General features: G+C 40.4%; 1 long non-coding RNA gene and 2 other non-coding genes across 3 annotated transcripts; 1 reads left to right on the top strand and 2 right to left on the bottom strand.

Moving 5' to 3' along the window:
* Nucleotides 1-19,769: 19,769 nt before the first annotated feature.
* LOC131256278 (uncharacterized) lies at nucleotides 19,770-22,190 on the bottom strand. Its single transcript, XR_009176717.1, has 3 exons — nucleotides 21,603-22,190; nucleotides 21,326-21,391; nucleotides 19,770-19,988 (listed from the first exon to the last, which is right to left on the bottom strand). It is a non-coding gene; the product is annotated as an uncharacterized LOC131256278 (long non-coding RNA).
* A 15,985-nt stretch (nucleotides 22,191-38,175) lies between these two features.
* LOC131257124 (small nucleolar RNA R71) lies at nucleotides 38,176-38,282 on the top strand. Its single transcript, XR_009177142.1, has one exon. It is a non-coding gene; the product is annotated as a small nucleolar RNA R71 (small nucleolar RNA).
* A 6,836-nt stretch (nucleotides 38,283-45,118) lies between these two features.
* On the bottom strand, nucleotides 45,119-45,223 carry LOC131257241 (small nucleolar RNA R71). Its single transcript, XR_009177253.1, has one exon. It is a non-coding gene; the product is annotated as a small nucleolar RNA R71 (small nucleolar RNA).
* Between the last annotated feature and the right edge of the window lie 26,866 nt (nucleotides 45,224-72,089).

Below are 72,089 nucleotides of genomic sequence, written 5' to 3'. Positions count from 1 at the left end.
ATTCGTATATAGTGCACACCCACCTGATCGGAACCTCAAGACGTCGAAACCTATTTCATATTGACCGTTCCATCGCCGTGATCCCGTAGGTACCACCCGTGCATCTGTATGAAGCTCCGTTAGTGAGATATGTCGCGAAGAATCATTAGTGTATCATGTTCGCATGGCATCATATACTCCATTCCACACATGTGCACAACACATGCCATGCACGCATGCACATGCGACACATGGGTGAGAGAATCTCTACCCATGTGTGTGATGTCATCCTCCCATGCCATCCCTCTCCCATGTGCTCCCAAAGTCAACTTCTCTTCATACCATACCCTATACATGACATCATCACACCATACCATCCCATGCCCCTTTAATCCACCATTAATTACTAATCATGAATTAATTGTCATAATCCTAGCCTAAGCTAACATTAATCACATTAGCCTAACCTAACCAAATTTTTATCTATTTCTCTACAGATACCCCTCCATCCCTTAAAATTTCACCATTTTTCTACATAAGAGAGAGAGAGAGGAGTGATCTTGGTGGGCCATCAACTCCATCAATCCCATCCATCTAATCCATCAAGGTGAGTACACCCCCTCCACTCTTATGGTTTATTTTCTTTTTGATTATTTAGATGATTAATAGTGGTGATGATTTGATGATAATGACATGATCAATGTGTGGATGCATAGGAGAATACATATAAAATGATGATTAATAGTGGTGATGATATGATGATAATGATGTGATTAAATGGTGTGGATTCATGGGAGAATACATTAAAAAGAATAATAATAAAAATAATTTATTATAGACTTTATGTGGGACCCATTGATAGTGGGCCCCACCAGAATTTTGTAGGCCATCCAAACCATTCAAAGTGTGGCCCATTGGGCTAGCCACACACTCACACATACACATACGTGCACACACACCATATTTAAATAAATAAATAAAAGAGAGTGGACGCTGATTGCTGTCACTGTCCGGCTGTTTTCAATAAAAAGGGGTTAGGACTGTGGGTCCACAATGGGCCCCACCCATAATATATGTATTTAATCCACGCCGTCCATTCAATTTCCCAGCTCATTTTAGGTGTTTAGTCGAAAAATGAAACCAATCTAAATCTTTGGTAGGCCACACCACCAAAAATACTATTTTAATAGTGATAAACTATTAGGGCCCACTGTGATGTTTCTGTACATCAAAAAATGCTAAATCTTGGGCTCGTTAGATCCGTCCCGGGCCATACAATCCAACAGATGGAGTAGATCATCATGATGTGGGACCCACCTATGAAATACCATAAGAAAATAAAGAAAACTAAAATAATAATATTAATAATAAGAAGGGGAGTGACGTTGTTGCTGCCTACATCTCTAGATGCTGCAGCAAGCAACGTCCCAGTGCCCCAACAGGAAGGATGGTGGACCCCACTATAGGTCCCACCGTGATGTATTTCGAACATCTACACCGTGCATTTGATGGGTCTCCTTTAAAAATGGGTCATCCCCAAAAATCAGCCGTACACGGAACTCAGGTGGCCCACACCATCAAAAAAATAATAATAACGTTTACAGCTGGATAAATCAAGATTTGTGGGTTTAATCATGAGGTATGTGTTATATCCAAACCGTCCATCCATTTGGCAAGCTTGTCTCAAGGCTTTAGAAAAATAAAATAAAATAAAATAAATAATATTCAATAAAAAATCTTCCTTGTGGTGCGCCGAACTCGGGACTTGGTGTATGGAAGTCGAGTGCCGGATTCAGGGCATCACAGAAGTTGTCCATCCTGGGATTTAGGGCGTGACAGAAGATGGTATCAGAGCATAAGATTTGGAATCACTTACGAGCAATGTTAGTAACTAGAAAACGTAGAAGAACTTAAACTAGGTCTCCTACAGCGATTGATTGAAAACCTAGATGCTATTAGTACCTATAACGCCCTGAAATTCGGGGGTCAAGCATAACTCAGCTCCTGAGTTTTAAAACATCACTTATGCAACATGTTTGATGATGGTGTATGTTGTCTGTAAGAGTACATAAAACATGGAATAGATTAAGCCAAACTGCAAACATAATTCAGGGATAAGTGAAAGACGCAAGCGGAAGACTTAAAGAAACATAAGTGTACATATGCAAGTCCCTGAAATACGTATACATGCCAGGTCATACTTACAAGTGTTGCTATTAAAAATACAAGCATCAAATGACATTATCTAATCCAAAAGAAAACCCAGAATTCCCGCACATCAGGACATGGTTCACAAGAACACGCCTGAGAACTGCATAAAAGAAAATGCTGCCTCATCATCCGCGAACTCCTGCTCTGCCTCAGGGGTCGTGTCAAGATCTACATTTAAGACAGAGTCTGGTTGGTGTTTAAACACCACCCGAGAACGTGAGAGTGAGTGATCAACTCAGTGGAACAATAAAGCAAAGGTTAACATGTTATCAATTCAATCAAGCAGTAATGATAAAGCAGAACAATCAAACATGTCTTAATTACTCTTGTTAGTGTAAGGATGTATGCATACATGATGCATGCCCTCACCTTACTCCCTTAGCGTCTTCATCTTACGTTACGCATGACATCCTCCCGCAGTGCCAACGACTTCCATGCACATGCAAATGCGGTGCATGAACATGATTACCAAGTTATTATTAGTCCTATTCATACAGCAGGATTGCGAAGCTAAGGTACTTTCCTCATATCAATTTCCATACATTGATCCATTCTAGGGTCGTCAGTCCTAGGCCATCTCATAAGATCATATGATTTTAGGTCGCTGCAAAGGGTTCGTCACCAATCAATGCACGCCTATCATACCTTTGTTACTACCCTAAGGCTCGTCGCCCTAATGTAGTATCCAGGTATGCTCGAGGTCACTACAAAGGGCTCATCACTAATCAATGTAGGCCGACAACACAAATATAGTGTCTCATACCACCATAATCGGCTCACGAGTCTGGTGTGCTCACTGGTCACTACGGGGAGGCTCGTCACCCCAGCGTAGGCCAACAGCTCAACCACGGTGTCCCATACTACCATGTCCAGCTCATGAGTCTTAGCGGATCAAGGTACAATGGTTAACAGGATTTCATCGGTAAGTTTAGTACCCTAGATTCAAATAATAGCGTCCATACATGGTGAACATACATCGGACAATCGGGTTACTTGACGAACTCAACTAGCATGAGCGCACGTTGGGTTGAACGACATAGAGTGCGCAAACACTCCGTGTGGCCAAACCACTGCCGACAACTCTAATACGACTCGGGTTTGTCAAATCACGTCCTTCGTGGCGAAAGCAACCTCAGCCACGAACTCAAGGCCGATTACCGATTTCCTGGACTATTTCATAGTCCCAAACACATTTCATTATAACAAATATGCATATACAATAATTTAGAACAGTAATGGAACAACAATTCAAATCATGTAGTATGTGAGCATTTGAAGAATATTAACTTAACATGGATTTACACATAAGTAATACTTGAAGTTAAACAACAAAGAATGTGACTTGCATGTAGGAAATCATACACACCAATAGGAGATTTGAGAATCGCTTCTCAACGCCTGCAAATAGGATAATATATTGCACTTTAAACCATTCAGACATTTCTACAAACACTTAGACTACATAGTTCAACATACATGACGTATGTTGGAATACACGCATTTGGACAATTCCTTTTGCCAAGGAGTTGACACACATACAATTAGCACAAGTACATGACAAATAATCATGGCAAACATATGTTCATATTTTATATGTATACGATACTTCGTACATATACATAGAATACACAAATCTCAATAAAACACATACATATCAGGAATGCAAAATAAATATAGCATTTGGCATGTGAAATTGCACCCACAATAAGAATAAACCATTAACTGACATTGAAAGCCTTGAAAACCATAACCTATACGAATATAATCCGCACCTTAAACCAGAAAAAATGCACCGAACTGATTTAGACGATATGTCTTCCTCAACGGCGACTAGATAACCTAAGGCAAGAATAAAAATGAGCTACATCAACACATAGACTATTCTAAGCTCTAAAAAGATTAGGGTTAGATTAACTTACCCAAGAAGGAACTTAGAATCGCCGGAATAACGATTCAAAAGTGATGGTTTAAGGATGTAGAGTAACAGGAAAGAATCTTAAGATGATTCACCAACTTTGTAAGACCCGTATCCTGTTCCGTCGAATCCCGCGATCCTTCCTGTCGAATTTCGGCAACCTGTGACGTATAATCGACGTTGCGATCGACCCTAAGCCTTATGCTGTGCATTTGAGTCGGCTTAAATCAAGACTTGTACCATTGCGACTGCACCGTCGTCGCGGTTCCGACGCCGCGTCTCTCGCACCGATCCGATACCCTGGCAGGAAGGTATGAGCCGGTGTTTATTTCGAAGAAAATGCCGCGCGTTTGCAATCCCAAGAGAATCTCTACAATATGTCAAATCAATCCCATCAATCAATCCCATCCATCACCTCATGTCAAGTACAAGCAACCCATGCTTTCTCTCTCCAAAGTCAACCCTTTCTCACCCTCTCTCTTACACACCCATGCTAGTCAAGTACACATCACCTCACCCATCACTCACATCCATCACTCTCTCTCTTTACATCCCATCTCTCCCTCTCTCTCTCTCTCATTTCTCAACTCTATCCCAAGCAACAAGTGAGCTCACGTCCAAGCTTCTCCATGTGAGAGAAATGTGATTTTGGTGGCCCACTTTCTCATCCCAAATCCTCCATCCTAGCCTTTCACTTCTCATCTTCCACCATCAAAGTGAAGCTTAAGGAGACCGGCATTTCAACGGACTGAGAAGATCGACCGGTGGGTGCTTCTATAGGCTAGATTTTCATGTTCTTATGATGGGCCAAGTGAGGCCTACCGATCAATGGTGTGGATCTCACTTTGGACCCTTGATGTGGCTAATGGCCTACCTTGATGCTTAAGATCATTCTATGATGGGGCCATTCTCCATGGACCCCATCATGGTGTTTATTTTCATGCATGAATATGGTCATCTAGACCTTCTAGTTTGGTGGAGAAAGGATCTCCACCGTTGATTTTCAATTTGGTGGGCCCATATGCAATGGGACCCACTTGATGTATGATTGGATGCTTGAAACGGAGGGCCCATAGTGCCGGGGTCCCTCCATCACACGTGTATATCTCTCTCTCTCTCTCTCCCTCCCTTTCTTTTATTCTTCTTTTCTTGTGATGTTGGTGTGATTGTGTGGCCCGCTTGAATAGACCCCACCATAAGGCTTGTATTTTATCCTAAACCATCTATGGGTGGGACCCACCTTATTTGTATTATATCCACAACACTCATCATTTGGTGGCCTACCTAAACAGGGCCCACATTATGCGTGTGAAAGGCCCGGACCGTCCAGCGTCCAGGGACGCTGGACGTCCATGTGAAAACACAAATATAAGCTTGGTTCACAAGCTTCTTGGTGGCCCACTTGTTTAGGCCCCACCTTGATGAATGGATTCAATCCACGCCGTCCATCCTATTAACCATCTCGTTTTAGGCGTTGAGCCGAAAAATGAGGTCAATCTGAGATTCTGGCGGGCCATTGCTTAGCAAACAGTGATCACCACCGTTTAAAGTTCACTGAATTTTTCTACACACTGAAACAGGCCCAATATTGGGCTTGATAGACTTGTTATGAACTATGAAATCTAATGGTTAGAGTGGAATATCTTGAAGCGGGCCCCATACGTGAAAAACCACAAAAATACAGGTTTTTCCAAAAAATAAAAATAAAAAAAATATAAGGGGCAGCGTCTGCTGCCACTGACACAGCAGCAGCACGCTGCTGCGTTGACGGTCGGCCAGCAGGGTCCCACGGCTCCAGCCGTGGGCCCCACCTTGATGTTTATATGTCATCTAAGCCGTTCATATGGTGGGCCATTAGGGTAGAGAGCTGTCCTCCAAATTTCAGCCTCACCCAAAGCTCAGGTGGCCCACATCGTATGAAACAATGGGACTGAACGTCTGCCTTTGAAAACTTCTTCTGGGCCACAAAAGTTTTGGATCAATCTGAAATTTGTTCTTACCCTTCATCTAGATCCATGCCACCTTATCAACCGTTTGGATGGAAAGCAAATGTTATGGTGGGCCCCACGTGGGACCCACAGTGATGTATGTACTTCATTCACACCGTGCTGACAGTGGAACCCACCCTATGTATGAGTTATCTCCACGCCATCCACGGCAGGACGGTGGACTCCACCATGATTCATGTATTTATCCACACTGTCCACTGTCTGGACAGTGGACCCCACCATGATGCTTGTGTTGCATCCCCAACCGTCAATCCATTTTGCAAGCTCATTTTAAGGCATGAGCTAGAGAATGAGTCAGATATGTGGTTCAAGTGGGTCCTACCACTATCATTTGAAGTGAGGATCAGTTGATCCTTTGGCGGCATGATTTATATATATATATATGTATGTATTTGTGGCCATTTTTAAGGCCCACCTTGGCATTTATAAGGCCCGTGTTATGAGGCCCATTTGATCTACATATGGGGCCCAATTGGTGTGGTCCATTTGAGATACATAAAGCCCATGTAATTAGGCCCATTCTGATATATTCTAAGGCACATGGGTTATAGCCCATTGCAATGTACATAAGGCCCGTTGGTAAGGCCCATTAATGTGGCTCATTTGATGAATGTAAGGCCCATGTGATACGGCCCATTTGATGTACCTAAGGCCCATGGATCGAGGCCCAACGGGTTGTCCTTAGGGTCCATTGTAATGCGTGATTTCTCCATGGTTTGTGGCAAGCTATGCCTTGGGAGCAATGTTGGTTTGACGTCCACATTGCAAGTATAATGTTGGTTAAATGTCCGCATTACGACTCTCCCTAGGGCCCATTGATAGGCCGTACTTGTGGTGTGTAGGCCTTCTAGGCCCATCTGCATTGTAGGGATAATTCATCACTTTATAACATGCTTAGTATAGCTCCATGATACATGCCCATATGCATCATATGTATGCTTGGTATGAGGAATGTTTGATCATAGCATAAGCCGTTGGGCTGTGACATTTACGGGACTCCTTATGAGACAGAGTGCCACCACATGAGTGCGTGGTACGCACAGGATTACTGCATGATTTGACGATGTGACTCATGCATTCTGCATATGTGTGACTTGATCACTACATGCCCTAGCGACATCAGGGTCGTGGCCTCCACAGGCACATCGTGGATGGTCGTATCGGATACCGGAAATATTGGCTCTAGCATTGTGGGCACTTAGGATGTCCTTGGGTGAAAGTCCCAAAACCTTTTTGGTACCAGGAGATGCTCCAACGTCTAGACCGAGTGGATACACGAGCGCCCGAGTGCCGAATACCAGTAGGCCGCGTCTCCCACTGTTTCGTGGTCGGTTGGAAGGGGGTGTGGCCTTATCCGCCCGAGTGAGGGGGCTATAAGCTAGGCTGAGTTTGACTAGCTCGCAAATGAGTCCGCTATCTACGAGCCGAGTAGATATTGGCAGACTACTGGTCAGGCGGATAGTGTGGTCTCTTCCACTTGCCTGACTGTGCAGCTAGGGAGGAGGCAGTCAGTGTGAGGTGTATTAGACCCCGGTGATATCCAGAGAGGAACTGTACTGATATGTGTACTTGATGAGGACTGACATGTTTGCTTCGCATCTTGCATATGACATTGGGCTACATAGGCCTCGCATCGCATGGCCTTGGTATGGTCGATAGCATTCATGTCTTGCATCATATAGCTTTGGTAGAGCTGATAGCATTCATGGACTTATCGTATATTTCCGCATTACTCTGATACTGTACACTTGGCGCTGGCCTTGCACACACACTTACACCATCCTCCAAGCTTTTGTAAGCTTATGCACAACCGTTGCGTGCAGGTAGTGTTGGACAGCAGCAGCGCTGAGGCAGGAGTGCACATCAGTTTATTTTGAAGCTTTTGATCACCCTGTATTTCCCTTTCCGCATTGTACTTAAGTTTTTGATTTAATGGATATGTGGTGATGTTGTTTTGTGACTTGGTTATGCTTATAGTTATGCTCCATTACAAAAAAAAATAAAAATTCATACTGAAAATCCTCCTTGTAGGATCCCAGGATCGGAATCTGGTATGTGAGTGCCGGAATCCGAGGATGGGGCACTACGGAGGCTGTCGGTACTGGATTCGGCAATCGGAAATTTTGTGAGCCCGTTTTCCGAGTTTGGGGCGTGACAAACTTCTCTCTCACTTTCTCTCTCTTTTCCTCTCTCTCTCTCTTAGCTAGGGTTTAGGAAATTCGTATGGCATAGAGAGTGAGGGTTTTAAGGTCTTTATATAGGCCTAACATTGATAAAAATAGCCCCAGGGCCAAGGTATACTTAGGTTATAACCAAATCAGGCCTCTCTCGATCCAACGGAGCACTTCCGGTGGTCCTTTCTCCACGTGCGGTCGGACTTAAGCTCACTGACCATGGATCTAGGTCAGGCTGAGTTTTCGTACCGATCAGATTTATAAATCAGCCGTGGCAGACCACACTCAATTCAACGGTCACCAAAACTCGATCAGGTACACAAGCATTATGACATGCCTGGGCCATCTTCCCTGATCCGAGGGTGAAATTGGGTCAGAATCCAACGGTCAGATTGCTAAAAAAAAGTCGCGTAAGCGACATGACTCAGATTTCAAAAATCATATTTAATTTCTCACCGTTCTCACACTCTTTACTCCGGACTCAATCAAATCAACCCAGGACATCATCTGGACTTGATTTTTGAGGGGATGGTCAAGTCCAACATGTTGACCATAATTGTCTAAGATCATTGCTATCGGACTTTCGACGCGCGGTCCAGGTCTGATCCAAAGCTTCTAAAAATTCCCAAGAGCAACTGGATTTAGAGTTGAATCCCAAATTTCAGAGTAACATAGAGCTAACGATACTGCAGGTTTTGAGTCCTGCAGATCAAATTTAAAGTGATTGATGCTAATTTCACAAGCAATGGAGTTTAGCACTAAAAAACACACAAATAACTTCTAAGGAAAATAGAGGTAGTACTCAGGTCTTAGCACGAAAATTTTCGGGTCAGAATCCAACAGTCAGATTGCTAAAAATCGTCGCGCAAGCGACACGACTCAGATTTCAAAAATCATATTTAATTTCTCACCGTTCTCACACTCTTTACTCCGAACTGAATCAAATCGACCCAGGACATCATCTGGACTTAATTTTTGAGGTGATGGTCAAGTCCAACATGGTGACCATAATTGTCTAAGATCATCGCTATCGGACTTTCGACGTGCGGTCCAGGTCCGATCCAAAGCTTCTAAAAATTTTCAAGAGCAACTAGATTTAGTGTTGAATCCCAGATTTCAGAGTAACATAGCGCTAACGATACTACAAGTTTTGAGTCCTGCAGATCAAATTTAAAGTGATTGATGCTAATTTCACAAGCAATGGAGTTTAGCGCTAAAAAACCCACAAATAACTTCTAAGGAAAATAGAGGGATGACCTTGCTACGCAATACCTTCTCCTTCCTGTCTAGGATACGCGTCGGTCGCAGTATATATGTGGCATCCTCGCTCAACTACACCTGCTCCCAACTGATAACATGCGAAGGATCAGGAACGTACTTCTTCAGCATAGAAACATGAAATACGTTATGCATGCCCGCAACTGGTGTGGGCAAAGCAGGGTGGTATGCTACCGCTCCCACTCGATCTAGAATTTGAAATGGACCAATAAATCTCGGCGTGAGCATCCCTTCTTACCGAACCGCAGAACTCCCTTCATAGGGGAAACCTTAAGAAATACATGGTCTCCAACCTTAAACTCAAACGGTCGCCGCCTCGTATCAGCGTAACTCTTCTGCCTGCTCTGGGCTGTCAGAAGTCGACGTCGAATAATGTCAAATTTCTCTGAAGTCGCCTGCACCAACTCCGGACCAATCAAACTATGCTCGCCAACTTCTGCCCAGCAATGCGGTGCTCTACACGGGCGACCATACAATGCCTCGTAGGGAGCCATGCCGATACTCGCCTGGAAGCTATTATTATACGCGAACTCTGCATAAGGGAGACAATCATCCCAACTGTCCTTGAAATCCAAAGCACAAGCTCGCAACATGTCTTCCAGAATCTGATTCACACGTTCCGTCTGCCCGTCTGTCTGCGGATGAAATGCGGTGCTAAATTTCAATTTCACACCCATCGCTTCCTGGATACGAGTCCAGAAGATAGATGTGAAACACGTGTCTCTGTCAGACACAATCTCCAAGGGAACTCCATGCAGACGTACAATCTCCTTGATGTACAATCTAGCCAACTCGTCTGCAGAGTTTGTGACTCTAATCGGTAAGAAATGAGCCGACTTCGTCAATCGGTCGACGATCACCCAAATAGAGTTATGTCCCTTCCTCGTTCTCGGTAACCCTGAAATAAAATCCATAGAGATGAAGTCCCACTTCCATTCTGCTATGGGCATGGGCTGAAGCAGCCCAGGAGGTCGGTCATGCTCTGCCTTGACCTACTGGCATATGAGACAACGAGATACAAACTCAGCAATGTGAACCTTCATGTTGTCCCACCAATAAGATCTTCTCATATCCTGATACATCTTCGTTCTACCAGGATGCATCGTAAGCTTAGAATTATAGGCTGACTCGAGAACCTCCCGTCTCAAGTCAGGAATGTCTGGGACATAACCAGCCATGAAATCGTAGGCCCCCATCTGAACTAACACTCCACTCGGAGTCCTCATCTGTACCAACCCGCTCTCTCATGTTCACCAAAAGCTCATCATTTGCCTGAGCTGCAACGATCCTCTCATCAATGAGGGGCTGTACACGAATGTGTGCGATAACCTCATACGGCTCTTCCACCATAAGTTTCTGCTCAAAGTCTCGCACAAACTCCAACATGTCCCATTCTGCTATCATTAGCAGAGCCGCAAACTCTATAGTCTTCTTGTGACTCAACGCGTCTGCCATAAGGTTCGCCTTGCCCGGATGGTAAGAAACATCAAACTTAAAGTCTTTCAATGTTTCCATCCATCGGTGTTGCCTCATATTCAAGTCACGCTGCGTGAAAATATACTTAAGGCTCTTGTAGTCGCAAAAGAGCTCGAACTCCTCTCCGTAGAGGTAATGTCTCCAGAGCTTTAATGCAAAAATGACAGCTGTCAACTCCAGGTCGTGTGTAGGGTAATTTTCTTCGTGTTTCCTCAACTGTCTCGAAGTATATGCAATTACCCTGTCCTTCTGCATAAGGACACAACCCAGACCAACGCGAGAGGCGTCAGTATATATCATATACTTAACCCCTTACTCTGGCAATACTAGCACAGGGGCGGACGTCAACTTGTCCTTCAACTCTTGAAAAGCTATCTCCGCCCTCTCATTTCAAGCAAACTTCAAATCTTTCCATGTCAACTGAGAGAACAGTCTGGCTATCTTCGAGAAGTCTCGTATGAAGCGTCGATAATAGCCTGTTAGACCCAGAAAGCTTCTCACCTCAGTAACTGAACCAGGGGTGCTTCCAGTCCTAAACTGCAGCTACCTTAGCAAGATCGACAGCTATCCCTTCCTTGGACACCACATGTCCTAGGAACTTGACTTCCTTTTTCTAGAAATCATATTTCTTAAACTGCGCAAAAAGCTGATTCTTCCTGACAGTATCCAAGACCGCTCTTAAGTGCTCCTCGTGCTCTTCCCGACTCACAGAATATATCAAAATGTCATGGATAAAGACAATGACGAATCGGAACAAGAATGACCGAAATACCCTGTTCATCAGATCCATGAACACGGCTGGTGCGTTCGTAAGACCGAACGACATCACAAGGAACTCATAATGGCCAAAACTAGTCCTGAAGGCGGTCTTCTGCACGTCCTCATTCTTGACGCGCAACTGATGTTACCCTGACTGCAGATCAACCTTCAAAAAGTACCGTGCCCCCTTCAACTGATCAAATAAATCATCGATCTTAGGCAAAGGATACTTGTTCTTCATAGTCACCTGATTCAACCTGCGATAATCAATACATAGTTGTAAGGAACGATCCTTCTTCTTAACAAACAGGACAGGTGCTCCCCAAGGAGACACACTAGGCCGAATAAAACCCAAATTCAACAAGCCATCTATCTGCTTCCTCAATTCCTCCATTTCACTCGGAGGCATACGATAGGTGGGCAAAGAAATGGGCGCCGCACCAGGCATGAGATCGATAATAAAATCAATCTCGCGCTGAGGGGGTAATCCAGGAATCAACTCGAACACATCTTCAAACTCCCGAACTACAGGCGTGCTTTTAAACGCCGATCCAGCCATACTCTCCAACAGAGAAGTATAATAACCCAGATGAAAATGGTAACTGACCTGAACTGGGAAAGTGACTGTCTTGCCCTTAGGTACATGGATTGTCACCGACCGAGGTTCACAATCAATCTCCGCCCGCATCCTCGTGAGCCAATCCATACCCATAATAACATCGTAATGGTAAAGAGGTGCAACAAAAAGGTCAACAAGAATCGATCCACTCCCTAGATCAATCAAACAATCCATACAATGCTTGTTCATAGCAGAGGAGATCCCTGTAGCGGTAGTGAGCGTCACTCCCTTCATAATAACAGTGCCCAAACTCAGGCGCCTAACTGCCGCATATGATATAAGAGAGGTAGTGGACCCTATATCCACCAACATAGAAACGGGAATACCTTGGATGTGAGCAGTAACCTCAAAGGATCTCGGCACCAAGTCAGCCACAGGCGCTTCGGCTGAGAGCGCGTGAACTCGAGCCTGCTACTGGCGATTCGGCGGAGGAACCATGGGCCGCTGAGGTGGCCTGAAGCTAGGTATAGAAGGTCCGAAGGATGGATGAACTGGCGCTGAACGAAGAGATGGAGGTGATATAACCTGAGGCATCGGACGACTGATCCTCTGCGGTGGAGTAAATCCACTATCCCGCATACGTGAAAAGCAAGTACGATCCGAATGCCCCATTTTCCCACAGTACGAACTGCGAAAATCAGCTCGCACCTGCTGAGTGGGAGGCGCTGAACGCCTCGGAGGAGAATCTGCCCATGGCCTCTTGCCGAGAAATGGTGCACTCTGAAAGTCAGGTCGTGGTCTGGGAACCATAGGTGCTCGCATACGGGATGACCTGTCCCCGTCCTGCTCAGCTCGTAGAGACATGCTCACCAACTCCGCATAGGAAGATATGCTAGCACATCACATTTTCGATCGGATCTCAGGCCTCAACCCCTCAGAAAAACGCCGCAACCGCATCGGCTGATCACTTAGAATCAAAGGAGCATAGCAACCCAGCTCAGTAAACCGGTTCTCATACTCCGTCACCTACATCCCTCCCTGACGGAGGCGAAGGAACTCACTCTCCTTCTCGTGTCGGTACGTAATCGAAAAATACTTCTCATGGAAGCGTGCCTCAAACGCCAGCCGCAACCACTCATACCCTTCCGTAATAGTGCGAAGAACACTGTCCCACCATAAACTGGCCTCCTTCTCAAACATGAAGGAGGTAAGCTCGACCTGCTCAACCTCAGAACAGTGTAGCGGTCTCAGTATCTTAGAGATGCGATCAATCCAGCACTCGGCCTCCTCGGGTCTATGAGAACCCGCAAATGTGGGAGGTCATAAGCGTTGGAATCGCTCAAATGTGCCGCTCGCACTAGCGCTCCCAGATGGGTGCATAGGTGAAGTAGGTGGAGTCGCCCCCATCGACTGAGCAAAGATGCCAGCCATGGAAGACAGAAACTGCTGCTGCTGGTATCTGCTGCTACTGCATCAACAGCATCATCTGCTCAAACCTATCAGGAGGTGGAGCAGACGAAGATGCATACGGCATCGACGCAGATGCACGGTTTGGCTCAGGAACCGAAGGCATGACTGGAGGAGCCATAGGTGGAATCACAGGTGTCGGCCCAGCACCAGTATGAGACGGGCCCGACTGTGGATCCGTCTGGCTATCGCTTAGGGAAGAAACCCCAACAAGTGACTCGACCAAAGATAGACGAGCCGAAGTCTTCGAACCCTTAGGAGGCATACCCTACATTCAACAGAGGATACAACCTATAAGATTCAACATCCACATAATCCACCCACACAGCATTCACAGCACAACTTCAACGATAAACAACATGCATTTCATTTAACAAAATTGTCACAATACAAGAAGTGCAGCATTACATGAATCGCGACAGAGAAAGCATGTAAGCTAAAACATCTAAAGCTGCAAACAACAAACAACTTCCAACTACTATGCCAACAACGGCAAACAACAAAATAAAGCAAAGGACAACAATAACTACAACTACTCATCAGAATTAGGAGATGGAAGCGGGGCAGCCTTATCCTGTAAACAACACAGGATAGACTTCAGAGTTCGAGTCACCTTCTTAAACTTATGCTTCACAAGCCTCGAAGATCCAAGATATCTTGGCGTAGAATAGCCTGACCCTCCTCAAGCCGAGCGATACGGGCATCCCTGGCAGCCTGATCTGCGCTCTGCTTTGGTGTCATAAGAGGAGAACTCTCACTCGTATCCTGGGCCTCTACCTCTTCCTCGTCCTTTTCTTCTTCAATCTCAGCTCCACCCTCGCCATAACTCTCTTCCTCATCGCTCTCTGTCTCATCCTCACTTTCTGAGGCTTGTCGCCAACGAGGCCCAATATCCATCTGATTTAGGGTCGTCTCATTAATGTAGCGAACAGGTACCGACTTTTCTGCCCTAAGCTTGAAGCCAAACTCATGTGCGAGCTTACAAATGAGTCGGCTAAATGGGAGTGATTCGGTCCTCCCATTCAAACGAGCGATAAGGATAATCTGACGCAAGATATACGTTGGCACACATAACTTCTCTCCTTGCCCCACCTGATATAGAAAATCTACCATCAGGCGCGTACACTCGTTGCGGTTCTCCACCTTAGATATAATTGAATGTGCACATGTGGTGAAGCAAGCGAAAGTCGTCCGTCATGTTGGTAGCTAGAAGACTTCGATTAAGCTGCCATTCGACCAGACGACCACACAGGAGCCGCGTGCGGCGATCCCTCTCGCGTGCACTGCTCAAATTCTTCTCACTGGCATGCACCTCACCAAGCGATACATTCAGGAGTGGAGATATCAAAGCGACATTGACCGTGGCCTCCCGACCGCTTCCATAAGGGATCTTGAACTGCAGAGGCTCCAACGAAGGATCACGAATGATGGCATAAAAAGCTCGAACAGTACTCGCATTGGCGCGATATTCTCCCTCAAACAAGGGACACCAACCAGCCCTTCCAAGCACTCCAACAAGAGAAACTCGCCAAATAACCGTGGATTTACATGAGCCTTAAAAAGGACCCTACAGCCTTCATAGACTCCATGAGATAGCTTCACCAACAAGGTTCTTCCAATGGGAGCTTGAGGATCAAGGTCCCGCTTGGTCTGAAACTCACGGGTGGCGGTCTTGCTCGCGCGGTACCTCTTGGCCTCCATGCACGGGTTGGGCGACTAGGCCCGGCTTCATCCACGGGTGCTCTCTTCTTTCCCATCAAAGAGAGAAAGGTGGAGATGAAAAATATGGCCGTGACAAACTCAAATAAGGCCATGAAAAATGAGAGAAAAGGGAGAAATGGAAAAAATGGTGAAGCTTCCACACACTTGAGATCCCAAAGAAGGATTTGAGAGCTCAAATGAGAAGAAAAGGGAGTGAAAATAGCAATGGGGATGGATTTTTGAGATGGGTTGGATGGGTGTGCACGAAAATGGAAGAAGAAGGAAATTGGGGAGGGATTTTGGTCGAGTTTTGAGAGAGACTTGAAGAAAAGGAAAGCTTGGGAGGGTATTTTATGAAGGAGAGAGGGTTTGGGAGGTGCTTTAATCAACCAACCATGGAGGAATGGGCCACACTAGGCCCCAACGGCGTCAGCCCGAGCCGGCCCGTTGGGAGGCGAGGGCTCACCGAACCGACGAGGTCATCGCCGGTCTCTGGACAGTCCGGCGATGACTCGCCGTTTGGGCGAGGTCCTCCTGGCCCCTTAGCTCCAAAATGATGTGGGTCCCCCTCTGGGTCCCCGTGGAATTGCCCCAATCGGGCCCTCAGTCCGATTCGACGCATATCGGGCCACTCGGGTTAAAATCTGATACAAACATAGGTTTACAGACATTTTAAGGGCTGAGATGGGAAGATAAATCATCTAAACTCGTCAATGGACGGTCTAGAAGAGATTTTGGATTGCTGTGTGTGATCGGGAGTGCGCACAGACTCGATCTCGGTGATCGTTTTCAGTAAACTTTCGCCGATAGAAGCAACGGAAACACATACACATATTCTACAATAAACTCGCACCCTCCTACACTAAGGTGGCGACAGCCTGTGGTGTGTGACCATAACCCAGGTCCGGTTTAATCCATTTCATGCTCTGATACCAACTTGTAACGCCCTGAAATTCGGGGGTCGAGCATAACTCAGCTCCCGAGTTTCAAAACATCACTTATGCAACATATTTAATTATGGATGTATGTTGTTTGTAAGAGTACATAAAACATGGAATAGATTAAGCCAAACTGTAAACATAATCCAGGGATAAGTGAAAGACGCAAGCGGAAGACTTAAAGAAACATATGTGTACATGTGCAAGTCCCTGAAATATGTATACATGCCAGGTCATACTTACAAGTGTTGCTATCAAAAATATAAGCATCAAATGACATTATCTAATCCAACAGAAAAACGAAAATTCCATCACATCAGGACATGGCTCACAAGAACCCGCCTGAGAACTGCATAAAAGAAAATGCGGCCTCATCATCCTCGAACTTCTGCTCTGCCTCAGGGGTCGCGTCAAGATCTGCATGTAAGATAGAGTCTAGTTAGTATTTAAACACCGCCCCAAAACGTGGGAGTGAGTGATCAACTCAGTGGAACAATAAAGCAAAGGTTAACATGTTATCAATTCAATCAAGCAGTAATGATAAAGCAGAACAATCAAACATGTCCTAATTACTCTTGTTAGTGCAAGGATGTATGTATACATGATGCATGCCCTCGCCTTACTCCCTCAGCGTCTTCATCTTACGTTACGCATGACATCCTCCCACAGTGCCAACGACTTCCATGCACATGCAAATGTGGTGCATGAACATGATTACCAAGTTATTATTAGTCCTTTTCATACAGCAGGATTGGGAAGCTAAGGTACCTTCCTCATATGAATTTCCACACAGTGATCCATTCTAGGGTCGTCAGTCCTAGGCCATCTCATACGATCATATGGTTTTAGGTCGCTGTAAAGGGTTCATCACCAATCAGTGCACGCCTATCATACCTTCGTTACTACTCTAAGGCTCGTCGCCCTAAAACAGTATCCAGGTATGCTCAAGGTCACTATAAAGGGCTCTTCACCAATCAATGTAGGCCGACAGCACAAATATAGTGTCCCATACCACCATGATCGGCTCACGAGTCTGGTGTGCTCACTGGTCACTACGGGGAGGCTCGTCACCCCAGCGTAGGCCGACAGCTCGACCACGGTGTCCCATACCACCATGTCTGGCTCATGAGTCTTAGCGGATCAAGGTGCAACGGTTAACAGGATTTCATTGGTAAGTTTGGTACCCTAGATTCAAACAATAGCGTCCATACATGGTGAACATACATCGAACAATCGGGTTACTTGACGAACTCGATTAGCACGTTGGGTTGAATGGCATAGAGTGTGCAAACACTCCGTGTGGCCAAACCACTGCCGACAACTCTAATATGACTCGGGTTTGTCAAATCACGTCCTTCGTGGCGAAAGCAACCTCAGCCACGAACTCAAGGCCGATTACCAATTTCCTGGACTATTTCATAGTCCCAAACACATTTCATTATAACAAATACACATATACAATTTAGAACAGTAATGGAACAACAATTCAAATCATGTAGTATGTGAGCATTTGAAGAATATTAACTTAACATGGATTTACACATAAGTAATACTTGAAGTTAAACAACAAAGAATGTGACTTGCATGTAGGAAATCATACACACCAATAGGAGAGTTGAGAATCGCTTCTCAACGCCCGCAAATAGGATAATATATTGCACTTTAAACCATTCAGACATTTCTACAAACACTTAGACTACATAGTTCAACATACATGACGTATGTTAGAATACAAGCATTTGGACAATTCCTTTTGCCAAGGAGTTGACACACATACAATTAGCACAACTACACGACAAATAATCATGGCAAACACATGTTCATATTTTATACGTATACGATACTTCCTACATATACATAGAATACACAAATCTCAATAAAACACATACATATCAGGAATGCAAAATAAACATAGCATTTGGCATGTGAAATTGCACCGACAACAAGAATAAACCATTAACTGACATTGAAAGCCTTGAAAATCATAACCTATACGAATATAGTCCGCACCTTAAACCAGAAAAAATCCACCGAACTGATTCAGACGATATGTCTTCGTCAACGGCGACTAAATAACCTAAGGCAAGAATAGAAATGAGCTACATCAACACATAGACTATTCTAAGCTCTAAAAAGATTAGGATTAGATTAACTTACCCAAGAAGGAACTTAGAATCGCCGGAATAACGATTCAAAAGTGATGGTTTAAGGATGTAGAGTAACAGGAAATAATCTTAAGATGATTCACCAACTTCTCTCTCACTTTCTCTCTCTTTTCCTCTCTCTCTCTCTCTTAGCTAGGGTTTAGGAAATTCGTATGGCATAGAGAGTGAGGGTTTTAAGGTCTTTATATAGGCCTAACATTGATGAAAATAGCCCCAGGGCCAAGGTATACTTAGGTTATAACCAAATCAGGCCTCTCTCGATCCAACGAAGCACTTTCGGTGGTCCTTTCTCCACGTATGGTCAGACTTAAGCTCACTGACCATGGATCTAGGTCAGGCTGAGTTTTCGTACCGATCGGATTTACAGATCTGCCGTGGCGGACCACACTCAATTCAATGGTCACCGAAACTCGATTAGGTCCACAAGCATTATGACATGCCTGGGCCATCTTCCCTGATCCGAGGGTGAAATTGGGTCAGAATCCAACAGTCAGATTGCTAAAAATCGTCACGCAAGCGACACGACTCAGATTTCAAAAATCATATTTAATTTCTCACCGTTCTCACACTCTTTACTCTGGACTCAATCAAATCGACCTAGGACATCATCTGGACTTAATTTTTGAGGTGATGGTCAAGTCCAACATGATGACCATAATTGTCTAAGATCATCGCTAGCGGACTTTCGACGCGCGGTCCAGGTCCGATCCAAAGCTTCTAAAAATTCCTAAGAGCAACTGGATTTAGCGTTGAATCCCAGATTTCAGAGTAACATAGCGCTAACGATACTACAAGTTTTGAGTCTTGCAGATCAAATTTAAAGTGATTGATGCTAATTTCACAAGGAATGGAGTTTAGCGCTAAAAAACCCACAAATAACTTCTAAGGAAAATAGAGGTAGTACTCGGGTCTTAGCACGAAATTTTCCGGGTCATTACAGTATCCCTGATTTGTATGAATCTAGAGACATGAATCTAGGATTCCTGGTTTGAGAACTTAATTAAAGCAAGATTCCCTAGTTGAGAACGTAGAGACTATACTTATGTAACACCTCGTGTTTTCAGGACCCGAGTGTTAACCTTAAAAGGTGGTCAAATTCGAGTACACATTTTTTTAATTCATTCAGAGTACGCAGATGAGCGTAGAGTGGACAAATCAGTATAAAGGAAAATTTCATTTACATTTGGAATATACAAGAAGCTGCTCATAATGACTTATACAAACCAATGCCCTCATTCTTACAATTACAAAATTAAATAATATTACATGTGAAATAAAATAAATTACAACAATCTTGGGATGTGAAATCCTATAACAATCTTATGAACTGCATTGGCTTTCTCTACACCTGCATCAACTGTTACGGTTTGATAGCGTCAATGGTTAATGCAGTGAGGAACACCCTCTAAGATTGCACACTCATCATTCATAATCCAATACAGCTCGCAAGTCATGAAAATGGATATCTTAAACAGGACATTTCATAATCATGATCATACACTCAAAAATCAAGCCAGTCAACAGAATCTCATCATAAGTAAACATAATAGCAATCGCAATATAGGGATATATGTTCAGGTACTCAAATAATCAACCATACGACTTTTTATTATACCCGAAAATCACATTGTACGTGAACACCGTAAGATGGCTAGGAAATTGCTAAGCGAACACCCGCTCCACCTGAAAATCATGGTACAAGTGAAATCCACAAGATGAATAGAAAATCAACCTTTAAACCTCTACTTCACTTGGGAATCATATCGTATGTGAACTCTGCAAGATGGTTAGAAAATCGTTAAGCGAACACACGCTCCACCCGGAAATCATGGTATGACTGAACTCCATAAATGAAGAGAGAACAACGTACAACGTCTACTTCACCTTGAAATCATATTGTACGTGAACACTGTAAGATGGCTAGGAAATCACTAAGCGAACACCTGCTCCACCCGAAAATCATGGTACGACTAAACACCGTAAGATAAAGAGACAAGTAACATACAAACTCTAGATCACCCAGAAATCATATCGTACGTGAACACCTTCAGATGGCTAGGAAATCGCTAAGCGAACACCTGCTCCACCCGAAAATCATGGTACGATTGAACACAGCAAGATGGCTAGAAAAACCAACATATAAACTCTAGACCACCCGAAAATCGTATCGTATGTGAACTCCGCAACATGGCTAGGAAATTGCCAAGCGAATGCCCGCTCCACCCGAAAATCACAATACGACCAAACACCGTAAGATGGCTAGGAAACAATAAGATATGTGAATATAACAATCAAGCCACAAACAGACACCAACAACCCATCAAAGCCATGAAGGACAAATAAATGATCCAAGCCACGTAGGGTAAATATGCGGTCCAAGACATGTAAGGATTGGCGATCCAAGTCGCGTAAGTCGAATATGGACTGCAAATGGTAAGTTCATGACAGGTCTCATTCATTACATCACTCAATCAAAAACGACAGACATACAGTTAATTTACAATGTATGACTAAAGATAACATGTTATCACCAAATCATTTATGCATGCTATAATTAAAGAGAGATGTCTACCATCTAACACAACAATTTAGCTTATTCAATAGTAAAGTAAATAATTCAATTAGAGGAATCATGCCATCATCTATCTCCAGATTGATGAAATTAAGTGGGAAGCTCAAAGGGTGAGTCCTCACCTTAGAGAGTAGATTTATTTCTTGTTTGGTTAGAGATCATTAAAGGACTCAAAATACTCGATGAACCTAAAATATCACTTGTCAATGGTTAGAGTAGAATGGATTCAAATACGCCTAAATAATTAAGGTTCCTAATGTGTATCCGGGTTAGATTCAAGTTGGCACAACTAGACAAGCTAAAGCGTAATTTAAATCCAAGAAAATGTGTAATCTCAAATCCTAAATTAGTCACTAATTGGTCATAATGAACATTCTAGAAAGAGTAGAGCTTGCTTACCGAAAGTCCAAGTCAATTTGGATCTAGACCGGCTCGAAACGGTTTATCCTTCTCAACGTAAATGACCACACTCCTTTCTTCCTTTCTTCACTTTCTTCTTTCTCTCACTCCCTCTCTCCCTCTTTTCCTCTTTTTCTTTTTCCTTGCTGGAACCCCAGCTAACCTAGATCAGATCCATGCCTAGCTCAGCCGAGTTAGACTCGGTCCCAACCGAGTCGACTCGATTCTAACTGGACGCAGCCCCAAGCTGCCTTCTCTCCCTCTTTTCTTCTTTTTTTTTTTTTTTTTTTTTCCTTTATTCCTTTCTTCCTCCCTTTCTTTTCATCTTGCTCGGACGTCCAGCAAGATCCTGGACCAAAACTGAGGCTGAGTCGCATTGGACTCGGCAGAGATGGACCGGTGCAACAGTCACCACCGATTCTCCTCTCCCCCTCTCGTTTTCTTTTTCTCTTTCTCCTTACTTTCTTTTCTTCCTCTCTTCTTCTCTCTATTTATTTTTTTCTGCTGCAACTTCAACAGAAAAGCTGGCTAGCAGCGCCAACTCGAGCAGCAGCAATGGTAGCAGTCAGCAACAGTAGCGGCGGCAACCTCTTCTTCTCGAACTGAGTTGACTATATGCTACCCAACTTGCTCTCTCAATACTTCTCCCTCGTCTTTTTTTTTTTTTTTTTCTTTTCCCCTCTTTTCTACCACTGTATTTCTGTCCAAACCATGCTCAGCAGTATGACTCAATGAGTTGTCTCCGCGCGGGTTGTGACAACAGTAGGGCGGAACTTGTGCTCTCGGGGAAGAAGCTTCGACTTCAATGGCAGTCTTCCCACGAAGGCTATTTCCTTTGAACCGATGATACTGGAGCATCTAGTTCTTCCACACGATGCTTGTGGAAGAGGAAAAATGAAGCTCCATGTAAGTTTCGACTGTGGGTTCAAACGGTGAGGAAGACGGCTGAGTTTTTGGAGGTGCGGCCGCAAATGCGTGAAATCGTGGCGTGGCGTTTAGGTTTTCATTCCTTTATTATAAGCCCTGGATCTCCTAGAGCCGTTAGATCGAAGATATAGGGTCTGGATTTGTTCTAACTGAAGCTGTTTCAAATACCATGGGTAGGGGAAAACCAGTCGTGGTTTTGTTTGCAATGCCTAAACCACTCGCATTGGACGGAGGAGATCCTCTTAAACGGATGGCCGAGATCAGCTGAAGACCCCTCACATGGATCGTGGCAGCTGGTCTGCAAGGACGATTTCCATTTTTGGAAAGTTTGGTTGCACACAACTTCTCTTTGCCGATGTTTGTGTGCACAGATGTTCGTATCTACAAGCGAGACCCACTGGGTTTTGGTTAGTAGAAAAGTCTGTGTCAGATGGACTGTTTAGATCATGAAAATGGGTAGTGGAGGTGGGCCGCTGATCAAATCTACAGATGTGCATACGTCTGGTGTTTGAAATGCGAAAACAGAGGGAAATCCTTCTGTTTTGAGGAGTTTCGGGTCAGCGCCAGCTGACCGAGTCCACCAGCTCGGTGCTCATCGTGTGCACATACTGGTGTACACATGCTTTGCTAGGTGGGGTCCACAGGAACTGCTTTTCCTGATCCACACCATCCATTCGTTCCTACGAGTTCACTTAGGGCCTTTGGCCAAATACCAGGTAGATCTAAAGTTTCAAGTGGGCCCCACAAATGGATTCCGGTCCTATTTGTTGATTCCCACCAATCTGATGGTCGGATGATTCCGAAACTGAACGCCAATGGGTAAAAAAAAGTCCAAGGGATCCTTTGTAAGACCATTTAATAGATTACTAACCCAAATACTAATATTAATATTAATTTTTACACTATTACTCTCTCATGAACCATTTATTATTACAATTCCATTTTATTATTATTAATTTTAATTTTCCATGTTGTGGGTCCCACCATGATCCTTTTGATGGATCCATTCCATTGACCAGTCTCTATTAGTCCTAATAGGCCATTAATCCAAAGTTTGGGCAGATCCGAAATTCAGGTGGACAATACTTTGCGATTCGAGGTCCTTAGTTATAGGTTTTATTAATCCAATGGTTAGATTATATCTGAATGGGATCATCAACGGTTACAACGGTCTATAGTTCAATTTAGAGGGAATTTGTCAAATGCATCTATGGTTCGTCAATCCTATATCCCAATTGGGCACACGATGAACTTGAATGGCTGGATTGCTTCATCACTGGTCGATAGTGGCCCACCAAGATGTCTACTCAAAGTCTAGCCCAATCATTCGACTTCATAGGTCCAGGTACAACACCTGACCAAAGGTTAGGCAGATCCATAGTTTAGGTGGGCCATATCTACCCATTCACATGTCTAAGTGGTCATCTTGAATGATTTAACAGTCGGATCGTTATTAAATGTGACTAAACCTAACCCTAAAGGGTCCTATGGATTGTTGAACTGAAATCTGCTGGTTAAATGTATACGCAGATGTTCCAATGGTGTAGTCTATTGGCTGACTCACCTAATCAAATTACCTAGACTCAATGATCAATGGATCTATTGATTTGGGCCCCGAAACTAGTGATGTATGCTTTGATATGTTGGTTCACATTCTTCAAGTGGTCAGACTTAAACTAGATCGTGCGGTTTTAGGTGTGGATTGATTGCTAGGTCATCAATGATGCAGTAGACGGTAGATCTTGAGAATCTTGTAGTTGCTCCACCATCTCGATGATTAGATTTAGGCCAGAGTGTGAATGCTTACATAAATCGGGATTGTATTTATACTAACTCAGGTTTTCATGGTAACACCCAAGTACTGAAAAGTACTGGGTGTTACAATCTACCCCCCTTAAAGAGAATTTCATCCCTGAAATTCAATACCTCTACAAATGTGATGAAGACAATCTGATTTTTTATTTATTTTTTTGTGTGTGTCTCTAAGCGTTCATGATCAACTGTTAGGACTGGGGTTGTTACAATCTACCCCCCTTAAAGAAAAATCTCACCCACGAGATTCGATCATGCTCATCCCAATTTCCTCTAACATCGATTTAGATCTACGGTTTGCTCACAGGAGGTAATGAAGTTTTTACTACTATTCTATATTCATGTGAGTGTGTGTATGTTTGAAATTTACAATGATTGTTCCACATCATCTAAAAGAAGGATAAGAATAGTGGTTTATGCTTTCAATGTTCGGGTTAACCTGTACGGACAATTATGGTTGGTCTGAGCCTGATACAATGACCTTCTGCCTGATCAGGGCAGTGAGTTCCTTGGTATCCATTCCTAATCCTAGTGGATCTCGACCTTCTACTTGATCAGAGCATTGAGATTGTTAGAATTTTCTAGGATTTAGAATTTGAATCAAACCGCGTACACTTCACTTAAGTATGATTATGTTAGTCTGTGACCCCGATTGTTCTAGACTTTAGGGAAATATCATGCGTTCTTCTGAATTGACAATGAGAGTGCCTGAAATTTATGAAAGTCATCACTTCTATCTAATGAGGTGTGCTAGGGAAATCAAATTGCGATTCTTAATATGATCATCTTAGACTCATGGGGTTCCTATGTTTGTACAATATGGTGGGTAAGGACCTTACTATGATGACTGAGTCTACTTCATATGCTGAATGTATGACAGTGTTACTTCTAATTAATGAAGTTTTAGGAAAATTCCAATCCTAGATTTCTAGAAAATTTTTCTTTAGAAGTCAATTATAGGAAGCGTTCTTGGCCAATCCTTTGTACTTCTAAGTGGGCATTCGATCTCCAACTTACCTAGGTTTAGCTTCTAAGTTCAGATAACTACCCTGATAGTTTACAAGAGAACCAAGGTGTTTTTTTTTTTTTTTTTGAAAGCTAAGTATAAGGAATGTCCTTATGTAGTCTTAAGTACATCATAGTAGATATTCACATAATTAATTTTTAAGTTCGAACAACCATGTTGCAGTTTATAAGGGAACTAAAGTTCTTGTTTCTAAGTTCGAATGGTCGTTTTGACAATTTTCATGAGAACCAAAGTCCTTATCCTTGAGTTCAAATGACTCATCCTAAGAATTTCAAAGGGCTAAGGTTTTGAATATCTATGTTCTTAGCTCGTCCTTAACTTGGATGAAATTTCATATGAGTTTGGATTGCCATCCAAGTCACTTCTAAGGAAACCAGTTTCTAGATTTTCACTTCCTCCCAATTCTAAGAGTTTCCTTCATGAGTGAAAGCTCAAGGGTCTATCCTAGAAGTTTTAAGGGGCTTATAGTTTGAAATATCTATGTTCTAAAAACCTTTGAATGAAACTTTTCATAAGTTCAAATGACTATTTTAATAGTTTCTAAGTACAATCGATTAACCTAAAAATTTCAAAGGAACCTAAAACATTGAGTATCTATATCTTCAAGGGAATCTAAGATCGTTTCTAGGTGCTATAGTTATCCAAATAATTATCTAAGGGACCTAAGGTTTTGGGTCTCTATATCCTCAATTTCTTCTATTTGTAGGGGACTTTCACATCAATTCAAATAACAATCATAGCAATTTCTGAGGGAACCTAGGTTCATGTTTCTACATTCTCAACCATTTTCCTAAGTCTGAGGGAGATTCGCCTAAGTTCAAATTTCTAATTTCAAATGTCCTAACTGAGACATTTAGGGCTTGTATAAGATCATTTCCCAATGCCAAGTTTGTCTAAACTATGCTCTGATACCAACTGTAACACCCCGTGTTTTCAGGACCCAAGTATATGACCTATTTCCTAAAAACCTGAGTGCTAACCTTAAAGGGTAGTCAAATTCGAGTACACATTTTTTTATTCATTCAGAGTAAGTAGATGAGCGTAGAGTGGACAAATCAACATAAAGGAAAATTTCATTTACATTTAGAATATACAAGAAGCTGCCCATAATGACTTATACAAACCAATGCCCTCATTCTTACAATTACAAAATGAAATAATATTAAATATGTAATAAAATAAATTACAACAATGTTGGGATGTGAAATCCTATAGCAATCTTGTGAACCGCATCGGCTTGCTATACACCTGCATCAACGGTTACGGTTTGATAACGTCAATGGCTATCACAGTGAAGAACACCCTCTAAGATTGCACACTCATCATTCATAATCCAATACAGCTCGTAAGTCATGAAAATGGATATCTTAAGCAGGACATTTCATAATCATGATCATACACTCAAAAATCAAGCTAGTCAACAGAATCTCATCATAAGCTAACATAATAGCAATCTCAATATAAGGATATATGTTCAGGTACTCAAATAATCAACCATACAACTTTCTATTACACCTGAAAATCACATTGTACGTGAACACTGCAAGGTGGCTAGGAAATCGCTAAGCGGATACCCACTCCACCCGAAAATCATGGTACAAGTGATATCCATAAGGTGAATAGAAAATCAACCTTTAAACCTCTACTTCACTCAGGAATCATATCTTATGTGAACTCCGCAAGATGGTTAGGAAATCGCTAAGCGAACACCGGCTCCACCCGGAAATCATGGTACAAATGAACTCCACAAATGAAGAGAGAACAACGCACAACGTCTACTTCACCTGAAAATCATATCGTATGTGAACACCATAAGATGGCTAGGAAATCGCTAAACGAACACCTGCTCCACCCAAAAATCATGGTACGACTGAACACCGTAAGATGAAGAGATAAGCAACATACAAACACTAGACCACCTGAAAATCATATCGTACGTGAACACCTCAAGATGGCTAGGAAATCGCTAAGCGAACAACCGCTCCACCTGAAAATTATGGTACGACTGAACATCGCAAGATGGCTAGAAAAATCGACATATAAATTCTAGACCACCTAGAAATCGTATCGTATGTGAACTCTGCAAGATGGTCAGGAAATCGCCACGAAGAATCATTAGTGTATCATGTGCGCATAGCGCCATATACTCCATTCCACACATGTGCACAACACATGCCATGCACACATGCACATGCCATACATGGGTGAGAGAATTTCTCCCCATGTGTGTGATGTCACCCTCCCATGCCATCCCTCCCTCATGTGCTCCCCAAAGTTAACTTCTCTCCATACCATACCCTATGCATGACATCATCACACCATGCCATCCCATGCCCCTTTAATCTACCATTAATTACTAATCATGAATTAATTTTCATAATCCTAGCCTAAGCTAACATTAATCACATTAGCCTAACCTAACCAAATTTTTATCTATTTCTCTACAAATACCCCTCCATCCCTTAGAATTTCACCATTTTTCTACATAAGAGAGAGAGAGAGGAGTGATCTTGGTGGGCCATCAACTCCATCAATCCCATCCATCTAATCCATCTAGGTACCCCCTCCACTCTTATGGTTTATTTTCTTTTTGATTATTTAGATGATTAATAGTGGTGATGATTTGATGATAATAACGTGATCAATGGTGTGGATGCATATGAGAATACATATAAAATGATGATTAATAGTGGTGATGATATGATGATAATGATGTGATTAATGGTGTAGATTCATGGGAGAATACATATAAAAAGAATAATAATAAAAATAATTTATTATAGACTTTATGTCGAACCCATTGAGAGCGGGCCCCACCAAAATATTGTAGGCCATCCAAACCGTTCAAAGTGTGGCCCATTGGGCTGGCCACATACTCACACACACACACACACACACACACACACACACACACACACACACCACATTTAAATAAATAAATAAATAAATAAAAGAGAGTGGACGTTGATTGCTGCCAGCGTCCAGAGGACGCTGCAGCAAGCAGCATCCAGCTGCTTTTAATAAAAAGGGGTTGGGGCTGTGGGCCCACAATGGGCCCCACCCATAATGTATGTATTTAATCCATGCCATCCATTCAATTTCCCAACTCATTTTAGGCGTTGGGCTGAAAAATGAAACCAAACTAAATCTCTGGTAGGCGATACCACCAAAAAGACTATTTTAATAGTGATAACCTGTTAGGGCCCACAGTGATGTTTCTGTACGTCAAAAAATGTTGATTATTGGGCTTGTTAGATCTGTCCCGGGCCATACAATCCAACAGATGGATGGATCGTCATGATGTAGGCCCCACCTATGAAATACCACAAGAAAATAAAAAAAACTAAAATAATAATAATAATAATAATAAGGGGGGGTGACGCTGTTGCTACCAGCGTCTCTAGACGATGCAGCAAGCAGCGTCCCAGCACCCCAACAGGCAGGGATGATGGACCCCACTACAAGTCCCACTGTGATGTATTTCGAACATCTACACCGTGCATTTGATGGGTCTCCTTTAAAAATGGGTCATCCCCAAAAATCAGCCATACATGGAACTTAAGTGGCCCACACCATAAAAAATGATAATAATAATATTTAAAGCTGGATAAATCAAGATTTGTGGGTTTGATCATGAGGTATGTGTTATATCCAAACCGCCATCTATTTGGCAAACTTGTCTCAAGGCTTTAGAAAAATCAAATAAAACAAAATAAAAAATATATAAAATAAAATATAAAATAAAATAAAATATATCTATCTATCAAGTGGTCCACACTACAAAAGCAGCAGGGGATTGAATGTCTACCATTAGAACCCTTTTTGGGTCATAGAAGTTTTGGACCAATATGAAATTTTTTTTTTCCCTCTTAATCCAGGTCTTTGTGACCTTCTGAACAGATTGGATGGAAAATAAATGTTATGGTGGGTCTTGTGAATGGCTTAACAGTGGAATCATTATCTTCACTGCTATTTGAGATGAGGTCCAGATAATGTTTAGATATGATTCATTTTTTGATAATATTCTAAAATGATCTCTAAAAATAGATGAACGGTGTAGGTATAATAAATACATCACTTTGGGACCCATGTAGCTTTAATCTCCTTGAACCGTTCGTACAACTTGAAGCTCAAGTATATAAAATCTCTTACTAGGTCCACTTGAAATTTGGAAGTATCTGAAACTTGGTCTGACCCCTCAATTAAGTGGGACACACATAATGAATGGGATGGATTTATGAACCACATCTCTGTGGGCCCAACAAATGATTATGAATATTTAATGGAGGGTAACCCTCTCAACTTGTGTGTGGTATGGCCCACTTTAATGTAGGTGTTATGCCACTTAATCCACCATGGCTATGACATGATATATATTTAAGATCCTCACTGTTTATCTATTTTATCAATCTTTTTGACAGTATGTCACCAAGACTCAGGCCCATCCAATGATTAGATAGTCGTACATTCTGAAATAATACAAATTGAACTCTCATCACTGAAATTTTATTATGGGCCATCCTGATGATGTATTAGATATTCAACCCATCCAGCCCATATACTGAGTTCCCTTTAGGCCATTGTCCCAAATATTAGTCAATCCGACCTGAAATAGACCATACAATACAAGGTTATGAGAATGAATGCCTAACCATTGAATCCAACCTAAGACCACTATGGTGTATCTATTTAATCCACGCAGACCATCCACTTCCTCATATCATTTTAGGATTTGGACTAAAATCAAAGTAGACCCAAGTCTTAAGTGGGTCACACATAACTTAACCTCATGGGAAAGCCCCATGAGCTCCACCACATAGAACCCATTGTGAATTCCATTGATGTGTGGGTCCAAGAATGTTAAGGCCTATTTTGAGTGAATGCCATGTGGGCCCATCAGTGGTAGCCTTTGTTGGGCCAACCATTGGCCCTCTTCAACAAGAGTTTGTGATCTCCATGTGTTGAATGTATGCTATTTTGAATCATGTGAAATTGTGTTGTGTGTATAGCCCTTCACCACTTAGCATGTGATATAGGTTGTATTGTGTTGCTGCCCTAGATTACCTAATTATATAATGAGTGCACAACCCTTCACCACTTGGTACTTTGGTTAAAGTGTGGCCCTAAGTAGTAGGATCGTATGACATGTGTTTAAACCCATAAACATGTACATGTTCAATTATAACAAATATGTAGACTCTAGTGGTGTGAGGATATGATATAGGTGTTTGACCCCTTAATCATGTGGGCATGTGACGTATGTATGGCTACCTAATCATATGCAATTGTGGAGTATATGTAGTCATCTAACTGTATGATTGCGAAATGCACACAAGGCCAACCAACAGCATGAAATCAGGTGGCATTGGTAACCACCCAATGACATGAGCACAGGCTTATGGGCATAGTCATAGTCACCTAAACCATGAACAATCGGGTTGTACGTGCAAATTTTCTTAGTCATGAGAATTACGATATGTGATGAATTATACAACTTGATAATGGAGTGGCCCTCAATTTGGTGTCATGCGACATAAATACAACCCTTACATTATGCTCATAGGTGAGGCAAATGCGGGGACTGTTAAACTATATCTGATGTGATCGAAGCTAGTTCTTGGCCTCTTGATCATGTGACACCAAATCTGAGTTATTCTCCATATGAAGTATTGGGCGGTTATAGTTTAGGAGTTAGTGTAACCAGATATGGTCGGTATGCTTGTGATTGTGCCTTGGATGCTTTGAGATGCGGTCACTAGACCATGATACTAATTATATGTCGACTCAACCAAGTGAAATTATCACATCGACAACCTGACTATGTGGGAGCTTAATAAAGTGGTTGTCCATATATGTATGAGTTATAGTGTAGTAAAAACATAAGTAACCATGTGACCTTAAATCCTTTATTATGGCAAGTACAGTGATATTTATGTGGCCACTCAACTATATGGACTTCTGATAATAGAGTGACCATAAGACCATGTGGGCATATGAGAATTATGTGATTACTTAGACTCGTGCACTATGCTGATGGTGTAAACTCTTAGGTATGTGAACTTAGGACGTGTGTCAGATTGATTATGGACCCTACCTTGATGTACGTATTGCATATTTCACCATTTATACATTAAGCTAGATAATTCTAGAATATGATTTCAAAATGACATAGATCCAATTCCTAAATAAGTTAGACGTATGAAATAGTGTTAATTGAATGTATAACTTCCGAACACTTGTGAACCCACTCAATATACGTATTTTATCCGCACTGTTCAATTGTTTTACCAACCAAGCAGTTTGATCATGGAGCCCGCTGACGTGTTCCTTGTGCATCTGAATTGTTCTTCCTTGTACTACCTTGATGTATGTAAGTTACCTATTTTATCTACTTGTTGGGACCCACCGTAATGTTTATGTGTGGACCCATCTGCTTGTAGTACCACTTGGAAGTAGAACCCACTACGTTGTATGAGACAAATCCATGTCATCCAACCATGACTAACTCTTATGTGTATATTATATACCCAAGTCATTCAACTTAGGGCTCCCCGTATCTTATGAGGTTTACTTGTGCCTTCCAAACCATTGTAGAACTACTATGATAATTATTTGCATATCCAACCTACTAACAACCTAATGGAATATCTATCTTGTAAAGGATATGGTGTAATTCTAAATACAATTAATGCTCGTGATTATGATAGCTATGGATGATATTAGTGATGTTAGTGATTATGGTTACTAGACGTGTGTGATTTAATATCTTGTTTAATGTTGCTCCACTTCCTAGCATACTAAATTCATCTACTTAATCATGTTGATATTGATCATACTCATGCGTCATGGAATGATGGTATGTACAAGTGTACTTTAATACATTTGTTCATGTGTAAGATGTCTCTTCAGTTTAGTCACATAACCATGGATTGATATAGTTGATATCGGCATATGATGATTATATGTCATTTTTGCCTTAAAGGTTAAGGAGACCCTAAACTCATGGCATTATATGCATATCACATGCACTGGAACGTGTGCCTTATCATAATTACTTGAATTCATGCTTAATCATGACATACATGATGATCGAAATACCATAGTCGTGCTGTACAACATGAGTTGGATCTTGACGACAAAATGTACATCTATGATGATGGCTTGGGTTATCCCTGAAAATGAATGGGACACCAAGAGTGTGGAAATAGTAGGGGATGATGTACCCCTTGGGTTGAAAGTCCCTAAACCCCTATGCTAGCTAGGGATACCTCACCGTCGGGCCGAGTGGATACATGGGTCATGGATTTGACTCCCACTGACGAGGTCGGGTTGAGAAGAGGTGGGTCCAACCTACTTAAGGGCAGAGGTGCAAACAGGGACCGGTTTGACTCGCCGACGAGGAGAAGCGCGAATGAGGTCCGCTACTAGCATGCCGGGTGGAAGTCCACCGCAGGGCGGGTATGCGAGGTCGATTACTGGTGTCTGGTGCATGGGTGTCGACCACGGTGTTTCCCGAGATATACATTTATGATTTGGCATGACAATACGATGATGATGATGTGATTATGGATATGTGTAATACGTTTAAGGCTGTGGTATAAGAGAAATAAAAATATGACTTGGTGATGCTAGTATCATTGACTTGGAGTATTACTATGATGCTTCTGCATTGCATTAGCATTGGCATCATACCTTACGTACTACACTCCTTTCACCATACATGATTTTTTCGTGGCATATATTTCCTTTTTTTTTCAAGGCAGGAGTAGCTTGGAAGACTTAACTTTCTCGATACATTATATCTATTTTTTGATTTGGCAATGTTGATGTTGTGTACCTTTTGGAAAGCATGGTACTTGTAACCATCAAGAATTATAAGGGAGAGTGTTGTTTGGTATTTTGATTATGGATCTTCATGCTTAGGTATTATTATTAAAAAAAATAAAAAATAAAAAATAATATTCAATTAAAAATCTTCCTTGTGGTGCGCTGAACTCGAGACTTAGTGTATGGAAGTCGACTGCTGGATTCGGGGCATCACGGAAGCTGTCCATCCCCGAATTTGGGGCGTGACAAAATTGAAAAATATATCAATAAAGCCAAATCTGAACTTTCATTGACCTAATTCTCAATGAAGGAGAACTATAATAATTAGCAGGGATTCCATCACCAAACCATGCCCAGGAGACAATGACAAACAACAGGATTTACCAATCCTATAATCTCAAAGTAGGAGAATTGTGAAGATTAGGAAGGATTCTATCACCCTACCATGAGCAAGGGACGATGGTAAACAACAGGACTTACTAATTTCATAATCTTAAATCAGGAAAAGAAGATGCTCAAACTTATTGCAGATCTACTGTAATTTGAGTCACAATAAACTATTAAAAACTGAAAGTATTCCTTAAATATCAAATTAGAATCCATAGATTTGAACATAAACATGAATCAAAGCAATAGAAACATCTCATCATGCTACAAGCTTCACCTCTTAGCCCTAGCTAAGAGGTTTAGCCAACCATAGAGATGACTGGACCAAAGTCTCTTAAGAAAAACATGAAAACAAATAAGGAAGAAGAGAAAAACTCTTGGCAACAACTTCTTCACTCCTTAAACCCTAGAAGATGCCTTAGAACATCTTAGGGAGTCTTATTTATAATTGTAGAACTCCAATTTTCGCACCTAGTTAGAAAACTTTAGAAATCACCTCAAATTTATGTAGTTTGCTAAAATAGACTTCATTCTACGTAGTTTCCCAAAATAGACTTCACTCTGCGCAATTTCATAGAATGACCCAAAGTTTCAGAATATGCTTTTTCAAGACGATTTCAGGATTCTTTTTATTATCTTCAAATCTTTGATTATCTTCATTCTTCAGTTGGTTTTCTTAGATCTTTGACATATGAATTCTTTAATCTTGGTCTCCTAAGATCCATCCCTTGCCTTGGTGATTCTTGAGCATAAAATCCATACTTTTGGCACCGTTTTCAATCCAAGCTCTTAAATTCACTTTGCAACACAAACATGAGTAAATAGAACATTAAGCATTATCATGTTCATAAAACCAAGATATAAATGGGGTTAGAATATGCAATATTTGACCCTCAACACATCCCTAACTAGCATTTTGATAGTCCTGAGAAACGTATGCGTGAAATAAATCTTAATGCTTAATGTCCAAAACCTCTCTAGGAAAATAATCTTTTGTACACTCAAGTATGAATGGGTAGAATTAAGATACGGAAGTGGGGTTTTAAAAACTTAAAGATGAACCACAGAAGCAACCAATCAAGTAAATTCTTTATCCATTAAATCAAGCATAATTTGCATATCAAGTTTTTGAATGTGATCAGTGAAAATTAACATACTTCTTGTACAAATACTATTGGTTCATCATGTTAGCCATACTCATCACTTTAAGATTAGTTTGAAACTCAAGTACCGATTCCAAACTTATCCTATTTTCCTTCCTTTTTCAGTCTTTGATTTTATATCAACGGTCAATTTTTTATTCATTCTTCTTATTTTTACATTCTTTTCCATATTTTTCATTCTTTTTATTCTTTTTCATGACCTCTTTGTTGATCTCCTTTTTTTTTTAAAAAAAATAGTTCTTTTCTTCTTTTAAGGTGGATAAAATTCTTTAGATTCAATTCTCACCATCTATCAATGATTCACATACTAACAATCAAAACTTCTAGCATATCTTAAAGAAGACAAATTGAATGTGTCTTGTGATTTAGATTAACATGATATTCAAACTATCTCTTAATTAATTGAGCACAAGAACTTATGTAATAGATTACTTAGTTGATCGAACTCCAACAATCCAAAATTCAATCTCTATTTTTATCATACCCAACACATTCTTAAGTATACAATTCATCACCTCCCAAACAGATTTCAACTTGAAACATTGAAAATTTTTAAAATTTTTGCTCAAAATTGAGAAAACACTGATTAGTTCACCTAATCCCCCATTCCCTACCGAAAAATCTACATTGTCCTCATTGTGAAAGAAATAAGCTTGTAATGTAAAAGAGGCAATGAAAAGAGAAGGGAAGTGATGGAAAGGTAATACCTGAAGAAGGAATTTTGAGGCTTTTCGAATTGTCTCAGTGTGAAGATGGGTTAGTACAAGAATTAAAACAATAGAAAGCAAACTATCATAAACTGTGGAAAGCAAACTATCCTAAACATCGGAAAGCAAACCATCCTAAATGGCGAAAAGCAAACTATCCTAATCCCAAATTCTTTGAAAGCAATAAACCTAACTAGAAAAATAGGAAAAAGTTACTTAGTCATGCCGCAAGGTTTCTCCTCCAGCCAGTATCTTGATAAATTTCTCAGTAGGTTTCATAACTAGACCATCCAAAATCCCATTTTGCAATAGGCTTGGATGCCCTGGAGCATGATTTTTCAGAGAAATTTGTGAACCTCAACATAAAGTTTCCTTTTAATCTCCTGAGGTATCCAAAGTACATATGATTCACCTGAGACAGAAAGTTTTAGAGTTAGCACAACATGGTGAATCAGAGACTACAAGTAGATAAAATTTAGAGAAATTCTTTGTAGGTGATGTGGTCTCAACATATTCTGAAGTTTCAGTATTCGGTTCAACTTTCAGCTCCTCCTCCCTTAATGGTAAACATTGAAGATCAGTAGAAGGAGGGACTACAGAATAAGGGTTCTCTCGGTTAGTAACAACCACCGAGGTATTATTTTGCAAGGCATCTATTATTTCTTTTATCATGGGATCATATAAATCTACAAAGTGTGCCAAGCAATCTTCAAAATGTTCAGTTAAAAGGAGTTCATTCACCACATCGAGATCTGTAATGATATGCCCAATAACTCCTTTATCTTTTTTTAGAGTAAAAATGCACATACTCTCTTATTTTTTCTCAAGGTGGGATGAAGTCACCACTAGGTATGTCTCTTATTGACCTAAGTAAATCTGTTCAAGATCAGCGAGCAAAGATTTTAAGTCAAGCTTCACTGTCTTGAAGCTAGACGATAGAGACATTACATCAGTCTGGGACAAATCTTCAAATTGTGGCCTCCACTGGTTAACTTCATGTACCGGTGCAGTTTCAAGCATGACATCCATCTCCTTAATCGTGTCATCATCCAAATTAAAGGAGTGGGCCAAACACGTCTCAAGAGGGTCAGAGTATAGAGTCAGGAGCACATTATCTTCCATGAACGAGTTAATCATGTTAATGTCACAGGCCTTGTCATCATCCTCTGCCTGTTTGCTCATATTGAAAAAAAAATATTGAGCTCCAACGTCATATTTCTGAAAGATAAATTCATAACTCCATTCCTACAATTAATAATTGCATTTGATGTAGTAAGAAATGGGCGACCAAGAATGATAGGAATTTGAGTGCTTATATCCATGATGGGTTGAGTATCCAGGATAATAAAATCTATTGGATAATAGAATTTATCAACCTGGACGTACACATCCTTAATAATCCCTCTCGGTAGACGAATTGATCGATTGACAAGTTTTAATGTGGTCCGAGTGGGTTTTAATTCCCCTAGGTCTAGTTATTCGTAAATCGAGTAAGGAATCAGATTAACACTTGCCCCTAAGTTAAGAACTGCATGCTCGATTCGGTAGTTCCCAATTACACAAGTGATGGTTGGACTACCGAGGTCTTTGTACTTTTGTGGCATGTCGTGCTTGAGGACGGCACTCACTTTTTCTATCTGAAAAATTCTTTGTTGAATAGTCTTTCGTCTCTTGGTAGTGCATAAATCTTTCAAAAATTTAGCGTATGAAGGGATTTGTTTAATGACATCCAGTAGCGGGATGTTGACCTTCACTTGCTTAAGCATCTCTAGAATATCCTGAGAGTTTGATAGAGGTTTTTGTGCAATCAATCATTAAGGGAATAAAGCAATCGGCTTGCCTTGAGGTTATGGTTCTAATCTATGTGGAGTAATGCTAGGTCTATCATCCCTGTCTTCTTCCTGGTCCTTAACTTTTTAGTCTTTATCGAAATAGATTTATCAATTGTTTTACCACTCCTAAGATTGGTGATAGACTTAAAGTGTTCCACATATTGATTTGAAGAGCTTGGTTCACTAATTTCATATTGCATTTTAGGATTGGGGAGAGGTTGGGATGGAAAGATCACTTTCTTTCCACTCGAAATTTTTATCTCACACCCTTGTATAGCCTTTGAAAGGTCTTGAATGGCCTGCATTATACTCTGGTTGAAAAGATCTTGATTTTGAAGGTGTTTTAAGACTAGATCCTCTTAAAGGTTCCCTTGATTCAGGAATTGGTTAGGGAATCCTTGAGGAGTACTAGTTTGTCCATTCCTTCAGCTGAAGTTGTATGTATTTGAGGTGGGTCCACTGAAAGGTCTTTGGTAGTTGTTCATGGCATTTGACTGCTCATTCATAATTTCTTAAAAAGTAGGTATTGTTGGGCAATTTTCAGTTGTATGTATGTTGCAAGCCTAAATACCGCAAACTTCTTTCTTAGCTTTATCCTTCTGTTGTTCCATGGCCTCGACTCTTCTTGTGAGATTGGCCACCCTTGCACTCAAGTCATCTTCTTCTTTTATAACATACATTCCTCCCCTTTCCTTTAATTAAGTAGGTTTAGAAGTTGCGGGTTTTGGAGAGATGTTACATGATTGTTCGTTTTTAGCAAGTCTGTCTAAATAATCCCACACATCATTGACATCTTTATTTATGAATTCCTCATTGCACATCATCTTGAACAATTGGTACATGAAAGATGTCAGTCCATCGTAAAAGAAATTTGTAATATACCACATTTCAAAACCGTGCTGTGGACATGAATTGATAAGATCCTTGAATCGCTCGCAACATTGGAAGAATTTTTCATCTTCCTTTTGGGTGAAGTTCATAATTGACTTTTTGAGGGTGTTCGTTTTATGGTATGGGAAATTTTTTTTAGAGAACTCCCTTATCATGTCATTCCATCTGCCAATCGATCGTGGACGTAGTGAGTGTAACCATGTCTTGGCCTTTTCTTTTAAGGAGAAGGGAAAGAGTTTCAGCTTGATCGTGTCCTCAAACACATTAGAAAAGTATAAAGTGGCTATTATCTCATCAAACTCTTTCAAGTGTAGATATGAATTTTTATATTCAAGTCTATGGAATTTTGGAAGGAGTTGGATCAATCTCGACTTGATATTTATATGTCCTGCATTCTCTAGAAAAATCATACAAGAAGGTGTGCTCACCCTTGCCAGTTGTAAATAATCTCGTAAAGTACAAGGCGAGGGTACTTGATGCACCTCATTCTCATCCTGGATTTCCTCAACCCTAGTTGAGGATTTGGAGGTTGATTGGCAGCCATAACTTCAGTTAACTCTGTAGATATCGAGTGGTGTCTAATCTTATGATGGATAGATAACCCCTCAACCAATCCTCCTTCACTCAAGAGACGTCGACTATTATCATGGACCCACTTGGGCATGAAACACTCTTAGCCCTTAATTTCAGAATCTAACCTAAACCTAAAAGAAAGAAGGGAAATAGAAATCTAGAAATATAAAGAGAGAGAATTTGAAAGAAGTTACCATATTAGAAGTTTCTATATTAGGATCCTGCAAAAGAAAAAGGAGAGTGAATTAGTTTCTAAAAAAGAAATAAGAAAGTTTCTAAAAATAGAAATAAAAAGATGAGTTAGTGTCTAAAACTAAAAATAAAAGTTTCTAAACAAACAACCTAGTTTCTAAAAATGAAAAAGGAAAGTTTTTAAAAATAAAAAAAGGGAAAGTTTCTAAAAACAAATTAGGAAAGTTTATAAAAAAAAATTAGGAAAGTTTCTAAAAAAAGCAACCTAGTTTCTAGAAATGAAAAAGGAAAGTTTCTAAAAATAAATTAGGAAAGTTTTTAAAAAAACAACCTAGTTTCTAAAAATGAAAAAGGAAAGTTTCTAAACCTAGAAATAGAAAGCTAAGTTAGTTTCTAAAAATAAATTAGGAAAGTTTCTAAATCTAGAAATAAAAAGAAAAGTTACTTTCTAAAAACAAATTAGAAAGAACACTAACCTAAAAACAGAAAGTAAATAAATCCTAATCTTAAGATAATTTCAAAACTAATCAAATCTAGAAAACGCAACCGTCAATCCCCGGCAACAGCACCAAAAACTTATTCACAACCCCAAGTGTAGGGTCGCGATGTAGTAAAAATCTCGATAAGATCGAGGTCGAATCCACAAGGACTGATCTTATTCGTTTTTGAAATTAACTAGAAGTAGATCTAGAAGAAGATGTAAAACTAATTCTGAAATGATTAAGAGAGTTTGTGAATTAAGTAATTAAAACTAAGAATTTAAAGGTGGGAACTAAGGTGCCAAGGATCCACTTGTAGTGATTAGGGAGCCCTCTTGCTTGATTTAAGTAACATAATTAGAATTGGAGTCCTATCCTATCTAATTGAAAAATATATCAATAAAACTAAATCTGAACTTCCATTGACCTAATTCTCAATGAAGGAGAACTATGATAATTGACAAGGATTCCATCACCAAACCATGCCCAGGAGACAATGGCAAACAACAGGATTTACCAATCCCATAATCTCAAAGCAGGAAAATTGTGAAGATTAGGAATGATTCCATCACCCTACCTTGCCTAAGGGATGATGGTGAACAATAAGACTTACTAATTTCATAATCTCAAATTAGGAAAAGAAGATACCCAAAGCTATTGCAGATCTACTATAATTTGAGTAATAATAAACCATTAAAAACTGAAAGTATTCCTTAAATATCAAATTAGAATTCATGGAGTTCAATATAACATGAATCAAAGCAGTAGAAAGATCCCATCATGTTATAAGCTTCACCTCTTAGACCTAACTAAGAGGTTTAGCCAACCATAGACATGATTGGACCAAAGTCTCTTAAGAAAAATATGAAAACAACTTAGGAAGAAGAAGAAAAACTCTCGGCGATAGCTTCTCCACCCTTTTTCTCCATTCCTTAAAACCTAGAAGATGCCTTAGAGCATCCTAGGGAGTCCTACTTATAGTTGTGGAACTCTAACTTTTGCACCTAATTGGAAAACTCTATAAACGGCTTCAAATTTACGTATTTTCCCAAAATAGACTTCACTCTTTGTAATTTCACAGAATGACCTAGAGTTTCAGAATATGCTTTTCAAGACGATTTCAAGATTCCTCTTCTTCACTTCAAATCTTTGATTCTCTTCATTCTTCACTTGTTTTTTTTTTTGGATCTTTGGTATGTGAATTCTTCGATCTTGGCCTCCTAAGATCCATCCCTTACTGTGGTGATTCTTGAGCATCAAATCCATGCTTTTAGCACCCTTTTCAATCCAAGCTCTTAAATTTACCTTGCAACATAAACATAAGTAAAATAAAACATTAAGCATTATCATGTTCATAAAACTAAGAAATAAATGGGGGATAATATGCAATATTTGACCCTCAACATTCATGCTATTTAGCATTACACTAGCCATCTCTTGATCAATTCTATTTTTTTCTTTCAAAAATTCCATTTTGTTGAGGTGTTTTGGTGTAGAAAATTCATTCGATATACCATGATCATTGCAGTATTTCTCAAAATTGGTATTTTTGAATTCGATACCATGATCACTTCTAATTTTCAATCTAGATATGTTTTAAAAAATTTCTAACTTCATTAAGAGTATCTGATTTTTTCTCTTAGAAAGGCTACCTAAGTATATTTAGTGTAGTCATCAATTGCCTCTAGAAAACATTTCTTTCCACGTCTACTCTCCGTTCTAGTTGGTACGACTAAATCCATATGGAAAAGTTTAAGAGGCTTGGCCATGGCTAAGGAATTCACTTTCTTGTGACTATTCCAAATTTGCTTGCCAATTTAAGATGCACTACAAACTTTTTCTATCTTTTTTGGTTTGGGTAGGCTATGTAAGTGATCTCTTTTGCTCAATTTATATATCTCTCCATAGTTTACATGTCCAAGACGTTTATGCCATAGTTCAGTCTCGTCAGTTTGAACTATGTAACATGAATGGTTTGTTGAGCAAGAGTTGTCAATTATATAGCAATTTTCAGATGTTCTGTGACCATCCAATATTATATTTCCTTTCTCATTTATAATCTCACACCATGATTTGAAATTTTTACACTATGCTTATTATAAAAGAACTGAGATATGCTCAAAATATTATGTTTTAATCATTCAGCATATAGAGCATTTTTGAAGAGAGGTAAGTTAGGAAGTTATACATTACCTTGGCCAATTATCTTGCAGTTGCTTCCATCTTCAAATGTACTTCAGTGATGTTTAAGAATATAGCCTTATCACCTATCATGTGTCTCAAACATCCACTATCCAAGTACCATCTTAAATGGCTAATAGCTTTGAAAGTTGTGTGGGCAACAAGACACTTAACCCTTGGAACCCATTTCATTACCGTTCTAGGTTTAGGAGGATCTCTTATTTTTCGCTGTGTTCGGGAGTTAGGATTTCTCCTTTTCAATATACTCCAGTTGTTAAGTATCAAATATTCCATATTTCCCCCTGTTTGTAACATAGTTTTTTGAACATGATAACACTTAATGGGTATATTTTATACATATTTGTATTGTGAGGTGAATCTGAGAGCTTGGATTGAAAAGAATGTTAAAAGCATGGATTTGATGCTCAAGAATTACCAAGGCAAGGGATGGATCTTAAGAGACCAAGATTCAAGGAAACCAAGTGGAGAAGGAAGGAAGTCGAAAGTACAGAGTGTAGAAATTTAAAGAATTTGAACTTCACTATCTATTATTCACAACCCCAAGTGTAGGGTCACAATGTAGTAATAACCTCGGTAAGACCGAGGTCGAATCCACAGGGACTAAACTTGTACGTATTCTGAAAGTAACTATAACTAGAACTAGAAGAAGATTTAAATCTAAATTTGGAATATAACGAAGTAATTGTGAATGATGTTGATTTAGAACTATCAATTAAAAGGTGGGAACTAGGGTGCGAAGGATCTACTTGCAACTATTAGGATTTACCTTACTTGATTTAAGAACATAATTGGAATTGGAGTCCTATCTTATCCAATTGGAAGATGACATAATCAAATCTCTGAACTTTTCATTGACCTATTTCTCAATGGAGGAGAATTATGAGGATTGGAAGGGATTCCATCACCCTACCATGCCCAGGAGACGATTGTGAACAACAAGATTTACCAAATTTACAACCTCAAAATAAGAAAAGAAGATATTCAAAGCTATCACAACTTTTATTGTAATTTTAATCATAATAAGTCATAGAAAACTGAAAATATTCCTTTAATATCAAACTAGAAATCAATGAAGTTCAACATAAACAATAATTAAAGCAAGATAAACATCCTAACATGCTACAAGCTTTACCTCTTAGCCCTAGCTAAGAGCTTAACTAGTCATAGGTAACTCAAAAACATAAGAAAAATAAGAAAATCTACTAGAACCCATGAAGAAATCGAAGTAAAAGAATATCATCGGTGCTCCACGTAGGCCTCCTTTCCCTTTCTAAATCTTAGAAGATGCTTTAGAGCATCCTAAGAACTCCTATTTATAGTTGGGGAATTCCAACTTTCACACCGAGTTGGAAAAATCCGGACATCGCCTCAAATTTATGTAGTCTGCCCAAAATCTGTCATTAAGTGTGAAATATTGCATATTCCTCCTATTTATACCTTAGCTTTATAAACATGATAGTGCAATCGATTTAATTATGCATGTTTTCATGTGCAAGGTGATTTCAAGAGTTTAAGATGAAATTGATGCTAAAAGGAAGATTTATACTTAAAAGATTATTAAATGAAGATTTGGAGATTTGGAAGTCATTAATGAAGAATTCACATGTCAATGATCTAAGAAAACTAAGTGAGGAATGAAGAGAATCAAAGATTTAAAGTGAAGAAAAAGAATCCTAAAATTGTCCTGAAAAAGCATATTCTGAAACTCCGAGTTTATTTTGGAAAACTGCGTAGAGTGCATAAATTTGAGGTGGTTTAAACTCCGAGTCTATTTTGGAAAATTGCGCAGAGTACATAAATTTGAGGCTGTTTCTAGATTTTTCCAACTCAGTGCGAAGGTTGGAGTTCCACAACTATAAATAGGACTCCTTAGGATGCTTCAAAACATTTTCTAGGTTTTGGAAAGGTCTCAAGGAGTATACACAATGATGGAGCAACCACCAAAGAGTTTTTCCTCTTCCCTAGTTTATTTTTTATGCTTTGTTTAAGAAATTTAGTTTCAATCATGTCTATGGTTGGCTAAAACTCTTAGTTAGGGCTAAGAGGTACAGCTTGTACCGTGTTTGAATGTTTATTTTACTTTGATTCTTATTCTTATTAAACTTCATTGATTTCTACTTTGATATTAAGGGAATATTTTTAGTTTTTTTATGATTTATTGTGACTCAAAGTACAATAGATGTTGTGATAGCTTTGATTATCTTCTTTTCCTGTTTTGAGATAGTGAGATTGGTAAATCCCGTTGTTCACCATTGTCTCCTGGGCATGGTAGGGTGATGAAATCCCTTCCAATCATCACAATTCTCCTCCATTAAGAATTAGGTCAATGAAAAGTTCAGATTTGACTTAAATTACTTTATCTTCCAATTAGATAAGATAGGACTCCAATTCCAATTGTGTTCCATGAATCAAGTAAGGTAGCATCTTGATAGCTACAAGTGGATCCTTGGCACCTTAGTTCCCACCTTTAAATTGATAAGTTTTAATCAACATTATTCACCATTTCTCTCAATTATTCATATTTCAATTTAGATCTTTTTCTAGTTCTAGTTCTATTTTTTTCAGAATACGTACAGGTTTAGTCCCTATGGATTCGACCTCGGTCTTACCGAGTTATTACCAAATCATGATCATACACTTAGGGTTGTGAACAAGTTTTTAGCACCGTTGCCCGGGACTATGACTATGTTTTTCTAAGATTAATTAATTTTGGAATTAGCTTAAGATTAGGGTTAATTTCTGCTTTGTTTTTAGGTTAGGATTTTTTTCTGAAATTATTTTTAGAAACTAACATTATTTTTTGTTTTGTAGGATCCTAACATAGCCACTCCAATTTGGTAACCTCTTTCCAATTGTCTCTTTCTTTTTAGATTTCTTATTTGCTATAGGTTTTATTTTTCTTTTTGTTAGGTTTAGTTTGTTTAGTTACTTAAGGGCTGCGAATGTTTCATTTCCAAGTGGGTTCATGATAACACTCAATGTCTCTTAAGTGAAGGAGGATTAGTCGAAGGGTTTCCTATCCATCACAGGATTAGACACCACTTGAGACCCTCTGAGTCAATAGAAGTGATGGCCGTAAATCAACCTCAACCTCTAGTTGAGGAAGTTCAAGATGAAAACAAGGTACATAATGCACCCCGCCTCGTACTCTATGAAATTATTTGCAACCGGCGGAGGTGAGTACACCTTCTTGCATGATATTTCCATTGAATGCAGCAACCATGGATATTAGAGCAGGGGTAATTCAACTCCTCCCTAAGTTTCATGGACTAGAATCTGAAAGTCCATACTTGAATATAAAAGAGTTCGATGAAATCATATCTACAGTACACTTTCCAAACGTGTTTGAGTACATAGTTAGGCTGAAATTATGTTCCTTTCTCTTTAAAAGAAAAGGCCAAGTAGTGGTTACATTCCTTAAGACCAAGGTCTATTGGCACGTGGGCTGAGATGATAAGGGATTTCCTTAAAAGGTTCTTTCCCTATTAGAAAACAAATGCCTTAAGGAAAGCAATCATGAATTTTGCACAAAAAGATTATGAGACCTTCTAATGTTGGGAGCGATGTAAGGATCTCATAAATTCATGTCCATAACATGGCTACGAAATATGGCGTATAATAAGCTTTTTCTATAAGGGATTGACCTCACCCATGCGCCAATTTATGGAGACGATGTGTAATGCGGAATTCATGAATAAGGAAGCTGATGATGAGTGGGATTATTTTGATAAACTTGCTGAAAATGCGCAATCATGGGATACCTCTTCAAGAATTACCACTTCTAAGCTTACTTAATCAAATGAAAGGAGAGGAATTTATGTTTTAAAAGAGGAAGATGATATAAATGCAAGAATGGCCAAACTCACAAGAAAAGTTGAGGCCATTTAACTTAAGAATGTAGAACCCGAAAAGACTGTGAAAGTTATTTATAGTATTTGTACTTGTAACGTACATACAACTGAAAATTGCTCAACAATTCCTGCTTTTCAAAAGATATTGAATGAGAAATCAAATGCCGTAAAAAACTACCAAAAACCTTTTAGTAGACCCACCTCAAATACATATAACTCAAGCTGGAGGAATCATCCAAACTTCAGTTGGAGGAACGGATAAACGGCAACTCCTCAAGGGATCCTTAACCAATTTCTGAATCAAAAGAAACCTCAAGAGGATCTGGCCTTAAAACATATACAAAACTAGGAGCTTTTTAATCAGGGTATGCTGCAAGCCTTTCAAGACCTTATAAAGGCCATAAAAGGTGTTATGCCCAAACTCGAAAATTGGATGCACAAAATTCTCAATCGGTGAATTCGGTGTCGATAGCCTCTATAGTATCCCATTCTTAGCTCTTGACACCTATATGCCAGGTTTCGATCCTGGGATCTTACAAGGACGATTTAAAACATAAACTTTTTTTTCAAGATGCATAACCATAAGCATAACCAAGTCACAAATAACATCACCACATATCCACTATAATCAAAGTGTTTGAGTACAATACGGAAGGAAAATACAAGATAGATATCAAAAACTCTAAAAGCTCTACCGCACGCTCCTCTCTCAGCGCTACTGCGTCTAAGCGTCAAGTGCACGCATCTATCATGCATAAGCTTATAGAAAGCTTAGAGGGTGGTGTACATGTGTACGCAACGAAGGTTCCAAGTATACAATACAAGTCCACAATTCATACAATATCAGAAATACTGGTAAGTTCATAAGTCATATGATAACAGAGTAAGCAGAAATACTGACAACTCCATGAGTAATACAATATCAGAGTAAGCAGAAATACTGACAAGTCCATGAGTCATATAATATTGGAGTAAGCAGAAATATTGACAAGTCCATGAGTCATATAATATCAGAGTATGCAATACAGATCGGCTATGTAATGTGGGGTTGTGGTAAACCAAATGCCATGTGCTAGGGATGCAATGCAATATGTGGTGTGAAAGAAATGACCAAGCTAGGGCGTGAAGTCGGGATAAAGTACATAGTATCGTAGGCTGTGGGTCCATCACAAGGGACTTCTATCTAAACTAGTCTCATACCTAAATTTGGATAGTCAGACTTAATGTGGTAAACTCCTGATCTCAGGTTGGTCGCATGCCCCAACCAAAATTCTAGCCACTGTGAAGATACACATAATGATTTGATTGCGCACCACTAGCCCGAGTGGATAGTGAATGCATGAATAAATCAAATGTTGAGTATGTAACTCATACTCAGTAGGTCTACATATTAGTACCGTACATCTCTGGGATCATCACCGGGGTCTAGTACACTCCACGCCAGCTTGCCGCCCCATCAAGCGCATAACTGGGTAAGTGGAAGAGACCTCACTATCCGCCTACCAATATTGGCCCGGCTCATCAATAGTGGAACCATTTATAAGTTGGTCAGACTCAGCCTAACATTGTCTACTCCCTCATGCAGGTATGGCCACAACCCCTCCCAACCGATTACGACACAGTCGGAGATGTGGTCTACTGGTATACGACCCTCATGCACTCATATATATCCACTCGGTCTAGACGTTGGAGCATCCCCTGGCCTCGGGGGTTTAGGGAATTTCACCCAGGGACATTTATGGCACCCCATGTTTCAAAACATTTTTGGTGTCCCATTTAGCCATCCATGATATGCCTGTGGAGGCCACGACCCTGATGTCACTAGGGCGTATGGTGGTCATATCACAAAATGTGAGATGCATGAGTCATACCATCCAGTCATGCATTGAACCCACGCGTACCGCACACTCATGTGGGCAACTTCGCCTCTCAGGGAGTCATATAAATAATCAGCCCAATAGCACATGCTATGCTCAATCACTCCTCATAACAAGCACGTGGATGATGCATATGGGCATGTATCATGAAGTATACTAAGCATGATTATACATACATCATGGTGGGCATGTATAAGGCAGCCCATGGCTCGTGTAAATGAATGAGTGGTGTGCACATAATCACACACACACAATTAAGCCTCACACAATGGGCCTCATACAATCCCAATGGACCTCATACAATCACGGTGGGTCTCACATAATCATAATGAGCCTCATACAATCACAATGAGCCTTATACAATCTCAATAGACCTCATACAATCACAGTGGACCTCGTACAATCACAATGGGTCTCACATAATCACAATGGGCCCCATAAAACACAATGGGCCTCAAACAATCACACAATGGGCCTCGTACGATCACAATGGGCCACATATGATCATAATTGGCTCAAATGGGCCTCATACAATCACACAATGGGCCTCATACGATCACAATGGGCCTCATATGATCACAATGGGCCTCATACAATCACAATGGGCCTCATACAATCACACAATGGGCCTCGTGCGATCACAATGAGCCTCATACATCACAATCGGCCTCACACAAGGGACTCATACAATCATAATGCTATGCTAACACATACTCAGTGCGTATACTAACAGAGTCGTAATCAATAACCGGCCTATATACATGGCGGGGGTCCATAGAAGGACCGTTGATCTAATTCATAACATGAGGATTGGTCCTCAACAGTGGATATAAAAAATCTGATACCACTGATCCTTTCATCTGCAGTGATGATGCACTCCCCTCATATCAAGGATGGGCCTAGATGGCCTACTCATATCAAGAATGGTCCTAAGATCAAGGAGTGGGCTTCCTTGCTCATCCCATTACATAGCAATCTAGGCTTCCTAAGGGCCCAATAGGCACAAGGTGGGCTCTACAAGGCATGGTGGAAACATAATTCACAATGGGGATCCAATGATTTAGGTTAGTACATTAAGAGGAGATGAGAATGGGCCTAGTCAATGGGCCTTATGGAGGATTACAATGTGGACATTTAACCACCACTGCTCTTACAATGTGGACATTTAACAACCATTGCTCCTAAGGCTTGGCCCATTAGAACCTATCCTATAATGGGGGCCCATAGTCCTTATACTAACTAGGAGATAGATAGGCATCATAAACATTACCACACTCATTATGGTGGACTCACATATCACAATTGGGCTTTATCACATAAGCCTCATATGCACCACAATGAGCCTCATCACAAAGGCCTCATACACATCACATTGGGCCTCACATGTACATTACATTGGGCCATATCTCATGGGCCTCAAATACATCACAGTGGGCCACATCCATGGGCCTCAAATACATCACAATGGGGCACATCCATGGGCCTCAAATACATTACAATGGGCCGCATCACATGGGCTTCAAATACATCACAATGGGCCGTATCATATAGGCTTTAAATACATCACAATGAGCCACATCATATGGGCTTTAAATAAATCACAATGGGCCGCATCACATGGGCTTATATACATCACGATGGGCCGCATCTTATGGGCCTATATACATCATAATGGCTCGCATCTCATGGGCCTATATACATCACAATGGGCCTCATCATAAGGGCCTCATATACATCACATCGGGCCTCACACATGGGCCACAAACATGGGCTTCAAATACATCACATTGGGCCAAACACAAGGGGCGACCCATGATGAAATTGCGGCAAAGACCGCTTAAGTTGAAGTAGGAATATGCCAAGATGTCCTAGAGGGGGGTGAATAGGACTTTTTTAATTTTTTATGATAATTTAAAACCTATCAACCCTATCCTAAATAAATATGCAAGTATTAGGATTTCTTCAAAATAACTCTAATGGCCTCCAAGGCAAGTAAAGGATTTAATCACAAAACTATTCAAAAGATAAACAAGATGCATAACATAGTTCATGATGAATGTGACTGTGTGTGAGGTGTGATTCTACTTAGTTCCAGAAAATCATGTGCATATGCAATATGAAAATAATAAGAGAAATCACACAAATAGTAGAAGTAAATGGCAATCTCAAACACAGTCATTTTTATAGTGGTTCGACTATGTGTCTACTCCACTTTCAGCGAACGCACTCAACCCTTGAGTGTACCAGATCTCACTAATGGAGGTTTTAAATCAAGTTCACCGCAAACCAGTACAAATTACTCTAGGCTGACTCTAACGTGTCTCCACAACACAAGTTTATGCCCCACACAGGAGCAAGGGTCAACACATAGTACCCAAGTTTTAGGCCACACAGGTCAAGGATCCATACAAGGAACCTACCAGTTTATGCTCCCATGAGCGAGGGTCAACACACAACACCCAAATTTTAGGCCACATAGGCCAATGATCCATACACGGAACCTACTTGTTTATGCTCTCCACAGAGCAGGAGTCAATACAAAGCACCCTCACGTGTACTCCCGTCGGAGGCCTCCAATGAGGACTTGAAAGGGGTGAGAAGCACCTTTGAGCCAATCCTACAAAAGGAATTATCACAAGGGTTCTCTGGACTCTAATGACTTATAGATAAGTAGATGAGTCCCATTAAGGACGTTGATGAAGATCTCCTCCTTTGATGACGAAGAATCCTCACCTCCCTTGAACCGCAACACAGATGATGCTCCAATGTAAGGTACCGGGTTAGGTCAAGGTTATGATGGAATCCTACTCTATTAAATGTTTTCCTATAAAGGAGACAATGCTTCTGATTATCTATGCATTTAAGATATCCCAACTTAATGATTTGCTATTAAGGTGGTAGTTGTAGTATCCTTGAATGCGGAAGTTCATTCCCCAATCCACTCTATTGAATATCAATGATGAGGGTGGATTGGAGGATGAACTCCCATGGGAGAAAAGGCTTAGGGTATATGATCTGGGTTTAAACACCCAAAAGCACTCTCTATTTTCTTTACAAACAACCAAAGGCAAGCTCTTATTAAATAGGTAAAAAGTTCCAATGGATATAAAATAGGCATATTTTTTACAGAGTTCGATATCATCAAGTGTATACTCTCGATAGCATCGAATGGCCACTCGATGATACGAACTCAACCTGTCAAACGCTTTTGAACCTTTTTGCCAACTAGTCGAGGGGATCGAACATGTTTCGATGTCATCAGATTTCGAACTTCGATTTCATCGAAACGAGGTTTGATTCCTCAACATTTGAAAATGAGAGAGCAGATGCCTTTGAAACTTATTAGGTATATGATATGATCGAGGATCCTTCCATATCATCGAAATTTGAATATTGATAGTCTCGATGATGGTGTCAATTCATCGAAAAATTCAAGAATTTTCCTATAAGCTTGTGTAATGACCCAGAAAATTTCCTACTAAGACCCGAGTACTACCTCTATTTTCCTTAGAAGTTATTTGTGGGTTAATTAGCACTAAACTCGATTGCTTGTGAAATTAGCATCAATCACTTTAAATTTGATCTGCAGGACTCAAAACCTGTAGTATCGTTAGCGCTATGTTACTCTGAAATCTGGGATTCAACGCTATATCCAGTTGCTCTTAGGAATTTTTAGAAGCTTTGGATTGGACCTGGACCGCGCGTCGAAAGTCCGATAGCGATGATCTTAGACAATTACGGTCACCATGTTGGACTTGACCATCACCTCAAAAATCAAGTCTAGATGATGTCCTGGGTCGATTTGATTTGAGTCCAGAGTAAAGAGTGTGAGAACGGTGAGAAATTAAATGTGATTTTATGAAATCTGAGTTGTGTCGCTTGCACGATGATTTTAAGCAATCTGACTATTGGATTCTGACCCAATTTTACCCTCGGATCAGGGAAGATGGCCTAGGCATGTCATTGTGCTTGTGGACCTGATCGAGTTTCGGTGACCGTTGAATTGAGTGTGGTCCGCCACGGCTGATCTGTAAATTCGATCGGTACGAAAACTCAGCCTGACCTAGATCCATGGTCAGTGAGCTTAAGTCCGACCGCACGTAGAGAAAGGACCACCGGAAGTGCTCCGTTGGATCGAGAGAGGCCTGATTTGGTTATAACTTAAGTATACCTTGGCCCTGGGGCTATTTTCATCAATGTTAAGCCTATATAATGACCTTAAAACCCTCACTCTCTTTTCCATACCAATTTCCTAACTCTAGCTAAGAAAGAGAGAGGATAAGAGAGAGAAAGTGAGAGAGAAGTTGGTGGATCATCTTAAGATTCTTTCCTGTTACTCCACATCCTTAAACCATCACTTTTGAATCGTTATTCCGACGATTGTAAGTTCCTTCTTGGATAAGTTAATCTAACCCTAATCTGTTTAGAGCTTAGAATAGTCTATGTGTTGATGTAGCTCATTTCTATTCTTGCCTTAGGTTATCTAGTCGCCGTTGACGAAGACATATGGTCTGAATCAGTTCGGTGCGCTTTTTCTGGTTTAAGGTGCGGACTATATTCGTATAGGTTATGGTTTTCAAGGCTTTCAACATCAGTTAATGGTTTATTCTTATTGTGGGTGCAATTTCACATGCCAAATGCTATGTTTATTTTGCATTCCTGATATGTATGTGTTTTATTGAGATTTGTGTATTCTATGTATATGTAGGAAGTATCGTATACGTATAAAATATGAACATGTGTTTGTCATGATTATTTGTCGTGTACTTGTGCTAATTGTATGTGTGTCAACTCCTTGGCAAAAGGAATTGTCCAAATGCGTGTATTCCAACATACGTCATGTATGTTGAACTATGTAGTCTAAGTGTTTGTAGAAATGTCTGAATAGTTTAAAGTGTAATATATTATCCTATTTGCGGGTGTTGAGAAGCGATTCTCAACTCTCCTATAGGTGTGTATGATTTCCTACATGCAAGTCACATTCTCTGTTGTTTAATTTCAAGTATTACTTATGTGTAAATCCATGTTAAGTTGATATGCTTCAAATGCTCACATATTACATGATTTGAATTGTAGTTCCTTTACTATTCTAAATTGTATATGCATATTTGTTATAATGAAATGTGTTTGGGACTATGAAATAGTCCAGGAAATCGGTAATCGGCCTTCGTGGCTGAGGTTGCTTTCGCCACGAAGGACGTGATTTGATGAACCCGAGTCATATTAGAGTTGTCGGCAGTGGTTTGGCCACATGGAGTGTTTGCGCACTCTATGTCATTCAACCTAACGTGCGCTCGTGCTAGTCGAGTTCGTCAAGTAACCCGATTGTCCGATTTATGTTCACCATGTATGGACACTATTGTTTGAATCTAGGGTACCAAACTTACCGATGAAATCCTGTTAACCGTTGTACCTTGATCCGCTAAGACTCATGAGCCGGACATGGTGGTATGGGACACCGTGGTCGAGCTGTCGGCTTACGCTGGGGTGACAAGCCTCCCCTAGTGACCAGTGAGCACACCAGACTCATGAGCCGATTATGGTGGTATGGGACACTATATTCGTGCTGTCGGCCTACATTGATTGGTGACAAGCCCTTTGTAGTGACCTCGAGCATACCTGGATACTGCATTAGGGCGACGAGCCTTAGAGTAGTAACGAAGGTATAATAGGCCTGCATTGATTGGTGACGAGCCCTTTGCAGCGACCTAAAACCATATGATCGTATGAGATGGCCTAGGACTGACGACCCTAGAATGGATCACTGTGTGGAAATTCATATGAGGAAGGTACCTTAGCTTCCCAATCCTGCTGTATGAAAAGGACTAATAATAACTTGGTAATCATGTTCATGCACCGCATTTGCATGTGCGTGGAAGTCGTTGGCACTGCGGGAGGATGTCATGCGTAATGTAAGATGAAGACGCTGAGGGAGTAAGGCGAGGGCATACATCATTTATAGATACATCCTTGCACTAACAAGAGTAATTAGGACATGTTAGATTGTTCTGCTTTATCATTACAGCTTGATTGAATTGATAACATGTTAACCTTTGCTTTATTGGTCCACTGAGTTGATCACTCACTCCCACGTTCTGGGGCGGTGTTAAACACCAACTAGACTATGTCTTAGATGCAGATCTTGACGCGACCCCTGAGGCAGAGCAGGAGTTCGAGGATGATGAGGCCGCATTTTCTTTTATGTAGTTCCCAGGCGGGTTCTTGTGAGTCATGTCCTGATGTGCGGGAATTTTAGATTTTCATTTGGATTAGATAATGTCATCTGATGCTTGTATTTTTTTTATAGCAACACTTATAAGTATGACCTGGCATGTATACGTATTTCAGGGACTTGCACATGTACACTTATGTTTCTTTAAGTCTTCCGCTTGCGTCCTTCACTTATCCCTGAATTATGTTTGCAGTTTGGCTTAATCTATTCAATGTTTTATGTACTCATACAGACAACATACATCCATCATTAAATATGTTGCATAAGTGATGGTTTGAAACTTGGGAGCTGAGTTATGCTCGACCCCCGAATTTTAAGTCGTTACAGCTTGCTGGACGATTTTTGTCATATTTCGATGACATCGACCACGTCTCGATATGATCGATATTTGAATATCGATTTTATCAAGTGATCCTTGATACGTGAAATATTTTACCTGAAAACTTGCTAGGTAGTTTAGTGTCCCAATCCGATATCATTAAAGGTCTATCGATATCATCGAGATTTGAATTTTGAGGATATCGAGGCTCTCTTCGATATATCGAGAATCACATGATTTGCCTTAGCAGTATATTGGACACAACTGACTAGATGTTAATTTTATCAAGACGTCTTGATGGACTCAAGATTCAAAATTCGATGATATCGAACAGTCCATCAATTCATCGATAATTCAGTCCAGAGTTCTTTGTAGTTGCTGGGCACAGAAGTCCTCAATACGATATTATCAAGTGAGTTTCAAGGACATCAATAACAGGTTCGATTTCATTGAACCACGTGTCGATAAATCGACAAAGGCAGAAAACTTAAAGATTTTCCTAATTTTGCAAATTAGTTTTCTTACCTAAAACCCTTGGATGTTCTATCCAATTTTAAGGGTTTTATATACCTGGTGTTTTGGGACATAGGATATGAGGCTAAGGTTTACCTTTAACGAGTTCGGGCACACATCCAGTTGAGGCAGACGCTTGAACAATCTTCATATGGGGCTCACTTGTCTTACTGACTCAACACTCACGCTAATTGACAAACCAGGGTACTTTCAATCTCCCCCTTTGTCAATTACGCGACAAAACACCCTAAAGACCTAGAACTGCATCTAAACTAACACCCTAAATTGTGTGTATATGAACTTTACACAATTTTACAAAGCTAGTCAGTTCATACACACACACACACACACGACTGTATCATTCATTGGCATAGCTGCTCCCCTTGTCTTCTTGCAACTGCTCCCCCTAACACCTGTATCACTATTAACAAACAAATACACACAATTTTCCTCCGTGGTGGGATTTGTTCTCCCTCTTTTTGTCAGTCATTGGCAAAGGGAAAAATAGCAATAGATGTTGACTGAAGTTGAAGCATATGGGAGAATCAAGACCCAGATAGTAGCTCAAAATAAAATGCATAATCAGAAGAGATAGGTGTAAGACAGATAATGACATCTTTTATAAAAAACATTTATGCATGCCTAGTCAAAGGAGAGCTGTGATTTTAATAGATAATAGCATTATAGGCATAAATCATAAAATTAATGCTCAAGTGATAAGGAATATGCAAAAGTAAGCAACCACAATGTATACTAGTATTCCACAGACTTAGGCGCATAATTGATAGCAGAGAGATGGCAGCAAAGATATATGAATGATCAAACAGCCAACAACAAGAAATATCCAAAATAAAAACTGCCCAAGCTTGGCAGTATCTCATTTTCCAACCCAAAACAATCACACCAAAATTCAGGCCCAACCATGAGCACATCAAAATAAGGTATTTTCCTCTTCCAGTGGATGAATAGCCCCAAAATGTTTCGATCACAAAATACTAGCTTATCCAGGTCAGTCGTTTATCACACACACACACACACACACATAGATACACACAAACACACACACACACACACACACACACACACACACACACACACTTAGGCCATCTAAAAAGATATTTATGCCCTAAGTACCCCATGGATAATCTAGGTGTGTGATGAGGAAAGAGTAGCACTACAGATTATGAAAGCTTGGGTGTACTTAGTGCTAAGGTAGGGAAGCCAGAATTTGTTCTGTAGTATGTTACAGAGCCATCATCATGTGCTTAATCTCTGAAAGACAGGCTTTATAGTTATCAAGTCATTTCATCATGTGAGATTGTCCATCTAGAAGATGTTGCGCAATATCTTGTTCTGTGAAAGACTTAATGATATTGACAGAGTCGACGCTGTGCACAGGATTTCCCTTCCCTGAGATTTGATTGGTTGGACACCCACGAAACACGTTGTCAATGATATTCAAATTGCAAATGTCTTCGTAGTTGAACCAGGCACAAGGGTGTGGGGAATCATTCGCAGGAGGTAACCCAATTTGTCGGGAAAGCTTGGACATAAGACATGGGAACGGAAGGGTAGTGATCTATTCCTCTATAGTCACACAAATTAACCGTTGTAGAAGAAGAGTGGGTAGACACACTTGAATACCTTGATGAACATCATACAGGATATTGAGAATGTATGGAGAAAGCTTTTTTCCAGAAACTTCACAGGGGTAGACATTTGTGCTGAAGATGCTGTGAAGTATTTTATAGAAGGGATCGAGGTGCTTAACATGAAGAACGTTCTTCACATTTCTGGGTATTGTAGCACCATTACATAATGCTCGATTAACTTCTCCCCATACTCCAAGACCATTCATATTCCGTTCAGTTATAGGTATCCCAGTGACTTCTACACCTACTAGATGACTTATCAGACCGGGAGTGATGTGCTCAGTCCTATTCATGACACCGACTGAAATGAGTGGGGGATTATTCTCAACGTTGTAGATTAAGTTCAGAAACTGATGCACAAGATCATACTGAAATTCCTCTCTAAAATTCATGATATTGCCCCACCCAATCATTTTCAGGAGATTGATGATCCCAAAGGGTTCAACGCACTTACTATGAATAGCTCGTTCTGCCACGATTTCTAAGTCTGAAAATGAAGATGAGACAGTTGTGTTTTCCTTACCTTTCTTCCGCTCAGTTGAGTCACTTTGTAGGAGAAACAGACCCTTGTCTTTAGTCATTGCTGCTTTGAATGAAAGGAGACTCAGATTCTAAATACAGACAACTAACCAAGATAACGAAAAATGCAATGGAAGATGAAACACCAAAATGAGATGGAGAAGGAAGACGAGTGAAACCCTTTTCTCGTAATCCCGAATTTTATTAAATAGTAAACTTCGATATCATCGAACATGGTTTTGATGATATCGATATACCCTAATCGATGTTATCAATGATGAGTTCGAGGGCAGACCAATTGTCACGCCCCAAACTCAGAAACCGGGCCCACAAAATTTTTGATCGCCGAATTCGGTGCTGACAGCCTCCATAGTACCCCATTCTCGGCTTCCAGCGCCATACGCCAGATTCCGATCCTAGGATCCTACGAGGAGGATTTTCAACGTACATTTGTCTCATAAGAAGCTTAGCCACAAGTATACACAAATCACAAAGGTAGCATCATCATCACATATCCACTAATATAAACATTTGAATACAGTGCTGAAAGGGAATACATATATCAATCAAAGCTCCAAAAGTTTGCTGCATGCTCCAAGCTTGACGTTGCTGCGACTTAATGCCACCTGCATGCATCTATCGTGCACAAGCTTATAAAAAGCTTAGAGGGTGGTGAAAGTGTGTATGCAAGGTAAGTGCCAAGTAAGTAATATCAAAGTAATCAGAGTAAGTAGAAATATTGACAAGCCCGTAAATCATACAACATCGAAAATACTGGTAAGATCATGAATCATACGATATCAAAGTAAGCAAAAATATTGACGAGTCCATAAATGATATCAGTAATATGGGCATGTTAATAAACATACAATATTAGAGTAATGCGAAAACATGCTGATAAGCCCATAAATACTATCAGCCTTATCCAGGCTATGCGATGCAAAAATATAATAAACCAATATCATATACTGAGGAAGCAATGTAGACCAGCTATGCAATGGGGAGACATAGTAAGCCAAATATCAGATATTGAGTCCACGAATACTGTCAACCTTAATTATGTTATGCAATATAGAAGCACAGTAAACCAGATGCTATGTGCTGAGGATGCAATGCGATGCGAATGAAATGACCAAGCTGGAGTGTGAAGTCGGGATGATAGTACGTAGTATCACAGGCTATGGGGTCCCCCACAAGGGACTTCTATCCAAACCAGTCTCATACCTAAATTTGAATAGTCAGACTCAATGTGGTAAACTCCTGATCTTAGGTTAGTCGTGCGCCCCAACCGAAATCCTAGTCATTGCGAAGATACACGTAACAAATAGTTGCGCACCACTAGCCCAAGTGGATAGTGAATGAATGAATGAATAAGTATGCAACTCCTGCTCAATAAGTCCACATATCCTGCTCAATAGTCCACATATCAGTATAGTTCCTTTTTGAGAAATCACCGGGGTCTATTATACTCCAAACCAGATTGCCGCCCCATCGTGCGCAACAAGGTGAGTGAAAGAGACCTCACTATCTGTCTACAATATTGGGCCCGACTCGTCAATAGTGGACCCATTCCTCGAGCTGGTCAGACTTAGCCTAGCATTGCCTCCTCTTAGGCAAGTAAGGCCGTACCCCCTTCCAACCGACCATGACACAGTGGGAGACGCGGCCTAATGATATACAACCCTCATGCATTCATACATCCACTCGGTCTAACCTTAGAGCAACCTCTGGAACTAAGAGGGTTCTGGAACTTTCACCCAGGGATATCTATAGCACCCCATGTATAACAGATTTTCGGTGTCCCATCTGGCCATCCACGGAGGCTACGGCCCTGATGTCACTAAGACGTACAGTAATCACAGCACACAATGCAAGATGCATGAGTCATACAATCCAATCATGCATTAATCCTGCGCATACCGTGCACTCATGTGAGACAATCTCCGCCTATCAGGGAGTCTTATAACAACAAGCACTATGGCATATGCAATGGTCAATCCTATCTCATAATCAAACATGCAAATGATGCGTATTGGCATGTATCATGATGTTATACTGTCACATACTCTAATCGGTATCAATAATCAGCAACGACAATCGACCTCTACGATGCGAACATTTAACCAACATTGCCCCCAAGAAATGGCTCACATAGAGCCTAACATATAGTGGACCCATGGCCTCACACAATGGCCAAATATACAACACCATGGGCCTCACTCAAGAGCTTAATACACATCATGATGGGCCTTTCACATGGGCCTAAAATACATCACAGTGGGCCTTATACACGGGCTGAATACATATCACAACGGGCCTCAAACACGGGCCGCATATACATCACATTGGGCCTCAAACACGGGTCGAATGCACATCCCAATGGGCCTTAAATACGGGCTGCATATGCATCTCATTAGGCCTCGACAATCGAAATTGGCCTCGATAATCGGCCCTGATAATCGAAATCAGAATCGGCCTCATCAATCAGAATCAGAATTGGCCTCGATAATCGACCTAGACAATCGGAATCAAAATCGGCCCCAACAATCGGCCTTAACAATCAGAATTGGCCTTAATAATTGTAATTGAAATCAGCCTAAACAATTGGCCTCGACAATCGAAATTGAAATCGGCCTCAATAATTGGCCTCGGGAATCGAAATCTTAATCGGCCTCAACAATCGGCCTTGACAATCAGAATCAAAATCGACGTCAACAATCGACCTTGACAGTCAGAATTGGAATCGGCCTCAACAATTGAAATTGAAATCAGCCTCAACAATCGGCCTTGTTAATCAGAATCGAATTTGGCCTTAACAATCGGCCTCGACAATCGAAATTGGAATCGGCCTAAACAATCGGCCTCAATAATCAGAATTAGAATCGGCCTTAATAATCGGCCTCGACAATCGGAATTAGAATCGGCCTCGACAATCAAAATCATAATTGGCCTCAACAATTGGCCTCGACAATCAAAATCGGTATCAACAATCGGAATTGGAATCGGCTTAAATAATCAGCCTCGACAATAAGAATCGGAGTCAGCCTCAACAATCGGCCTCAACAACCGGAATCAGAATCGACCTCAACAATCGGCCTCGACAATCGGAATAAGAATCAACCTCAATAATCAGCCTCGATAATCAAAATCGGAATCGGCCTCAATAATCAGCCACGACAATCGGAATCAGTATCGATAATCGAAATCAGCCTCGACAATTAGAATTGGAATCGCCCTCAACAATCAGCCTTGACAATCGAAATCGAAATTGACAATCAGAATCAGCCTTGATAATCGACCTCAACAATCAGAATCAGAATCATCTTCAACATTTGGCCTCAACAATCGGAATTGGCCTCAATAATCGGCCTCAACAATTGGAATTAGAATCGGCCTCGATAATTAGAATCAGCCTCGATAATAAAAATCGGCCTAACAAAGGGCCCAAGGGAAGGTCACAATGTGGACATTTAACCATCATCGCCCATCAACGTGGACATTTAACCATCATTGCTCCCATAGAGTGGCCCACATAGAGCCAAAAGTATCGTGGGCCCATGGCCTCACACAAAGGGCTAATATACATCGCAATGGGCTACATACCTGGGCCTAATACACATTACAATGGGCCTCATTACATAGGCTGAAATTACATCATAATGGGCCTCATCATATGGGCTCATATACGTCACAATGGGCCTCGCCAAATGGGCCAAAAATACACAACAGGTGGGCCCTGCACATGGGCCTCAAATACATCACATTGGTCTTATCAAATGGGCTGAAAATACATCATAATAGGCCTCATCATATGGGCCATAAATACGTAACCGGTGGGCCCTGCACATGAGTCTCAAATACATCACCATACATATCGCAATGCGACACATCTCATGGGCCTGATACACATCAAGTGGGCCACATATCAGGCCCATATACATCACATTAGGCCACCCAATAGGTGGGTCCTGTGCTTACATAGCAAGTGGGCCTTGTGCCTAATAAATGGGTCCCACTTGTTGAATCGCTTGGACGTGCAACACATGCATCGCGAGGGCCGCATGGGCTAAGGAAAATGGACGGATGGTGTGGTTAAATGTAATGACCCTAAAAATTTTGTGTTATTCTTTCCTTAGTAGCTTTTGGGGTAATTAGCGTTATACTCGATTGCTTGTGAAATTTACATCAATCACTTTAAATTGTATCTGCATGACTCAAAACCTGTAGATTAGTTAGCGCTATGTTACTCTGAAATCTGGGATTCATCGCTAAAGCCAGTTGCTCTTGGGAATTTTTGGAAATTCTGGATCGGACCTGGACCGCGCGTCGAAAGTCCGATAGCGATGATCTTAGGTTGTTGCGGTCACCATGTTGGACTTGACCATCACCTCAAAAATCAAGTCCATGTGATGTTCTGGGTCGATTTGATTGAGTTCGGAGTGAAGAGTGTGAGAACGGTTGGATATTTATTAAGATTTTATGAAATCTGAGTCGTGTCACTTGCGCGATGATTTTAAGCAATCTGACCGTTGGATTCTGACCCAATTTTACCCTCTGATCAGGGAAGGTGGCCCAGGCATGTCCTTGTGCTTGTGGACCTGATCGAGATTCAGTGACCGTTGAATTGAGTGTGGTCTACCACGGCTGATCTGAAGATCCGGTCGGTACGAAAACTCAGCTTGACCTAGATCCATGGTCAGTGAGCTTAAGTCTGACCTTTCGTGGTAATAGGCCCACCGAAAGTGCTTCGCTGGATCGTGATAGGCTGGTTTTAGTTATACCCTAAGTATACCTTGGCCCTGAGGTTATTTTCATCAATATTAGGCCTATTTATAGACCTTAAAACCCTAGCTCTCTTTTCCATACGAATTTCCTAACCCTACCTAAGAAAGAGAAAGGAAAAGAGAGAGAAAGTGAGAGACAAGTTGGTGAATCATCTTAGATTCTTTCCTGTTCTTCTTCATCCTTGAACCTTCACTTTAAATCGTTATTCTGACGATTCTGAGTTCATCTTTGGGTAAGTTAACCTAACCCTAATCTGTGTTAGAGCTTAGAATAGTCTTGGTGTTGTTGTATCTCATTTCTATTCTTGCTTTAGGTTATCTTGTCGCCGTTGACGAAGACATATCGTCTGAAATCAGTTCGGTGTTCTTTTCTGGCTTAAGGTGCGGACTTTAAGTGTATAGGTTATGGTTTTCAAGGCTTTCAATGCCAGTTAATGGTTTATTCTTGCTATGGATGAGATTTCACATGCTAAATGTCATTTTATGTTGCGTTCCTGATATGCATGTGTTATATTGAGATTTGTGTATTCTATGTGTATGTATAAAGTACCGTATACGTATAAAATATGCACTTGTGTTTGCCATGATTATTTGTCATGTATGTATGCTAATTGTATGTGCGGCAACTCCTTGGTAAAAGGAATTGTCCAAATGTGTGTATTTTAACATACGTCATGTATGTTGTATTATGTATTCTAAGTGTTTGTAGAAATGTCTGAATGATCTAAAGTGTGATTTATCAACCTAGTATGGGCGTTGAGAAGAGATTCTCAACTCTCCCACTAGTGTGTATGATTTCCTTTATGTAAGTTACATTCCTTGTTGTTTAAGTTCAAGTATTACTTATGCTTACATTCATGTTAAGTTGATATTCTTCAAATGCTTGAGTACCACATGATTTGAGTTATTGTTCCATTACTATTCTAAATTGTAGTTGTGAATATCTGTTGTAGTGGAATGTGTGTGGGACTATGCATTAGTCCAGGAAATCGGTAATCGGCCTTAAGATCGTGGCTGAGGTTGCTTTCGCCACGTAGGACGTATTAGAAGAACCTGAGTCGTATTACAGTTGTCGGCAGTGGTTTGGCCACGCAGAGTGTTTGCGCACTCTATGTCGTTCAACCCAACGTGCGCTCGTGTTAGTCGAGTTCGTCAAGTAACCCGATTGACCGATGTATGTTCACCATGTATGGACGCTACTGTTTGAATCTAGGGTACCAAACTTACCGATGAAATCCTATTAACCATGGTACCTTGATCCGCTAAGACTCATGAGCCGGACATGGTGGTATGGGACACCGTGGTCGAGCTGTCGGCCTACGCTGGGGTGACGAGCCTCCCCGTAGTGATCAGTGAGCAACTAAACTCGTGAGCCGATTATGGTGGTATGGGACACTATATTCGCACTGTCAGCCTACATTGATTGGTGACGAGCCCTTTTTAGTGACCTCGAGCATGCCTGGATACCGCATTGAGGTGACGAGCCTTAGTGTAGTAACGAAGGTATGATAGGCGTGCATTGATTGGTGATGAGCCCTTTGCAACGACCTGAAAACATATGATCATATGAGATGTCTAGGACTGACGACCCTAGAATGGATCACTGTTTGGATGGTGATATGAGGAAGGTATCTTAGCTTCACAATCCTACTGTATGAAAAGGACTAATAACAACTTGGTAATCATGTTCATGCACCGCATTTGCATGTGCTTTGTAGACGTGGTGCACTTTGAGGCGATGTCATGCGTAACGTAAGATGAAGATGCTGAGGGTGTATGCATGAGGGCACGCATCATTCTGCATGCATCCTTGCATTAACAAGAGTACTTAGGACATGTTTAGTTGTTCTGCTTTATCGTTACTACTTGATTGAACTGATAACATGTTAACCTGTGCTTTATTGTTCCACTGAGTTGATCACTCACTCCCACGTTCTGGGGCAGTGTTAAACACCCACCAGACTCTGTCTTAGTTGTTGATGTTGCAGATGTTGATGCGACTTCTGAGGCAGAGCGAGAGATGGATGATGATGAGGCTACTTTCTCTTTTATGCAGTTTTCAGACGGATTCTAGTGAGCCTTGTTCTGATGCGCGGGATGCTGGGATTTCTTTGGGAAATTAAATGATGTAATCTAATACTTGATGTAATCTAATACTTGTAATTTTGCTAGTAACACTTGTCAGATCGACCTGGTATGTATATGTACTTTAGGAATTTTCACTTGTACACATATATTTCTATAAGTCTTCCGCTTGCTTTCTTCACTTATCCCTGAATTATATTTGCTATTTGGCTTAATCTATTCCATGTTTTATGCACTAATACAGACAACATACATCCATCATTAAATATGTTGCATAAGTGATGTTTTGGAACTCGGGAGCTGAGTTATGCTCGACCCTCGAATTTCAGGGCGTTACATTAAAACACATACATCAAGGTGGGCAACGTCCAGCGCTGCTAGACGGCCCGAATCTAATACATACATCAAGGTGGGCCACGTCCAACGTTGCTGGATGGCCTGAGTACAACAAATGCATTAAGGTGAGCCAGGACACAACAAATGCATCAAGGTGGGGCAAGATAGCACCATCTAAATGGTACAACAACTACACAGTTGGGTGGCGTACCAGCCAATTTGCTTCCCAGGTGGGTCCACATGTGTGGGACCCACCAACTTGGATGGATAACTAGCATAAAACACTTACATCATGGTGGCATCCCACCGTCCTAATCATGTGGATAGTGAGGATGAGACTCATGCATCATGGTGTAGTCCACACGTGTGGATTAAAACACCCACTTCATTGCAGACTCCACCGTCCAGCTTATCCGGATAGTGTGGAATAAAACACTTGTATCACGGGTTGCCCATGATATGGATGATCTGGATCAGACATGCTAATAGCGGGATACCACCGTCCAAATAGTGGACGACATGGATGTAAAAACACATACATCATGGTGGATTATCCACTGTCCAATCCACTGGACAGTGGGTGAGAAGGATAAAACACTGCATCTGGTGGGTCCACGTGGGGCCCACTAGCTATACAGATATGCTATTGCATATATATTATATTATATTATGTTATATTATATTATATATATATATATATATATATATATGAATTGTCCAGACCTTGGACAATTGCTGGTGGACGGTTCGGATGTAACCATCCCTCATGATGGATGGCTGGGATATATAACACGGCATCATGGTGGGCCCCACCCCCACATGTGCAGCAGTGTGGGGTGGGTCCTAAGTGGTGGGGTCCATGGCTGGACAGTGTAAATAAGGCACATACATCATGTGGTGCCATGAGGATGTGCCACTATAGTTTGGATCAAATTGTTATTTGTGATTTCCTCCATCCGGGCCTGTCCCACCATGGACCGCAATGTGGGATCCACCAACTGGATCAAGTGGGCCACACACACACACACACATCAGGTGGGCCACACCTCACTATCATCAATACCATAACAAAAGATAGAGAGAGAGAAATAGAGAAAAAGAGAGATCGGTGGAAATAGGAGGGACCCCGCCGCTATGGGCCCCTCAAGCTTAGAATCACATACATCAAGATGGGTCCCAACATATGTGGGCCCTCAATCATCAAATCCAAAAAAAATCACCCACCTATTAGCCTCCTTCTTGGTCCAATGGAACATTGAACTCCTTGGCTTCAATCTTGATGGAAGATGATGAAAAATGGAGGGTTGAGATGGGAGATGAGAGGGTAGGAAGTGGGCCACACTAAAGCTCCTCTCATGGAGCTCTCTTGCTTGGACGTGGGTTGTTTGGGGTTTGCTTGAAAAATGGAGAAAATGAGAGAGAGAGAGAGAGAGAGGATGGGATGTAAAGAGAGAGGGATGGGTGAGTGACTGATGGGTGATGTGTACTTGACATGTAAGGAATAGGTTGCTTTGACTTTGGGGTTGCTTTGGTAAGGGAGTGTTGGGATATGTACTTGACCTTTGATGTGTACTTGATTGATGTGATTGGTTGATTGATTTGAATGTTCTCTTAGGTTTTGTAAAGTGCGACATTTTCCTTGAACTTAACACGGGCCCACATCTCCTGACCCAAGTATCACCTCAGCGCGTGAGATGTGGCATCAGAACCGTGGTGATGGTGTGGTCGTAAAGGTGCAAGTCTCAAGTCGAGTCGACTCTGAAATATGGGATACAACTCAGGGTTGCATGCAACTGTCGATAACAGATCACGGGTCACCGAAATTCAACTAGAAGGATCGCAGAAGTCAACGAAATGGTACAGGCTAGGATACGGGTCTTACACCAATTGACCCGACGTTTTAGATTCTCAAGTGGTCGTCGATGGGATCAATTTTGTTCTGATGATATCGACGATTCATTCGATTCAACGATTCACTTATCGAGAGGATGGGACAGGTGATCTCCAGTTTTTGATAATCTTCCATATATGTATATCTTCAAATATTTTCATGTCAGCTTCAGTATACACATCAAAATTTGTACATAAGTTGTACCATCAAAATTATAAACATTAGAATGTTTATAGACAAAAAAAATGAGGTTTAGAGACCGCAGATATCTCATGAAAACCATCAAAATTGCATCATTTCAACAACCATCCAGATCTAGATGCATGACCTGGACATGTTTTCCATGCTTAATTGTTACTAAGCATGTGGATCAGACTTTCCATTTCTTTTAATGACATAACAGTGGTCACTGGTGTAAAGACCCTCCATAACCGATTTTCCTGATAAGTCCAGGATCTTGCACTTTAGTTTGTCAAAGGTAACCACATGTTTGCTGTCACATATTTGAGAGATTCTTAAAAGATTATGAGTCAATCCTTTTATGCAAAAAGCATTCTCCTTTTTTAGCATTTCCATTCCTTTTATGGTTCCACATCCTAATACCTTAGCAGTGCTTCCATCACCGTAAGTGACAATCTTATCATTAAGATCTGAATAATTTGAGAGAAGAGATTTATTACATGTGACACGTCTTGAGCACCCACTGTCTAGATACCATTTAGTACAATTGCTTGTTGAATGATTTGAGTGTATAACAAGACAATTTTTCTTTTCTTTCACTACCCATTTTGAGAAAGGATTTCTTTTTATGGTAGTTTCATTACAGATTTTGGTAGGCATGTTGGGTAACTAAACCAAGTTTCCTTGTTTTATAAATTCATTAGTTTTCTGATTTAATTCAACCACCTGATTCAATAGCTCCTTCATTCTTTTGGGTGGTGATGGATATGCATTACCTCTAGCCATATTCCTCGGTGGACTCTTGTCATTTTGTCTTGTTCTTCTGGTTGATCTGTATTTACCAATATGATTTTGACTAGAATTGAGTTGAGTCCTCCTAGGTGTCATGCATTCAAATTTATAATGGCCAGAATCTCCACAAGAATGACAAACATGAGTAGTTTTTGTTTTGCTTGCTGATGCAGCTGATTTTTCAAACATTGGTGCTGCATTTTTGAATTTTGCTTTGAATTTGTCATATCCTAATCCACTCTTGTCTTTTCCAGGTCTTCCCTTCCCTAAGAGTTTTTCTAATTTTTCACTACTATGGGAGAATTTGTAACTTAGTTCAACTGACTTCCTGGATTGTTTTACATCAAACCTAAGTGTGTGATTTTCATTCTTTAAGTACTCAATTTCTTCTTCCAACAGATCAATCTGTTTAGTAAGTTTTGATGATTCAAATTTTAGAGACCGATTGATCCTTTCCAACTTATCATTTTCAGAGTGGTATTACTGTAGATCATTTACAAAGTGCGTATTCATTTTCAATGTTTTATCTAGGTCTTTTTGCAGTAATTTATTTTTGTTTTCATTTATCCCAAGTCTTGTAAGGATATTGATGCTATGGATATACAATTGATTATAGGCATCTTGCAGTTTATCCTTTTCTTCTTCTTCTTTCTCTGTTTCCTCATCATCAGATGGAATGATTCAATGGCTTGAGGTTCTTCAATTTTCTCTGTTTCTATGGGAATGATGGAGGCTGTAGAGACCATAAGAATTTTCAAGGATTTTCGGTCTTCATCACTTCGAATCACTACATTCTGAATTTGACTCTTCAGTATCATCCCATGTGGTTGCCATTGCCCTTCCTTTGGTTTTCCTATTTAGGCATTCAGTGGATATATGTCCAAACTTTCGACAGGTATAGCATTGCGGTTCCTTAGACTTTTTATTAGATTTACCTGTAAAATGTTTGTTGTCTAATTATCTTCCTTTAAATGGTCGACCATGATTTTTATGAAAGAACTTTCTGAACCGTTGAGCCAACAAAACTACTTCTAGATCTTCATTCTCCCTTTCACTTTCATCTTCCTCATTTGTAGTGTTCTTTGAAGTTTTGAGGACAGTGTTTTTAGGTTTAGAAGTTTGCTTGAAGTGAAGTTCAAATGTTTGTAAGGAACCTGCAAGTTCTTCTACTTTCATTTCATCCATGTTTCTACATTCTTCAATAGTTGTGACTTTTGAATCGAATCATTCAGGTAATGATCTCAGTGTTTTCCTACAGATTTTTGGGACCGGAACTTTTTAACCTAATCCACCCATGGAGTTGCAGATAATATTTAGTTTCATGAAAATCTCCATTAAGGTCTCATGCTCTTCCATTCTGAGACTTTTAAACTATGATGTTAGGAGTTGCGGTTTGGATCTTTTCACTGTGCTGGTTTCCTCATGGGTTGTTTCCAACAAGTCCCATGCTTCTTTAGCTATTCCACACATACTGATTTGATTGAAGACTTCTTGGGACACAACTGAAAAGGCCTAGCTATATGTCCTAGAGGGGGGGTGAATAGGACAATGCCAAATAAAACTTATAACAGCGGAATTAAAAAGAATATGATAGCCAAAATAAATCACAATGCAAGAAAGTAAAATAGCCTCAAAATTTAGATCTTGAGAGGTTGATACAAATGTTGTTCTAAGGACAACCTTACACCAAAAACCAGCGTTTATGGTAGGACAACCTTATTTCTAGAAAGATCTTTGTATCAAATCTCAAACCGAAGAGGAATACAGAAATAAATACAAACTGAATTAAAATAAATTGTAATCACGAATGTATTGTTCTAGGGACAACCATACACCATAAATATGGCAGGGCAACCTTGCTGGAACAACTTTTAAAGGAAATTGAATATCAAGCTGATAAAGGAATAGCAGAAAATAAATTCTAAACTATTACAAAATTCTCACAATGCTTGAATTAAATGATTACAACATTCACCACCATACATACACCCACAAAAGAATAATTAAAGATCAGAAGTATAAATCATTCAACCACAACACAAGGGATTATAGTGGTTCGCCTGTGTGTTCACCAACTGTTAAACAACAGCCACACAGAATGCTACTCCACTCCTAATATCCTCGTACAGGGGATATTAGCGTTCACTAACAAAATAGGTTTTCCCAGGTTCACCCAAAACCTTTACAATTGTGTCTTTGTCTGTGGGCTTACACAATTAAAAAATCCCACTTCTGAGTTTTCTTGGCTCTCCTCAGATAACCAATACAACAAGATTTTTCTGGCAAATCTTGAAAGAAACCAAAACAGAACGGAATTTACAATTAAATGTAAAATACCTGATTATCTCCTTCGTTGTAGTAGCCCGGTAGAACCAAATCAGAGTAGATGATTGAATGTCCAAGTTTAATGTCCAGTACTCAATTACAATGGTTCTAATTCTAATAGATTTTAAATTAAACCAAATAGGGCTTGCCTTAATTGATTTTGATTCCAAAGAAAGGGAATAACAATTCCTCTTATCAAATTAGATTGGAATAGCAGAAATAAAATCAATTAAATAAAGCTAAGGAAAGAGAATATTAAATAAACACACTTAGCTTAGATGGAGCACAGAATTATCTCTCAGAAGTTCGACGAAGATTGGCTTGAATGGATTAATTAATTCGATGATTTCTTCTGAGATTCGTACAATATTTATAGGTGAGCAGATTGCGTCTTCGACTGGTTTAGGGAGCTCTTCGACTAGTCGAAGCAATAACAGATATTTGAAAAATCAGGCGCGATACGCTTTGACCGTTCTACGACTGGTCAAAGGTCTCCTTCGACTGGTCGAAGAACCTGAAAAACATCGGTGGATTTTGAGTCGAAGATTTTCGACTGGTCGAAAATGCAGTCGACACTGTTCCTTCGACTGGTCGAACAGATTCCTGGACTAGTCGAAGTCTAACAGATTTTATCCGAAATTTGTAACAAACTCACGACTGATCGAGGAATTTCTTAGACTGGTCGAAACAACTTTAGGAGTAGTCGAAGAAGGCCTAGGACTAGTCGAAGAACAGACCAAACTTATGTAAAATAAACATTCGATTTATGTATCCAAAGTGACCTACTTCTAAGGTCAACCTAAGGTCAGTCAAACCTCAACCATGAAGTAAGGACATTGAAACATTCGGAACTAGTGACCTTGAAGTATGAGCCTTGAAGTCTTAATGTAGTTGAAATCTTGATGTAGCTCAATCTTGAAAGTGTCTTGAGTTCTTTACAAATTGCCTTGTACTCTTCTCGAAGTCTTACAGCTTGAGTCTTGTCTTGTGAGCAGTTCTTGCATTCAAGATTGATCCTTGTACTTGTGAGCTTTGCTTGTTGTGAGCTTAGCTTGTTTATGAATGTTGATCCTTGAGAGAGCTTCACTTATGCAAGTTATATATAACAGTGATTTTGGCACCACAAATTTGACAACAGACAGGGATATAAACTATAGCACTTACAATCTCCCCCTTTGTCAAATTAGTGACAAAACACTTAACCAAGATAAACATAAAGTAAAACAACTGGTTAAAGAGTTATGAACCAGGTCATATCAACTGGCTTACCTGCAAATCAATATTCAATATTCAACATTCAACATTCAACCAGTTTCATTCAACTAGTTCAAACATACTCCCCCTGAGTAACATAACCAATGCCACTCCTCTCACAATCACATCGTTAAGAACAAACCATTCCCCCCTTTTTGTCAGAATATGACAAAGGAAACAACAATAAAGGAGAACTAAATAAAGGGATATATGAGAGTGAACATGAGGAGTTATGAGAGTATAGCAAAACAGTGATAGAGATACTCAGCATAGCTTCACATAGAATAAATATCCAGCATAAAACATAGATAGTATCCAACTCAAAATCAGTCAACCAAGTGTTAAGTTATAAAGTTATTACAGACCAGAAGTCTCATATAAACTAGTCAGAACCAGAACCAGATGACGGAGCAGGAATAGAGGGATCAAGTTGGTGCATGCATTTGTTCAATCGCCTAAGATATTTGCGCATGTACTTGAATTGTAAATCATGAGCAACAGACATGTTTTCCATCTTTACATTTATATTCTCAACTTTATCCTCTAATGCACTAAGACGAGCATCAACATTAGATGGTTCAAAATCTGGATCATTTGTTGAGTCAGAATCCAGTTCCTCAAAAATGTCATCCATATTAATGTCATCACCAGCTTCTTCATGACCACCACTACCACCACCACCTTGTTCAGGAAGTAGATGCAGCTTCATCTTATTGATATTAGTATTGTTGAAGATCAGATGATGGATAGGTGCCTCATCAACCGGCATATCGACTAACATATGTGTAGCCAATACAGTCATTAAATAGGCAAAAGGAATGTCACTATGACCAGAATGGAGTCTAAACTGAAGAATGAAATGACAGATTAAGGATGGTAAACAAATCTGAGTACCATTGGAAATAGCATGGATAACACAAACCATAAACGAAGTCAAGTCAGTTTTATTACCCGAACGAGGATACAGATTAGACACAAAGATTTTGTAGAGAATTCTGTACTTGGGTAACAAATACCTTGCGGGAAGCGCATTCCCTTTTTGTGTCCATTGAACATCCATGTTGCACAAGTCTTTAGTGAGCATGTGTTTTTCAGACATTGAGGGTTTATCAGTTAAGTTATGGATAGGAATACCCTCATCATTCACAGGAATGTCCATAAGGGCTGAAATTAAATGACGATCAATGTCAAAAGGCCCTTCTCTAGTAGATATTTTAAAAGTTAAATTATTCTGTGAGAAAGCACTAATACATGTAAACATGGATTGGGCAATGGACCGGTATGCAGGCCCACCCCAATGTAATAAGTTAACCTAACCTACAACTTCAAGCATAGGAATGATGTCAAAAGGTGCAATATGATTAACATCAACAGGATGTTCAACAATAACATTACGTAATCTAATGTCCCTAACATATGATGGATCATCATTGGGAACAAGAAGATGACGCTTAGAGATAATGGACGATCTGGAGGAAGAAGAAGGACCACGGGAAGTAGTTTTTCTACCTCTAGAAGCCATTTGCAACAAGGATATCAAGGAAATAAGAAGTTGCAAAGGATTGAGAAGTGGGTTTACACAAAGCAGATTTTTTCAAAATCCAAACCCCAAATCTCAATGAAATCCAAAATACAAAGCTTAAACCTTGAAAAGTAAGCAATCTAGACATAAATCTGCAAGAAAAATGTGATTTGGAACACTAACCTTGAAGAACATGAAAGATGGGTTCGACAAGTCGAAGCTCAGCTCCTTAGAGAGAAAAAAACGGAATGAGGAAGAAAGCAAAAATCCCTAAATTTTAAGTGATTCCCGAGTTCTACGACTGGTCGTGGATATCTACGACCGGTCGAAGGTCAA

The sequence above is a fragment of the Magnolia sinica genome, chromosome 9 (assembly GCF_029962835.1).
Source record: "Magnolia sinica isolate HGM2019 chromosome 9, MsV1, whole genome shotgun sequence".
Lineage (NCBI taxonomy): Eukaryota > Viridiplantae > Streptophyta > Magnoliopsida > Magnoliales > Magnoliaceae > Magnolia > Magnolia sinica.
This window is presented reverse-complemented; position numbering and strand designations above follow the sequence as displayed.